This window comes from Miscanthus floridulus, chromosome 17, assembly GCF_019320115.1.
Source record: "Miscanthus floridulus cultivar M001 chromosome 17, ASM1932011v1, whole genome shotgun sequence".
Lineage (NCBI taxonomy): Eukaryota > Viridiplantae > Streptophyta > Magnoliopsida > Poales > Poaceae > Miscanthus > Miscanthus floridulus.
The window spans coordinates 12,174,544-12,246,632 of NC_089596.1; the positions used below are offsets into that span (position 1 = coordinate 12,174,544).

A 72,089-nucleotide genomic window follows, 5' to 3' on the forward strand; every position below is an offset into this window, starting at 1 on the left:
CATCTCCTCCAATGTCGATGCAACACATGCACCAACACAATCAACAATGATATGATCCACTTCATATCATCACATGATCATATTGGTTCATCGATCTTGACTTCACTTGCTTTTCACTGTTGCCTTCGTCCATCGGCGCCAAGTCTTGCTCAAGCTTCACCGCCACGCGGTCCATCGCTCCAAAGCCTCCGACTTGCCCTTCACGCTTGCAACCGGTCCATCAAGCCAAGTCTTGTCTTGATCTTCTCCACCTTGATCACATGACTCAATGTCATATCTCATGTGCAATGAGCTTCTTCATCATCACATTGTGAGCTTTGCAACATCTCCAAGCCATTTTCACCTTCATGGCATACGTTGCTCACACATATGTACCTGTGGACTAATCACCTATGTATATCACATAAACACAATTTGTCCACCTAGGTTGTCACTCAATTACTAAAACCACACAAGGACCTTTCAATCTCCCCCTTTTTGGTAATTGATGACAACTCTACAAAGATATGGAAATTAAGCTTTTTTCGATTCATGTTGCTTGCCCAAGCAATTTTACCATGTGTAAATGACTTTGGACAAGTACCACAAACTCGAGATGGTAGTATTAGCTCCCCCTACATATGTGCTAGAGTGTTTGATTTGAAGCTTGCACATATGCATAGATTAAAACTGTGGGAGAGTAATTACTACTAAATAATGCTAAGGTGTATAGAATAAACCTTTGAAGCGTGTACCAATCAGAGTTGCACCTTTAAGTTCATCCTTAGCACCATGGTTAGCTAGATATCACTTGGAAATAAAAGCACTAGATACCTTGTGAGATCAACATTAAAAGCAAGGTACTAGCATTACTTGAAAAGCATATCAAGTGTCTAGCTATCATCCTATGCATGCTAGTTATCAAATCATCATTCAAGTTCTACAACTAGCATACACCACACAAGCATACATATTGAATTTTAAAGCTTATGCAATGCAAGCAAGCACATGAATATGCACATATCAAATGCAATCAATCAAAGTTCATGAGCTTGCTCCCCCTACTTGTGTGCTTCTCTTGTCCAATGTATGATCCCATGTAATCACATAGAATCAGTTAGGATATGCCGAATGTATGATTCCATGTAAAGAATATTAGTTACCCAGTTAGACTTAGACTAGATCGACATGTAACCCTACCCCCCAGGCAATATAAGGTGGGTAGGGGACCCCTCAAAACACATGCAATCATATACGATAGCAAATACAAATCGACAGGACATAGGATTAGGGTATTACGTCAAGCTAATGGCCTGAACCTATATGAATTGAAAGGGTCGAGATGGCGACTAGAGGGGGGGGGGTGAATAGTCCTTTTTAAAACTTAATCACGTTGGCTAACTAAAACAAGTGCAGAATTAAAACTATCGGTCTAGCCAAGACTACACCCCTCTATCTATATTCTCTAGCACCTTCCAAAGATACTAATTAAGCAACAAAGGTGCCGGGCTAGCTAGAGCTCACTTAACCGATTCTAGGAGCAAGGTCACACAAACCTATGCCACTAGTACTTTAAGCAACAAGGGAGCTCCTACACATGCTAGTAAGCAAAAGCACAAAGCCAATTAAGCTCACTAGCAATGCTCAATAATAAGGCAACCAATGCCAAATTAGAGAGCGCAATTACTTAGCTACACAAACTAAGCAATGTGACTAACAAGGTTACACAAACCAAATTAGCCACACAAAGGGAGCTACTTCTATGCTACACAAGCAAGAAGGTAACTAGCAAGCTACACAAGCTAACTAATTACAAAAGCAACAATACAAGCTCAATGTATATGAAAGTAATCGCAAGCTTGTGTAACGGGGATGCAAACCAATGGGAAGAACAAGGTTGACACGATGATTTTTCTCCTGAGGTTCACGTGTTTGCCCACACACTAGGCCCTATTGTGTCGACCGCTCACTTGGTGGTTCGGTGGCTAATTGGCATTACCTGCCAAGCCCACACGTCGAGCGCCGCAAGAACCTACCCTGGAAGTGAGGGTAGCTCAATGACACGCTTTACTAAAGTTGCTCTTTGCGGCTCCCACGGGGCGAGCACAATGCCCCTCACAAAGAACTTCTCTGGAGCGCCGCACAAACTTCTTGCAGGCTTCGACGGAGACCACCACCAAGCCGTCTAGGAGGTGGCAACCTCCAAGAGTAACAAGCACCACCGGCTTGCAACTCGATCACCTAGTGCCACTCGATGCAACCTCATGATGCAATCGTACTAGAATTGCTCACTTACACAATCGGATGATCACTATCAAGTATGTGTGAGATGGAGGGCTCCCAAGCACTACTACACAAGCCACCAAGGCTCTAGTGTGCTCTCCTGCCGGCCCAAGGCCAACCATGGCTTCTATTTATAACCCCACAAACAAATAGAGCTGTTACCCCTTCACTGGGCGTTTTTCGGGTCGACCGGACGCAGCACCAGATGCTGCACCGGACGCACCGGACGCGAATACCAGACGTGTTCGGTCGCTATACCGGACATGTCCAGTAGCTGTCTGACCGCCACGTGTCCTACCATTGCCTCCAACGGCTCTCTGACAAGATGATCGGATGCTCAGCATGAACCGACTAGACACTCAGCCGCTGCGTCCGGTCGAGTCCAGTAAGCCCCTAGGGCCGACCAGACACGACTGTTAGAACCTGACCGGACGCTGAGCCTCAGCATCCGGTCGAGTACAGTAAGCACCCACCGATGACAGGACACGTCCGGTCACACCGGACCGGACACTGCCAGTGTCTGATCAACTGCTCTGCCAAACACTGCTTTTTCTGATTCACACCGGACGTGACCGGACGCGTTCGATCGCTGAGTACGTAGCCAAATACCGGATGCAAAGTGAGATCATTCGAATGGCACTAGATGACCAATATGCAAACAAGTTTGCCCCTCTTGATAGTACGGCCATCTATCCTAAACCCGGTCATAAACTTCTCTACACACCTATGACCGGTGAAATGAAATGCCCTAGGTTATACCTTTGCCTTGCGCATTCCATTCCATCTCCTCCAATGTCGATGCACACACATGCACCAACACGATCAACAATGATATGATCCACTTCATATCATCACGTGATCATATTGGTTCATCGATCTTAACTTCACTTGCTTTTCACCGTTGCCATCGTCCATCGGCGCCAAGTCTTGCTCAAGCTTCATCGCCATGCGGTCCATCACTCCAAAGCCTTCGACTTGCCCTTCATGCTTGCAACCGGTCCATCAAGCCAAGTCTTGTCTTGATCTTCTCCACCTTGATCACATGACTCAATGTCATGTCTCATGTGCATTTAAGCTCCTTCATCATCACATGTGTGAGCTTTGCAACATCTCCAAGCCATTTTCACCTTCATGGCATATGTTGCTCACACATATGTACCTGTGGACTAATCACCTGTGTATCTCATATAAACACAATTAGTCCACCTAGGTTGTCACTCAATTACCAAAACCACACAAGGACCTTTCAATCTCCCCCTTTTTGGTAATTGATGACAACTCTACAAAGATATGGAAATTAAGCTCTTTTGGATTCATGTTGCTTGCCCAAGCAATTTTACCATATGAAAATGATTTTGGACAAGTACCACAAACCCGAGATAGTAGTATTAGCTCCCCCTACATATGTGCTAGAGTGTTTGATTTGAAGGTCGCACATATGCATAGATTAAAATTGTGGGAGAGTAATTACTACAAAATGATGCTAAGGTGTATAGAATAAACCTTTGAAGCGTGTACCAATCGGAGTTGCACCTTTAAGTTCATCCTTAGCACCATGGTTAGCTAGATATCACTTGGCAATAAAAGCACTAGATACCTTGTGAGATCAACATTAAAAGCAAGGTACTAGCATTACTTGAAAAGCATACCAAGTGTCTAGCTATCATACTATGCATGCTAGTTATCAAATCATCATTCAAGTTTTACAACTAGCATACACCACACAAGCATGCATATTGAATTTTAAAGCTTATGCAATGCAAGCAAGCACATGAATATGCACATATCAAATGCAATCAATCAAAGTTCATGAGCTTGCTCCCCCTACTTGTGTGCTTCTCTTGTCCAAGAATTTTGATCCATCTCTTTTTTCAATGTTGCTCCCTCTTTGTCCATGTCCATGTCCAACCTCTACTTCTTTGAGCTTTTATATCTTATCTCTCCTCCATGTACAATCTCAATCTCAAAGCTTTCATATCTTTGTACAATCTCTCCCCCTTTGTCATCAATTTCCATAAAAGGTGAGCTTCTCATTGATGCAAAGGTATACGTTTGGGGTAGATGGTTGAGGCTTGAGTCTTGCATTTTTATGGACATCACTTGATTGTTGGAATGACACCACTTGTAGATACTACTTGTAACTTGTACCACTTGTATCTTATGTAGGGCTTCTTGAGATACCACACATAAGATTTTTTTTATCTTGAGATCAATTTGTGGGACACCTCCCCCTATGTGATAGCATGGGTCATCCATTTGATACACTTGAGCTCTTGTAGGTGAAGGATGCATTCTTCATTTGATGATCACTTAAAGTTGAGGATCACTTGTGGAACCATCGTCTTGCATGATTGATACCATGTGTAGATATGATATCACTTGAAAGAATTTTCTAGTATGGAACCAGTTGTTGGATTTATCAATAAAAACCATTTATTGAACATTTTCTATCTTCATGAGTACCACTTATAGGATATCACTTGAGTGTTGATCTAGATACCTCTTGACACAAACAAACTAGATATCCATTTGTATTGTTGTCTTCTGCTTGTACTCTTATCACTATCATGAGATTCTATGGTTGACTTGAATTAAATTGATTTGCCTAAGCTTTCAAGTCCTGTTTGAACCAATGACAAGCTTCTTCACACCTCTTGCAAGGGTTATCTTGCCAATGTTGTACTTATCACTTGTTAGCAATCCAAATTAAGTCAAGTAATTGGGTTCACTAGCTCATGAACAAATTCATATACTAACCACTAGATCAAGTAATAATTCAAGCAATAGTGGTAGGTTATAAATTTAAACATTTCATTTGTTATGCATGATCCTATGAAGCATGTACTATATGCACTAACCGCATACTAGTAAGGGATGAAATGATCATGCACATTACAAGGATACCTTTGCTATGTTGGAGTAGTGGATAGTCACATAGATTCCAATTCATTACTCCAATAGCAATGTGAAGTCCAATTATAAGCTTGGTGAAGACCAATAGATACCATGTTGAATTCCTTTCTTCACCCATATGAAATGAATACCACTTATGACCAAGTGCACTTTCTTGTTGTGGTTGGCTTGCTTTATCTTTTGATCAATGCTTGCATGAGAACATCAATTTGAGAATACCACTTGAAATATCACGATTAGCTCTCTTTTTGGGTGTTGCTTGCTTTTCTTGATCAATCCTTTTGATTGCTCCAACTAAGCATCTCAAATGTTCCTCGAATCACCACTTTCATGTTAGCCTTTCAAGTACCACACTTGGTTTACCTACTCATAGGCCTCAAGCCCCTACACTAGGGAGAAGTGACCTCTCTCCAAGAACCATTCTTGACACTCACTTAAAATAACTTGATTGATTGATCCAAGTGATGGACTTAACTTGATGAGTAACCTTGATTCCTTCTTTAAGTCCTTTTCTTTCTACCAAATTATTTCCAATAGTCACTAGAACTTAAATTTCATCTTTATCTTAAGTTTGATCTTGATCTTCCAATTTTAGTACCGAATGTGTGCAAAGTACACTCCACAATCAAATAGCCTTGTACTCTATTCTTGTCATGCTTATAGATCATCTCAAAACCAAACTTAGGTGCCTCAATTACTTATTAATATGTTTCCAACTTGAGGATCTTTCAATCAAAGTGACTCTAGATCAATCCAACATTTGTCACTTTTCTGGCAGATTCTGTACCCTTCAAAGAAATAAGCATATCTCCCAAAGTACAAATCCAAATACCACTAAATTTGGTGGAAGTGTGCTTCACTAAGTTATATAGCAGCTGTAAAAATTTGAGCTTTATTTGACTTCTAGATTGCTACCAGATTTCAATTCTTCTACCACTACTATATGCTGAAAACTGCTGCACTATAGCTGATAAGAACCACTCCAAAACCGAAGCATTTCTTATACAATTTTCATGAAATTTCTACAGAATCTCATACCATAAGTCTAGAGCATATACACAAATTTTTATGCCAATCCAATAAGTTTTGATTTCTCAAACATAGCTAAGATCACTGCTCACTCAGATTTTCAATATAGGACAGATTTCAATCACTTGAGCTATACTTCATCAAATATGAATCAAACTTGAAACTAACTCATTTGAATACTTTCACAAGACATAAATCCATTCAATCCACTTACTAAATATCATTTTATGAACTTATCCAACACAAATTAATCCAAACTTGACTACTAATCAATTTTCCATTCAATCATCTCATAGCAAGCAATATTGCATATTTATCCAATTTAATCAACTCATATGCACCCAAATGAAATGATCAACAAGAGATATACCTTGGTTAGCTCATGATCATCCAACTAGCAAGCTTCAACTCAATTATTTGCAAGTCATCAAATATATCCAATGAATCACCAACAACTTGAATTATAGCACTTGTATGTTGATAGCACTTGGACTTCACTTAATTTTCACTTGGCATTGGGTTTGGATGTGCACTAGGCTTCATATCTTGACTCAACATATGATGATCAATATGAAATCAATTGAATTAAGTCTCCAATACCGATGGTACCTATAATCAATCATCCACTTTTTGATGGTACCCAAAATTAAGTGAAGCTCGAGTGGCACCGCGTGGTGGAGCGATGGACCGCGTGGTGGTGAAGCTTGAGCAAGACTTGGCGCCGATGGACGAAGGCAACGGTGAAAAGCAAGTGAAGTCAAGACCGATGAACCAATATGATCATGTGATGATATGAAGTGGATCATATCATTGTTGATTGTGTTGGTGCATGTGTTGCATCGACATTGGAGGAGATGGAATGGAATACGCAAGGCAAAGGTATAACTTAGGGCATTTCATTTCACTGGTCATAGGTGTGTAGAGAAGTTGATGACCGGGTTTAGGATAGATGGCCGTACTATCAAGAGGGGCAAACTTGTTTGCATATCGGTCATCTAGTGCCACTCGAGTGATCTATCTTTGCATCGTCGCTAGGATTGAATGGCGTGGCAAGTTGAGTGGCTAATCCTTTGGAAAATGATTGTGAAAATGCTAACACACATACACATGATGGTGTACACTTGGTGGTGTTGGCACATTTACAAAGGAAATGAAGTTGGAGTTGATGTGGATCAACTCGGCGATGAAACGGAGGCGAGAAGGGTTTGAAACTCCACCGGCGGAGTGTCCACCCATAGAGTATGAACAGTCCGACGGTGCCACTGGTGCCCTATACAGAAAAGATAGGGTCTCACAGAGTGGACCGGACGCTGGTCACGTGGTGACCGGACACTAGGGTCCTGCGTCCGGTCAGTGGCTGCAGAGAGCGTGCAGGCGTTGGTCTTCGACCGAACGCTGGTGCTGGAAGTGACCGGACGCTGACAGGGTGTGTCCGGTTAGGCTGACGTATGGTGACGTAGGTGACACAGAAAAGTTGGAGAAGGACCGAACGCTGACGCTACATCCGATCGTGACCGACCGGACACGTCCGGTCGCGACTAGTACCTTACTAGAAATGACCGGACGCTGGGGTTGCTGTGTCCGGTCAGTTTGAGCAGTTGCGTCCAGTCATCACTTGACCATTGAGATCGAGTGACTGAGGTTGAACGGAGGCGACACGTGGCGAGCATCCGTTGACCAGACGCTAAGGTCCTGCGTCCGGTCAACCCAAAAAACGCCCAGTGAAGGGGTAACGGCTAGTTTAGCCCATGGGGCTATAAATAGAAGGTGGTCTCGGCCATGGCTAGGGCTGAGCACCTCAGGGGACTTTGTGTCCATGCTTGAGAGTACTTAGGAGCCCTCCATCTCACATATGCTTAATAGTGATCATTCGATTGTGTGAGAGAGCGATTCTAGTGCGATTGCATCGTGAGGTTGCATCGAGTGGCACTAGGTGATCGAGTTGCAAGCTGGTGGTGCTTGTTACTCTTGGAGGTTACCACCTCCTAGAAGTCTTGGTGGTGGTCTCCGTCGAAGCCCGCAAGAAGCTTGTGCAGTGCTTCGGAGAAGAGCTTTGTGAGGGGCATTGTGCTCGCCCCACGGGAGCCGCGAAGAGCAACTCTAGTTGAGCATGTCATTGAGCTACCCTCACTTTCGGGGTAGGTTCTTGTGGTGCCCGACATGTGGGCTTAGCGGGTGATGCCAATTAGCCGCCGAACCACCAAGTGAGCGGTCGACACAATGGGGACTAGCGTGTTGGCAAGCACGTGAACCTTAGGAGAAAAATCACCGTGTCGACCTTGCTCTTCCCGTTGGTTTGCATCCTCGTTACACAAGCTTGTAATTACTTTCATATACATTGTGCTTGTGTAGTTGCTCTTATATTTAGTTAAGCTTGTGTAGCTCACTAGTTACCTTCTTGCTTGTGTAGCATAGAAGTGGCTTCCTTGTGTGGCTAATTTGGTTTGTGTAACCTTGTTAGTCACATTGCTTAGTTTGTGTAGCTAAGTATTTGCGCTCTCTAATTTGGCATTGGTTGCCTTGTTATTGAGCATTGCTAGTGAGCTAAGTTGGCTTTGTGCTTTTGCTTACTAGCATGTGTAGGAGCTCCCTCATTGCTTGAAGTACTAGTGGCATAGGTTTGTGTGACCTTGCTCCTAGAATTAGTTAGGTGAGCTCTAGCTAGCCCGGCACTTTTGTTGCTTAATTAGGATCTTAGCGAGGTGTTAGAGAACATAGATAGAGGGGTGTAGTCTTGGCTATACCGATAGTTTTAATTCCACACTTGTTTCGATTAGCCGACACGATTAAATTTTAGTAATGACTATTCACCCCCCTCTAGTCACCATCTCGACCTTACACCGGCACATGTGCCATGCCGTGCACCCCGCAGGGCCTACACTCGCAATGAACCCCATGTCCTTGCCCCTGGCCCGCACGCGCCCCTGGCCGCGAAGGTCGACTCTGATACCATTTGTAACACCCCAGAGTTCAAACAATTTAGATCCACTCTACACGCTGAGCGAACCACACCTACCACCATCCTACTTACGCTTTCGTCCTCGCTTCACATAAAAGGATTAACCTGGGGATGGTGGGATGGACTCTAGAAGCCTTATATGTTGGTCTGTCCCTCCTTTAACAATCAAGGTGGGACTAAACTCTCCACAATATCTCATTAACTTGCATATGGGCCAATATGGGACAAATTCCAAACTGGGCCGGATGTCACATGAGGCGGCCTCGAGCCCTTCGTGGGCTGGCCTTTGAACCTCGGTCAGTTGCCACTCATATCGAATGAGGCTGGCGCCGCTTCGTGGCACTACATGAAGTGTTGAGATGCGACGATCGCATATGCAATGTTTGGATGATGGGATTAATGTACGATTTAATTGAAACAAAAGTGGGGGTCGGTAATGTTACCTCAGTGGTATGAATGACGAGAAGCTCTTACCAGACATGTCTGTGTGGGGTTTGAGTCCGACGTTTGTGATGGGGCCGGCGTGACCTGCACGAGCATCATGATTTTTTTGTTTCCGTCTCTCGGTGGCGATTCGAGCCATTCAATTGACTTTAAGTGACCTGACAGCTTCTCCTTGAAGGAGATTATGTAGGTGGACCCCTCCAAACCTTTCTCAAGAAGGAGGATGCAAAAACTTGGTGTATGGGGAACTATGAATTCGATTATGTTGATGAACAAAAACACCGTAGCCGCCAGGGCATAGGGTCTAGTGGTTCATCCAGTTTTACTCAAAGTTTTACACCCGCACCCCACGTCTCTAGTTTTTAAATGTAAGGAGGGGTCAGGCGATGAGGATGTCTAAACAAGTAGACACCCTCGGCAGCCCCGAGCAATGTTCGTGCCCCTGCCGTTGTTGGCGTCAGACGCCCGGTAATGAAATTAACACGCAAAGTAAGTAAACACATGTGCTTATCTTTCAGTGATCGTTTGTTTGTTGTTTTACCTAGGCCATCTGATCAACCCAGGAGGCCCATCAGCCCCCCTAGATGGGGGTTCCGTCGTCAGGTCATTCCATGGTCTTGCTTAGGGAAGCGGAGAGTTGCCTGCATGTGGGTGCGCCCTAATTCTCGCACCCGGCACGTGGTGGTGGTGGGCCATGACTAGGTAATGTCCTATTTGACCAGGCGGCGTCTCATTGACTAGGGGCATCTCATCGGTCCAGGCGCGTCCCCTCGGATTCCCGTCAGCATTGATTTCCCATCTACATTGAATAGGGGAAGGAAGAGAGTTTTTTGTCCCAACCTTTCGCCATTTCTAAGCTATTGCACCTCTTCCTTAAATAGGGAGGGGGATGGGAGTTCTTGTCCCATTCCTTTGCCTGCTTCTGAGCCGCTACCTCTTCTCCTTCCTTTCCACCGAATGCGTTCGTGTGTCGCAACGGTTCCTAAGTGAGAGAGGGTAATGCCAGGGAGAGAAAAACTCATAGATCCGCTCATGAATCTACAGCATGATGTTGAGCTGGAGGTCATCTAATGTAGATGAGATGGTGTCAACCGCCTTTGCCGAGAAGGGGCCACTTCCACCGAAGGAGGAGGTGCACTAGAGGGTGCTGAGCGTTGTCGGTTTTGCCGTCATTTGTGGCAGCATTTCTTCGGCAGGAAATGCCCCCCCCCCCGTCGAGACACCATTGTCAGGGTTGTGGCTGATCATGATGGCATAGTCTCTGGACGCCCCGACAGAGGTGCCGTTGTTAGGGTTGTAGCTGATCACGATGGCGTAGTCCCTGGACGCCCTGGCATAGATGCCGTTGTTAGGGTTGCGGTTGATCACAATAGCATAGTCCCTGGACGCCCCGGTGGAGGCACCACAGTCGCCGACGTGGTGCTCAATGTTGCAGATGATGGTGCCCTCGAGGATTCCGTGGAGCGGTAGGACGTCGCCGATGGAGAGCGTGGCACGACGACCGTAGTAGTACTCATAGTAGAACTGGTCAGAAACTATAATCGAATAAGTTTGTGGGGGAGCCCCCGAGTGAATTGTTTTTGTATTTATGAATACATTAGTCCTTTTCATGATGAAATTACTTTGTAAGCGATGAATTTGTGCGAAAAATGAATAAGTTTTCAACTTTCGTTATGGCAAACAACTTTTTGGCTTTTCTCCCTCTTTTTGTAGAAGAGGTTTGGTGCCTTCTGACCCTTCTCATAGTTAAGGTCGCAAAAAACTTAGAGTGTGGGAGAGCCAACTCTAATCACATTGGTGAGCAAGGAGGCCATAGCCGCTGGGGCATGGGTTTCCCACAGTCCTACCAGTTATACTCAGATTTTGTTCCTGAAATTCTAGCCTTTAGGACTTACCATGAGAAAAGAGGGAAACACAGAGAATGTTTGCAAGATAACACAGAGAGTGTTTGTAAGGTAAACGTACTTATATCAGCCCCTGAGTGAGGTCCGACCCTTTGCACTTTGCAGGGGTCGGATGTCACTAAAGATCGGGGATTTTTGAAGACAAAAACTGATAAAAAGGTATGCATTTATTTAAGGGTAAAAATGACGTAGCTGCTCAATGTTCTAGAAATTGGTGAAGACCTTTCCGTTGATGGTTTTCAACTTATAGGTGCCTGGCCAGAGTACCTCTAATGGAGACGGGGATCCCGATCTTCCGTCAGGTGATGGTAACTATCGTTGTGGCGGAGAATGACACACCGATCCGGCTTCAGATCGAAAGATCGAACCCTGCAATCTTAGCACCACAGCTCCTCTGGTTATCAACCGAGTCACGGACCAGGTTGACCTCGCCAAGAAGGCTAATCCCTGCCTGCGCAACGAAGAACACAAGCAAGAACAAGAAAGATCGCAACCAAATTGCAAATGTATGATTAATCTCACGAGTTGGGGTCTCACAAACCGAAGAACGGCGAAACTGTTTCTTGACAGAATAATCTAAGCAAAACCCAAACCCTAATGGAGGGGCGGCGGCTGTTTATGAATACTCTAGGGTCGTGCAAGACCCCTGGACGCGCCCCTAATGGGCCCAAACTCGATACACGGTCCAACGGACCAAAAGACGGTGTCGCAGCACCCTGGCAGATTCTGGACGCTGACTTGTTTCGACGATTCCCGTTGATTCCGAACAGATTTTGACGTGAAACCACTTGGATTAGCTTCCTTATCAAATTATCTTTCCATCCATATGTGGATCATCGAAAACGGAGTCCGGATGCGTCCTAGGCGACCAATTTAAGGCAGACTGGTCCTGGAGGCCGAGGCAGACTCGAATTCGTGTTGAACTAGGCCTCCGGCTTGTGTTGGACGTCCTTGCTGGTCATCATCACCTCCTCCACGTCCTCTTAGTCCCTCTTGACCCTCTCCAATGTTCCTAAGCAAGATAACATCATTAGGTAGTAATCTATTCTCAAAAGTATGAAAAGGATCGCTTAAGAACGAGCTCACCTGTAAATTGAGTTGACGCATTCGAGCCCGGGTCATTGGACCTTGCATGACGGTTGGAGGATCAGCTGGTACATCCAAAGGAGTGATGTCCTCATCATCCTCCCCCTCTTGAATTGGAGTCGTCCTCGACTCAAGCTCATCTTCTTCTCCCAAATAAGGTTTCAAATCTGCAATGTTAAATGTGGGACTAACCCCGAACTCGGGTGGCAACTCAAGTTTGTATGCATTATCATTTATTTTCTCAATAATCTTATAAGGACCAGCTGCTCTTGGCATTAATTTAGACTTACGTAGCTCAGGAAATCTATCTTTTCTTAAATGTAACCAAACCAAATCACCCGGTTCAAGTTTAACCTCTTTTCTACCTTTACTACCAGCAATTCTATACTTTTCATTCATGCTTTCAATATTTGCTTTAGTTGTTTCATGCAACTTACGAATAAAATCAGCACGCTCTCTAGCATCACTATGTATTCTCTCAGTGGTAGGTAAAGGCAAAAGATCAATAGGAGCACGGGGGTTAAAACCATACACTACCTGAAAAGGACTTACCTTGGTGGTGGAATGTTCCGCCCTGTTATATGCAAACTCCACATGCGGCAAACACTCTTCCCACATCTTCAAATTGCGCTTCAAAATGGCTCTCAACATGGTGGACAATGTTCGATTCACAACCTCAGTTTGCCCATCAGTTTGGGGATGACATGTTGTAGAAAACAGCAGCTTGGTCCCCAATTTATTCCACAATGTGCGCCAAAAATGACTCAAGAATTTTGCATCACGATCTGAAACAATAGTAGAAGGCATACCATGCAAGCGAACAATTTCTTGAAAGAAAAGGTCAGCAATATGAACAGCATCGTCGCTCTTATGACAAGGAATAAAATGTGCCATCTTAGAAAAACGATCAACCACCACAAAAATACTATCCCTCCCCCTCTTAGTCCTTGGCAATCCCAACACAAAATCCATAGATATATCTGCCCAAGGAGTAGAAGGAACAGGAAGAGGCATATACAAACCATGTGGGTTCAAACGCGACTTAGCTTTTTGACATGTGGCACACCGAGCCACGTACCGCTCCACATCACGCCTCATCCTAGGCCAAAAGAAGTGTGTGGACAGCACCTCCTCCGTCTTCTTGGCACCAAAATGGCCCATCAATCCGCCTCCATGTGCCTCCTGCAACAACAAAAGACGAACGGAACCAACTGGAATGCATAGGCGGTTAGCTCTAAACAAAAACCCATCGCTGATCATAAACTTATTCCATGTGCGTCCCTCTCTACAATTAAGCAACACATCCTTAAAATCAGAATCAAACGCATATTGTTCTTTAATGGATTGAAGACCAAAAATCCGGCAATCAAGTTGAGACAGCAATGTATATCTTCTAGACAAAGAATCAGCAATCACATTATCCTTCCCTTTCTTGTGTTTAATAATGTAAGGAAAAGACTCAATAAATTCAACCCATTTAGCATGCCTACGATTCAGATTATTTTGAGAGCGAATATACTTAAGCGATTCATGATCAGAATGAATAACAAATTCTTTAGGCCACAAATAATGACGCCACGTCTCTAAAGAACGGACAAGTGCATACAATTCTTTATCATACGTGGAATAATTAAGAACAGGACCATGTAATTTTTCACTAAAGTAAGCAACAGGTTTACCATCTTGCATCAAAACACCACCAATACCAAGTCCACTAGCATCACATTCTAGCTCAAAAGTCTTACCAAAATTTGGAAGTTGCAGCAATGGTGCGTGTGTAAGCTTGTCCTTCAAAGTGTCAAAGGACTCCTCATGTGCCTCTCCCCAATGAAACACCACTCCTTTCTTCGTCAACTCATGCAATGGGGCAGCAATGGTGCTAAAATCTTTGACGAAGCGGCGGTAGAATCCTGCAAGACCAAGAAAACTCCTCACCTGTGTGACGGTTTGGGGAACCGGCCAGCTCTTTATGGCTTCAATTTTCATCTCGTCCACCTCAATTCCCTGTGGAGTTACAACATAGCCAAGAAAAGAAACTCGATCCGTGCAAAAGATGCACTTCTCAAGGTTACCAAATAAACGTGCATCACGTAAGGCATTAAAAACAGCACGTAAGTGATCCATATGTTCATCAAAAGACTTGCTATAAATCAATATATCATCAAAGTAAACTACCACAAAATGACCAATAAAAACTCTTAAAACCTCATTCATTAAGCGCATGAAAGTGCTAGGTGCATTTGTCAAACCAAAAGGCATAACTAACCACTCATATAACCCGAATTTGGTTTTAAATGCAGTTTTCCATTCATCTCCAAGTTTCATTCTAATCTGGTGGTAGCCACTTCGCAAGTCAATCTTAGTGAAAATTATAGAACCACACAACTCATCAAGCATGTCGTCTAGTCTAGGAATAGGATGACGATACCGAATAGTAATATTATTGATGGCTCTACAATCAACACACATACGCCAACTTCCATCTTTCTTAGGAACCAAAAGTACAGGAACGGCACAAGGACTAAGGCTTTCACGTACATACCCGCGGTCCAAAAGGTCTTGGACTTGCCGCTGAATTTCCTTAGTCTCCTCAGGATTGGTTCGATATGCAGCTCGGTTGGGCAAGGTCGCTCCCGGAATCAAATCGATTTGATGCTCTATCCCTCTCATAGGTGGCAGCCCCGGGGGTATCTCAGCTGGAAAAATGTCCTCATACTCCTACAAAAGGTTAGTGATAGCAGGAGGTACCGAGCTAACAATATCATCAAGTGAAAACATAGCTCGTTTGCATACCAAAGCATAGCAAATGTCATCAACAGAAATTTCAGCAAAGTCACATTTTGTTGCAAGCATAACACCACCCTTCAATTTAATCCCCTCTGCCTTAGAAATAGATGTAGACTTATCCTTTTTAGGTGGGAAAATAGAATTAGCAACTTGCTGATTTTCAGATTGAACATCATTCAAACTAGCAGCGCGTTCTCTATCAGCTTGTACAATTTGAGCAGGGGTCAAAGGTACCAAAGTAATTTTCTTTCCTTTATGCACAAAAGTGTATTTATTACTTCTACCATGGTGTGTAGCATCATTATCATGTTCCCAAGGACGACCCAATAAAAGTGAACAAGCTTGCATAGGTACCACATCACAATCAACAGAATCAGCATAAGAACCAATGGAAAATGAAACTCTGCAAGTTTGTGTTACCTTTGCTTTACCAGAATCATTTAGCCACTGAATATGATATGGACGTGGGTGTGGGCGTGTGGTCAAGCTAAGCTTCTTGACCAAATCAGAACTCACCAAATTATTGCAGCTACCTCCATCAATAATGACACGTGCTCGACGGTCGTTGATGATGAAGAAAATCTGGAACAAGTTATGGCGTTGTAGCTTTTCAGGCTGCTGGACTTGTGAGCTGAGCACCCGCTGTACAATAATGCTCCTATAGGACGCCGTGGCCTCGTCACCAAGGACTTCGCCGTCCTCCTCATCTGCATCTTGGTCTTCTTCATCCTCAATGTCAGAGGTGCTGATGTAACCATCTTCTGTAGCAATATATGCTCGCTGACTTGGGCAGTCCTTCTGCACATGGCCAATACCATGGTAGCGGTGGCACTGAATACCCGAAGTGCGTCCCGTCGATGCAACGGATGAGGAACTCTTGGTAGGCACCTGCAAAGAATTTTTACCTGAATCTAAAAGTCGTGCGGGAGGTGTCTTAGGTGTAGCAGAAACTCCAGAGGTTGTTGGTCGCTTGCTCGCTGGTGGAGGCGTCCGAAAAGTGGTTGGCTTGGTCAGCCCCGAAGATGGTGCCGAGCGTGGCGTGTATGTGCTGGTGCTGACCTTGCTCTTGCCCTGTTGTTCACGCCCCTGCAATTCCTTTTCTGCAAGCATAGCAAACTGAAACAACTGGTTGACAATGTTAAATTCTTTATAATCAACAATGTCCTGAATGTCACGCCTCAAACCAGAATAAAAACGATAAATGGCATCTTCGTTTCCCTCTACAACACTACAGCGCATCAATCCCTTTTGGAGCTCACCATAGTAATCCTGTACAGATTTATCTCCTTGTTCTAAACGCATCAATTTCTTACGCAAGTCTCTATGATAAGAAGGAGGAACAAAACGATCACGCATAGCTACCTTAAGTTCTTCCCATGTACCAGGTAAAGCATCTTGTGCAGCTAGTCCATTCCACCAAATAATGGCAAAATCCTTAAACTCACTAGTAGCTTGTCTAACTCTATGCTGCTCAGGTACAAGGTGGGCACTAAACTTTTGTTCTACCGTCATCTCCCAATCAAGATATCCCTCAGCATCATAATGACCCGAAAAAGATGGTATTGTGAACTTAATCTTAGCATAAGGATCATCGGGCACACGGTGATTATTACCTTGACGGTGGTGGTGGTGGACACCACCCATACCTGTCGTGTTGCGGCGAAGACGTTGCCATAATCTCTCTTGTCGGATAGCTGCTCGACCTATGTTTTCGTCGCTCTGATACCACTTAATGGAGACGGGGATCCCGATCTTCCATCAGGTGATGGTAACTATCGTTGTGGCGGAGAATGACACACCGATCCGGCTTCAGATCGAAAGATCGAACCCTGCAATCTTAGCACCACAGCTCCTCTGGTTATCAACCGAGTCACGGACCAGGTTGACCTCGCCAAGAAGGCTAATCCCTGCCTGCGCAACGAAGAACACAAGCAAGAACAAGAAAGATCGCAACCAAATTGCAAATGTATGATTAATCTCACGAGTTGGGGTCTCACAAACCGAAGAACGGCGAAACTGTTTCTTGACAGAATAATCTAAGCAAAACCCAAACCCTAATGGAGGGGCGGCGGCTGTTTATGAATACTCTAGGGTCGTGCAAGACCCCTGGACGCGCCCCTAATGGGCCTAAACTCGATACACGGTCCAACGGACCAAAAGACGGTGTCGCAGCACCCTGGCAGATTCTGGACGCTGACTTGTTTCGACGATTCCCGTTGATTCCGAACAGATTTTGACGTGAAACCACTTGTATTAGCTTCCTTATCAAATTAGCTTTCCATCCATATGTGGATCATCGAAAACGGAGTCCGGATGCGTCCTGGGCGACCAATTTAAGGCAGACTGGTCCTGGAGGCCGAGGCAGACTCGAATTCGTGTTGGACTAGGCCTCCGGCTTGTGTTGGACGTCCTTGCTGGTCATCATCACCTCCTCCACGTCCTCTTAGTCCCTCTTGACCCTCTCCAATGTTCCTAAGCAAGATAACATCATTAGGTAGTAATCTATTCTCAAAAGTATGAAAAGGATCGCTTAAGAACGAGCTCACCTGTAAATTGAGTTGACGCATTCGAGCCCGGGTCATTGGACCTTGCATGACGGTTGGAGGATCAGCTGGTACATCCAAAGGAGTGATGTCCTCATCAACCTCCGCAACGATGTATGGTCCCTCCCAGGGCGGGGAGAGCTTGTGACGGTCCTTGTTGCTCTACACGAGGCAGAGAACCAAGTCCCCGACATTGAAGGCTCGGTCCCATACCCATCGGCTGTGGTACTAACGCATCGTCTGCTGGTACTTGGCCAAACAGAGGAGGGCAATGTCGTGAGCATTGTCTAGCTAGTCCTTAGCGTCTTCGTGGGATGCCTTGGCTCCCTGTTCGTCATATGCTCTGATTCTTGGCGCTCCATAGTCAAGGTCGGTTGGGAGGATAGCCTCAGAACTGTAGACCATAAAGAAAGGTGTGTAGCCGGTGGCCGAGCTGGGAGTCATCCTTAGACTCTAGAGCACCACAGGGAGCTCGACGACCCAACGTGCACTGAACTTGTTCAATCGGTTGAAGATCCTAGGTTTGAGGCCCTGTAGGAGCATGCCATTTGCGCGCTCAACCTGCCCGTTCGTCAGGGGTGTGCGACGGCGGCCCAATCGACCTAGATGTGTTGTTCATCGTAGAATCGAATGAATTTCTTGTCGGTGAACTGTGTGTCATTGTCTGTGATGATGGAGTTTGATACTCCAAAATGATGGATGATGTCAAGGAAGAACAACATGGCTTGCTCGAACTTGATTACAAAGATCGGCCGAGCTTCGATCCATTTTATGAACTTGTCTATGGTGACAAGCAAGTGAGTATAGCCCCCGGGAGCCTTCTTGAGAGGCCCAACCAGATCGAGCCCTTAGACCGTGAAGGGCCACGTGATGGGGATCATCTGGAGTGCCTAGGCCAGGAGGTGAGTTTGCCGAGCGTAGTACTGGCACCCTTCGTAGGTGCATATGACTAGCTCGGCATCGGCTACTGCAGTGGGCTAGTAGAAGCCCTATCGGAATGCGTTCCCAACCAAGGTTCTAGGTGCGGCGTGGTGACCATAGACCCCACCATGAATATCACTCAGCAGAAGCTTCCCCTATTCAATGGGGATACAGAGCTATAGGATCCTGGTGTGGCTCCATTTGTAGAGTTAGCCTTCTACAAGAACTAAGGACTTGGCGCGATGTGCAAGCTGTCGAGCTTCCGTCTTGTCCATCAGCAGCGTGCCATAGAGGAGGTAGTCGAGGTAGAGTGTTCTCCAGTCGTCCAGAGGGTCAGGCTCTATCACGAGATCCTCTTCAAGCTCCATGACCTTGGGGCCGGACGGAGCCATTGGTTGGTCAGCCCCCGAGGTTGGATCAAATGGGCCATCGTCGGACCGCTCTGACCCTTCATAGCATACTGAGGATTTGTGTTGGCCGCTGGCGAAGACACTCGTTGGCACCGGCTCTCGACCGAACATTGCTTTGGCAAGCGCATCGGCTACCTCGTTGAGGCGCCTCGGGATGTGATTGAGTTCAAGGCCGTTGAATTTGTCCTCCAGCCATCGAACCTCTTGGCAGTTCGCAACTATCTTGGCATCGTGGCAGCTCGACTCCTTCATGACTTGGTTGATGACCAGCTGGGAGTCACCCCGGATGTCGAGGCATTGGATGCCCAACTCGATGGTGATTCATAGGCCGTTGATGAGCACTTCATACTCAGCCACATTATTTGATGAGGGGAAATGGAGCCGAACCATGTACCTCATGTAGACCTCGAGGGGTGATACGAAGACTAGCACCACGCCGACGCCCTTCTTCATCAGTGATCCATCGAAGTACATCGTCCAGCACTCTTGATCGATGACCGCCGGTGGTGTCTAGACCTCGGTCCATTCTAGGATGAAGTCAGCCAAAACCTAGGACTTGATCGCCATTCGGGAGGCATATGTGATGCCTTGATCCATCAACTCGAGTGCCCACTTCGTGGTTCTTCTCATGGCGTCCTGGTTCTGGATGACCTCATTGAGGGGGAACAATGCCACGACCGTCATGTGGTGTGACTTGAAGTAGTGGCGTAGCTTCCTCTTGGTGATGAGGACGGTGTATAGGAGCTTCTGGATCTAGGAGTAGCGGGTCTTGGAGTCGGATAGTACCTCGCTGATGAAGTACATAGGGCGCTAGACCTTGAGGGCATGCCCCTCTTCCTCCCGCTCTACTACTAGGGCAGCACTGACCACTTGCGTGGTGGCCGCTATGTACAGCAGGAGGGATTCTCCATTGCTAGGAGGAACTAGGATCGGGGGCCTTGTCAGAAGTAGCTTGACCATGTCAAGTGCCTCTTGGGCCACGGACATCCACTCTAAGCGGTCGGCTTTCTTTAAGAGTCGGTAAAGGGGGAGACCTCATTCGCTAAGGTATGAGATGAATCAGCTGAGAGCGGCGAGGCACCCTATGATCCACTAAATCCCCTTTATGTTCTAAATTGGGCCCATCCTTGTGATGAGAGAAATCTTCTCCGAGTTGGCCTCCATGCCATGCTCGGAGATGATGAAGCCGAGCAGCATGCCCCTCGGGACCCAAAAAATGCACTTCTCAGGATTGAGTTTGATGCCATTCGCTCGGAGTTTCGCAAAGGTTTGCTCAAGATCGATGATGAGGTGGTCAACCCGTTTGGACTTAACTACGATGTCATCAATGTAGGCCTCAATGGTCTGCCCGATGAGGTCCCCGAAGCATTTGAGCATACAACATTGGTATGTAGCCCTAGCGTTCTTCAGACCAAACAACATTGAGACATAGCAGAATGATCCGAAAGGGGTGATGAAAGATGTCGCGAGCTGGTTAGACTCTTTGATCGCGATTTAATGGTAGCCGGAGTAGGCATCAAGGAAGTAGAGGGTTTCGCACCCCAAGGTAGAGTCGACTATTTGGTCTATGCGCGGCAAAGGAAACGAATCCTTTGGACACACCTTGTTGAGACCCATATAGTCTACGCACATCCTCCATTTCCCACTCTTCTTTCGCATGATAACGGGATTAGCTAACCATTCTGGGTGGTGTACTTCCCTGATGAATCCGGTGGCCGACAATTTTGCTATCTCTTCACCGATGGCCCTATGCTTTCCCTCGTCGAAGCAATGTAGGCGTTGCTTCAATGGCTTGGAGCCTAGATGGATTTTTAGGGTATGCTTGGTGACCTCCCTCGGAATGCCTGGCATATCCGAGGGTTTCCACGCAAAGATGTCTTTGTTGTCGCGGAGGAAGTCGACGAGTGCGCTTTCCTATTAGGAGGAAAGCGTGGTACCAATGCATACCATTTTACCCTTGGAGCTGCTGGGATCTATGAGGACCCCCTTGGAGCCCTCTACTGATTCAAACGACCTGGTCGATTTCTTCATGTCGGGCGCTTCTTTGGCGACCTCCTCTATGAGGGCGGTGAGTTCCTCGGAGATGATGATTGTTGTGGCATGGCCGCAACACTCGACCTCGCACTCGTAGGCCCGCTAGAAGGAGGTGCTGATGGTGATGACCCCGTGGGCGCCGGACATCTTTAGCTTGAGGTATGTATAGTTGGGTACGGCCATGAACTTCGCGTAGCATGGTCATCCTAGGATGGAGTGGAAGGTTCCGGGGAACCCAACCACCTCAAAGGTGAGGGTCTTAGTCCTATAATTGAACTGATCCCCAAAGGTAACAGGTAGATCGATATGCCCGAGTGGCATGGCCTGCTTCCCGGGCACAATGCCATGGAAAGGCACTCAGGTTGGGCGGAGGCATGTCCGGTCGACGCCCATCACATCGAGCGTCTTGGCATGCATGATGTTGGGGTCGCTGTCTCCATCCATCAATACTTTGGTGAGTCGCTTTGGGCCAACGATCGGGTCGACAACAAGCGGATATCTCCCCAGGTGCGGGATGGTATCCAAATGGTCGGTCCGATTGAAGGTTATGGTGGATTCCGACCACCGGAGGAAGGGAGGTGTGGCCGGTTGGGCCGTGTAGACTTCACGGCGTGTGACCTTCTAGCGGCATTTGGAGTCATAGGCCGCTAAGCCTCTGAAGATCATAAGGTAGCTATCCGGTGTTGGACAGCTGTCGTCCTTCTCCTCGGTGTCGTCCACAGTGGGGGCAGGTTCCTTCCCCTGCTCCCCTTTATTGGAGCTTCCGGACAAGAACTTCCTCATGAGGCTACAGTCCTTGAGCAGATGATTTACGGGAAAGGCATGGTTTGGGCACGATCCCTCGAGTAATTTTTTGAAGTGGTTCAGAGTGCCCTCCGTGAGCTTCCGACCACCCTTATGATCAGCGGTGGCCACGAGCGAGTCCTTACGCTATTGCTTCTTGTTCTTCCTTTTGGCAGAATGATTAGAGGTGCCTTTGCCAGCACCCTCGTCCTGCCTTGCCTTGCCCTCGAGACAATCAAAGATCGCTCCGACCGCCTCCTCTCCTGAGGCGTGGCTAGTGGCGATGTCCAGGAGTTCCTTAGTGGTTCGTGGGCCCTTGCGTGCCAACTTATGAACCAAGGACTCGTAGGTCGTCCTGGATAGGAAGGCTCCTATTACGTCGGCGTCGGCAACATTAGGGAGCTCGTTGCACTATCGGGAGAAGCACTGGATGTACCTACGGATGGTCTCACTGGACTTCTGATGGCAGTTCTTGAGGTCCCATGGGTTCCTAGGGTGCTTGTACATGCCTTAGAAGTTTCCCACAAAGATCTTCAGATCCGCCCAACTCTAGATTGCGTTGGACGGTAGATGTTCCAACCACGCTCGTGCTGAGTCAGCCAAGAACAGTGGAAGGTTGCGGATAATGCAGTCATCATTATCTACACCACTGGCTTGACAGGCAAGCCGATAGTCTTTAAGCCAAAGTCCGGGGTTTGTCTCCCTAGAGTATTTAGGGATATTGGTAGGTGGTCGATACCTTGGCGGGAATGCAGCATTGAGGATGTGCCGGCTTAAGGACTGAGGCCCTGGTAGGCTAGGGCTCGGGCTTCGGTCCTCACTATTGTCGTAGCGTCCGTCGCATCGAGGATGATAGCCACAGCGAGCTCCTTCTCTAGGGTCGCTGTAGGTGCATCTGCGGGCGTCGATGGTGCTACGTGCATCGCAGTTGCGGCCGAGACGCTAATGTATCTAGACCGCAGCACACTACCTACCGCCTTGTGGTGCTTGGTGGACTGATGTGTCCCTGGTGGGGCGCACCAAGGGCGTACGCTGGCTGGTGTCGAGCTCGCGTCACCAGGACAATGAGCTTTCCGCCTACTGTGCCGCCGCACGCTCGAGCAACGTGCGTATTTCGCGGTGGGCCCGACGATCCTCGGGCGTTGCGGCCTTTGGAAGGCCATGAAGCAAGGCCGTTGCGGCGGCGATGTTCTGGCTTGCCTGAGCGAAGTGAGGAAGGGTTTCATTGTCGGTGATGATCCTTTAGTTTACGTCACGGGCCACGGCATGTGCACGCCCACCATTTCTGCGGCGTTCGATCTCCTGATTGACCTCCGCGTATTCCTGAACAAGCTATTGTCTGGCTTCGTCTATCTCCCGCTTTTGGGCTCTCAGCTGCTCCACCCCTACGTGAGGTGGGGCCGCTGTCCCCCCTTCGGTTCTGCCGCCACGGTTGCCTGCCGGAGTAGTCTCGTCCGTAGAGACGCTTTCGACGTGTCCCTCGGGGGTTCTCGCCATGAAACATTCCCGGGAGGGGTGATGACTCCCCCTGCTAGAGTTAGAGCCAGAGTTCAACCCCGGCCCCTCCACGAGGAGGCCGTGGAGGGATTCTGTGTTGCTTTCGATCATCCCCATGAACTCGTTGTTCGCGGGAGATAAGATCGTGCGCTGTGCCACAAGGTGGCTTACGGTCGCCGTGGCGTTGCGGAGACCGAATGGAAGCGCCGTTGAGGTGCTCCGTGCGGAGTGTTTCAGAGAGAGGGTGAGGCAACATGGGTCCTCCCTAGATGGCTGGGGTCTGAGGGAGACGCCGGGCTGGTGCTCAAGCCTCCCGTAGCTGAAGTCGATGGAGGGGAGAGATTGGATGGCGACATGGGCCAATGCCAACTCTCCTTCCACCGTAACGATGAAGTCTAGGTCATCGAAACACACGTGTGCGTCCGGGACCCAGCTGATTGCGTGGCTAGCCATCCGAGGCCTGATTTGGAACGCGCAAAGGCCCCTACCTAGCGTGCCAACTGTCGGTGTTTCGAACAAACACCGGCTAGTAAATTTATAATTATTGCGCGTTAAGCTCAGATGGTGTACTAAAGGACACAATATTTATACTAGTTCAGGCAGAACATCCCTACGTCCAGTCCGCTGCTGCTCATGTTATTAGTACCGAAAAAGTTTCATAGTAGGGGGTACAAACAGTCGAGAGAGGGACGGGTCCCAAGTCTCTGATGAAAAGGTTGAAAGGACGCCAAGAGATCGGTTACTGCTTGGCTATGTCTTATCTATCAAAAATGATCGAGGCCCCTTAGTGGGTTGCCCTGCCCTCCCTTTTATAGACCAAGGGGGAGCAGGGGTTACAGATGGGAGAAAGAGGAAAAAACCAAAGGTAGAGAAGGTCCTTCAAGGGAGCGGGGTCTTTCTTTTCCCCTGTGTCTACCCTGCTAACATGACAGACCATGTCAGGGATGGTATGTTCGTGGATCCTTATAGGGCCTTGCCCTGGCCTCCTTCAGCAAGTGGGTGTGTCCCATCCTACACTGGCGGATGATGTGGCGTGCCAGAGAGCCAAGCTGTGACCCTTCATGGAGTAGACGGGGAAGTGACCATGCGTCCATCACTATGGATGATGTGAGTTCTGTCTAGGATCGTAGTTGTTGTCATATGCTTATGTTAGTATCTACGTCCGAGGGCTGATGGCGGCGCCTACAACACTGTGGGATAAACGTCGGCGCCTACAACACTGTTTGGGCTCCGTCAGGATGAAAAGGGTCTAAGGCGCCCGTCCCGTCGTATCCTGACAGCACCTTCCTGCATGCATGCAGGGCATGGCCCTTGGTACCACAGTTGACTCGAATGTCCTGTCGTACCCTGTGCCCGTCTTTATGAAGGAGCAGGGTGTGGTCGTCGGGCGAGGTGGAGCCTGCCCTCAGACGTCAGGCGAGGTGGAGCCAGCCCTCAGCCGTCGGGCGAGGCGGGGCCTGCCCTTGGACATCGAGCGAGGTGGAGCTAGCCCTCGACCGTTGGGCGAGGTGGAGCCAGCCCTCAGACGTCGGGCGAGGTGGAGCCTGCCCTCGGACATCGGGCGAGGCGGAGCTAGCCCTCAGCCATTGGGCGAGGCGGAGCCTGCCCTCAGACGTTGGGTGAGGCGGAGCTAGCCCTCAGTCGTCGGGTGAGGCGGTGCTAGCCCTCAGACGTCGAGCGCGGCGGAACCAGCCCTCAGGCGTTTGGGCGAGACAAAACCTGCCCTCAGCCGTCGGGCGAGGCGGAGCCTGCCCTTAGCCATTGGGTGAGGCGGAGCCAGCCCTCAGCCATCGGGCGAGGTGGAGTCTTAGCCCTCAGGGATTGGGTGAGGCAGAACCAATATTCCATTGTTCGGGCAAGAAGTGTAGTAGCATTCTTGTCTGACCGGAAGCGTCAACGTTCGATGGTTATTAATTCCACCTCATTGGGTACCCCGGCATTAGGTCCCTAACACTGAGCTAAAGTCAGAGCCATGTAGCCCTCACAGTTGTACTATAAGTCCTGAATATTCGCTTACAGATAAGTCCTTAAGGAGAGGAATCTAGAGCACCATAAAAACAGCCCAATGCTATAGCCCCCTTGTTCCATGTTGCTGAAAAGCATCTTTTAGTATTTATTGCATATACCATTAGTCAAGTTACAAGATTATGGCCTTTAATTGAGCACTAACATCATACTACCCAATGCAATACCACATAGGTGACAAGGAATCCAGGATATCAAATAGCTAGGATAATTACTATGGTTGCCAAGGTACATGCATATGATTAAATTATTAAAGTGAATAGGACAACAAGGAAGATCCCATGCTATACTTGGCTTAAATTCTGATCCTTCTTCTATTGAATTGTAACCTCCAAAGGACTTCTTCTGTATCACCAACTTCTTTTATATCACCAACGCAAAGCTCACCGACCGGACATGATCATAGAACACCACACAAACATCCATGCAATCATACACAAAGCAAACAATAATACTAAATTAGAACAGTACACCAAACATAATAAACAACAAGTAAAAAGATTTTAAAGAGGGTCTACACGTTAGTACAATCACACAGTCGCGAAAAGCACTCTAATTGGAGCTATAACAAAAAAGTTATGAAGTAAATAAGATTTCCTTTAATAAAATAATAGATTAAATCTAACCTCGAATTTCAAAAATTGAAAATATATTTAACAGTAGTATAAATATGTAGATTACGCAATTATGAATCTAATGCAACTTGAACGGATCAAATCAGAGTTAAAACAGAGAAATTATAGTCTAAAGAAAACTAGTGGCAAAACTGTAAATACATGAAAACGTATTTTGAATTTACTAGAAAAAAATACGCTTTCAGAATATGAAAATGTATTCTGGAAGTGTGCCATGGACTGCGGGTTAGATTATTCAAAAGCCGAGGGTCTCTTTAGCAAAAGTATAGGGACAGCGAGTTCTATACTAGAAAATGGCAGGGACTCTTTTGAAAGTATGCCGACCGAAGAGGTACGGTTGGATTTAAGTCAACCGATCGAAATTGGACGGTGGGGATTAGATGGGGGTGAGTGAGGGCATGGCCGGAACAGGGAACCGGCACGGTGGGACGCCATTGCCGGCGACGAAGAGCTCGTCGGCAAGCGCGAAAACGGTCCTAGAGACCACGGGAAGGCAAATCGGAAGCACGGGGAGGAAGAGGAGAGAACTGCAAACTCGGCTAGGCATCTTACCGGGGCGCAGGGCGGACAGAGGCGGTGCATGGCTCGGCGGGGCGACGGCGGACAGCGGCACTAGGGCTTCATGGTGGCGCGGCGATTCGGTGACTTGGCAGCGGCTTCGAGGCTAGGGATGAAAGCGGCACGGTGTACGGCTGCTATTTATGGCCAGGAAGCAACGTGGGGCCCAAGGTAAGGCGCGGAGTCATGGCGGTGTTGGCCTCTCGCGGCGGATAGAGTCTGTGGAGGGGACGACAGAGGTAGGAGATGGCACGACTGACAGCTGGGTCCCACAAGTCAGCGACAGGGGAGACATGGAAGAGAGAGGGCACAACGGGGCGGGGAAGCAGGCCGAGAGAGGAGAGAGGTGGCGCGAGCACGCTGGGCCGCGGGAGATGGAAAAGCGGAGCTAGGCCGAGAGCGGAGGCGCGGAAAAATTGGGCCGCGGCGACGGACTGGGCCAGAGCGGGAGGGGAAAAGGTGGGAACAAACCGGGCCAAGGAGAAAAGGTCGGCGGGCCAGATGAGAGAAAGGAAGTTTCTTTTCTTTTTAACTCATTTTACTTTTGTTTTAAAGCCATTTCAAAACCCTTTTTAAAAGCAATTTGAATTATTTTGAATTTTATACAAAACCACACAATCCAATAATTCTAATGCACCAGCATGTATAGACAAACACGTTGCTAAACCTTAGGATGAATTTTAATTTACTGAAAGATATTATTTTTTCTATGTTTTTATGAGCACAAAAATACAAAATTAAATCTTTTTAGTCCTATTTCAAAAAGAGCAAATTTTAAGGCGTTACACGTAACGCTTACATCAATCTTCATGGCTTGACTTTTCGGGTGGCTATTGATGGCGTCTCTGTATGCAGATTCTATTTTGGACCCCTGATCGCATTTGGCAAGTATAACCAAGCCGATCCCTTCAAGGCTGGCAAGGTGCTCGATGCCACCAACTGGACTGCCCTCTTGCAGTTGCATTGCACCTTCTTCAGTATCTGTAGCCATGGCATTATGTATTATCGCCAGTATCTGTAGCCATGGCATTGCGTCTGGCTCAAAAGTCAAACGTGACGACAGCGCTTGACTTCTCCAGAATTTGAAGCGCTTGAGGCCGTGGAATGTGTTTGGGTGGATAATGATGTTCTCTGGGATTGTTTTAGCTGATAAGTCGAGGAAGGTGAGGCAGGGCAACTGTGCAAGCACCTGGACGTCGTCACTTCGGAGCTCATGGACACTTAAATCAACATCCGCCAACCTGTCAGCATGCGCAATCCAATTTGGTAGCTTGGGCATTGTTACGCCATTCAATCTAAGCCTCTGTAGATGCCGTGGACGTGTCAAGCAGTTACTCCAGAATTGTGCTGAGGGGGCCCTTTCACTTGATTGAACCTGAAAATCCAGATGCCGGAGGTTGCTGTTCCCAAGCTTGTTATTTTCTACGCCATCTGCCCTGGAGAAATCGAACATCACATTAAGATTCCTAAGATTGGTGAACTCACCGAGATCTCTGATGCACTCTATGGAATTAGTCCCAACATCAAACTTGGACAGATCATGTAGGTTGCACAACTTGCTAAGCCCATTTTTGAACACTACACCTTCTGGTAAACGGAGATGCCTCAAAGATGACAAGGAATTAAAATCCACTAGTTGTTCACTCGAACCATACAACCATGAGTTGGGCATATCTAGAGTCATCAAATGCTTTAGCTTGCCAAATTTCTTTGGCAGCTCGAGAAGAAAACCATGGACCCTCACATACTTGAGCAGAAAAAAGTGATTTACAGCAGACAAAAAAAGGCACCTACGAGGCAAAGAATCATCTTCCATGTCCAAGACTCTCAAAAGCTCAAATTTCGAAAGTGGAGGCATACGATCAGCCACACTGAAGGAAATATATGACCGAACCGTTGATGCATTCACACTCTCCACTGTCAGGGGCATGTTTGTAACACCCCAGGCCCGGCACACGGCACAGGCCCACTCTACCAAGGGGTGGGCCTCACCTACGTAGTAACCCGCTTGCGCTTTCGTCATCGCTTCGCGCAAAACGGTTAACCGAATGTTACTACGCGTCCTTGGCCTGGCTATTTAAGCTGGTTCGGCCGTCCCTCAGTTCCCAGCATAGTACTAAACCTCAGGGGTGAACAGTGCTCCATGACGCTACAGTTCGCCTACAGTACCCCTGCAGATACAGTCCCCCCAGCACTATTCAATTCGGCCCAGCTCGGCCCATTTAGGCAGGGATGTTACAATGTTTCTGTCATGGAACTGATGGCTGATCCGGCGAACTTGTGATGCTCCATTCATTGGATACTTCTTATCAATTATGGTGATGAAGTTTTTCTCTTTGCACTTCAATATAATAAGATCAAGCATTAGATCATGAACTTGACAATATTTTGACACCTCACCAAAATCAGATTCATCGAAGAAAGGTTGGATCATACTTCTGTTGATGAGTTCATTGAAACAGTTATCAGAAGCTTCCTCTAGATCTAAACCATGTTTTTCCCTAATAAATCCTTCAGCCATCCATTTTCTCACCAAAGCTTCGTTGGGGATTTTATAATCTTCAGGATACATTCCAAGATATAGCAGACAAGTCTTGAGCTCATGGGAAAGGTCATTGTAGCTCAGACTTAGCACATGCCTCATCCATTCCAGTGTAGGATTTGTGTCCACCTCTGAACCCAATGAATTATGTATCTTCTCCCATATCTCAATGTGCAAGTGGTTAGCCAAAAGGCATGCAATGCTAGTAATTGCCAACGGTACCTGTTTACATTTCCTTAACATGTCATCTGAAATCTCTCTGAATTTCTTGGGACAACTATCTTCTGTATCAAATAATCTTTTGAAAAATAGGCTTCTTGAGTGAAGCTCATTGAGGGGTTGCATCTGGTATACATGGCCTTGACTTGAAAAACAGGAAGCTGTACTGACGTCTTGAATACGTGTGGTAGTTATCACTCTGCTAGCATTATTATTTTCCACAAACGCACACTCAATAGTGCGCCAATCCTTGATGCTCCATAAGTCATCAATTATGACAAAGTACCTGCAAAGTAAGTAACTTCTAGGTCAATCCTGTTTGTGCATCACAATATGACAAAGTAAATATGAGTAATATGTCACCTAAATAAGATGGAAATTTATGCATTTTCCATGGCTTCAACTACCATTTTGATATTTGTTAGTAGCTGAGCAAAAAGTCGATATACGAGGGAGGACAGATCGAAATAGCAATTCATCGTATGACCAAATAACTTTTAAGAGCTTTTGGTGTATCAATACGAAATTAAAATATTGCTATTAGACGATAAGATGACAATGGAAAAATATAGATATTTGAGACAGCCAATGAGAAATAGAACACATACTAAAGTCTACAAATAAGTATATAATGCCATAAATTCTAGATAAACACATACCTCTTATTTGTGAGCGTTTCTATAAGGATCTCGATAAGCTTTTGGACATCATCTTCCGTTTCCAAGCCACCACCATATCCAACTCCGGAGAGTATGTCCTTCAGAATCTTTGGCATGTGAGGAGTACTAGAGACAGATACGAACGACGTGCATTCAAACTCATTCCTGATTTTAGCATACACTTGGTTTGCAAGTGTTGTCTTGCCGAGGCCACCAAAACCCACGATGGACAGCACTTTAAGTCGTCCAGATTCGCTGTCATCTTCTTCGATCAACTGCTTGATGATCTCCTCCCGTGGACCATCAATGCCCACAAGCCTCTTTGCATCTTCATGTTAGAATCGATGATTAGTACCTCTGTGTGTGTAACCCGTAGATCCGGGGAAGTTGCGGCACAGCAGCAGCGTAGACGCTGGTGTAGGGGCAGCTCTGGCTCGGTGGCAAGACGGCGGTCCGGTGTAGACCTGCAGGGGAACGACGGCGGTGGCGGTGCACATCCCGTCGCTGGCAGCACGACCTTTAGATTGGTTTAGGGTTTCTCTGTGGGTGGGATGGCGGTTCCGTTGAACCTCGTCTCAAGAGCCGTTTGCCCCACCTCCTCTTTATAGGCACTGTGCGACGGGGGCCCACCAGCCACTAGATGGCTGAACGTCCCTGATCAGGACGCGGTTAAGGGGTCCGTCTCAACCGTTGGGTCAAGACGGATGAGATCAATTCTAACATTCTCCCCCTTGATCTCAATTCATACTTTAACTTTAAACTTTGACTTTAATCCCTTTCACTTTTATTCATTCCATCACAGATTAGTGCATAGAGCATGCTTCATCGTCACGGTCAATCGCCGATAGACTTAACAGCTACAATATACATCTCTGTTCTGAAAACAGATTCTTTAACTTTTGGGCCCTTTATTGTCTGGAAATCATAGGCTATACCATAAACCCATGTCGACGTGTGTTCTCCAAACACACTAGGTGGTAAGCCTTTTGTACGTGGATCCGTAAGCACTTGCTTGTTACTTATATGTTCAATACTTTTAGTATGATTCCGGACTTTCTCCTTCACAACGTACAACTTTAACGTCAATGTGTTTGGCAGCACACTTGACCCGTTGTTATAGGAGCGAACTATTTAAATGGTTATTGCTGTTGTATACCATTATCAATTCCGGGTGTAAGTTCTTTTAACCATTTCGCCTGTCCTTAAGCCTCATAATAAGCTATACTGTGGGTATGCATCTTTGATGACACCACAACTGTTTCTTTGGAGCTTTTCCACAATAAAACTCCAACTGCGAGTGTTAGCTACTATGTGGGTTTCACTAAACATCTCGCCAAAATTTAACATTTGTACCAACAACTATTTGAGAGTACTTATTCTTTCTTACTCACCATGAGGCCTATAAATCTTTGCACAATTGCAAAACATTCGCAACTCTATTCTAGTGATCTATATCTGGACTGGACTTCTGCCAAAACATTCCGGATACATGAACTATGTCAGGGTAAGTTCTTACTTATAAGCACTCATTAAGCTTCCAACAGCTGAAGCATATAGGACGTCCTTTCGATCTCACATTGGTTCTTGGAACGCTGAAAGTTCCCAAAACTATTACCCTTGACTATAGGAACAGGCGCAGATTTATTCACATATATGCTTTATTTCTTTAGAATCTTCTCTAAGTATACACTTGAGATAGTTCTAATACCCCTTTTCTTTTTGTCTCGGTAAGTTTCAATTCCTAGAACGAATGATGCTTTACCAAGATCATTCTCATTGAAACTTGAGGATAAGAACTGTTTCTTCTCCAATAGTAGATTAACACCACTACTAGCGAGTAAGGTGCTACCCTCATGCAGGATTAGGAAAATAAATTTCCCATGTTTAAACTTTGCATAAATACAATTGTCCTCTACATTCTTTTTAAAACCCAAACTTTCTTATTGTACTGTTAAACTTCAAGTACCAATGTCTTGAAGCTTGCTTTAATCCATAAATGGATTTCTTCAGGCAACATCCCTTATGTTCTTTTCCTTCCACGACGAAACCTTTTGAGTTATGCCATGTAAACTTTTCCATATAAATCCCCGTTGAGGAATGTGTCTTTACGTCTTTCTGATGTAACTGTAAATCGTAATGTGCCACTAACACCATTATGATTCTAAAAGAATCCTTGCATGCTCATTATAATCTATTCCTTCTCTTTTAGTAAATCATTTCGCCACAAGTGGCACTTTATAGCTTTCCATATTCCCTTTTGGAGTCACATTTGTCTTACAGACCCATTACAGCCTACTGTTTTGGCTCCATTGAGAATTTCTTCTAAGTCCCAAACATCATTGGTATTTATCAATTTCATTTCATCTTCCTTTGCTTCTTGCCATTTAGACGAGTGAACGCCTCTCATGGCTTTTCAAATGAGGTGGAATTACCCTCCATTTGAATTTCTTTCTTAACATTGACTCTTTAGTCACCAGAAATATCTAATTTTCTTATTCTTTGAGACCTTCTGGGGCCTCGTGGCACTTCTTTCATATGGGGCTATTGTTACTCTTCATTGCCAAAAGGCAATTGTTCTATAGCCTCCTGTATCACAAGATCCTTGTTTACTTATTCATCTTCTTTAAGAGCTAACATCTGGTGTTGTATATGCCATACAACATCAGCATGTATAAAGCAATTTGTTGCTCTAAAAACACAGTAGTGGATATGTAATCCCACTTCTATTCAAGCCTTAGGTATCTACATACCATGCTCCCCTAGATTACTCCATCTTCTGTAAAGATGGTGTATCTTCAAATTTCTTATTTTGGGCTTAATCCCAGTGTGTGACACGGTCAATGAGTTTAAGAACAAAAGAAAGTTGCATGTGAACCAAAAGATAAGAATGATATGCAAGCGTGACTTGTAGAAGTATTGATAATAATAGACTATGTTGAGTTTTAAAGTGTAATTTGGAAAATGTACTCCCATACGAATTTTGTTTGCATGATGTAATCATGTGAATGAAGTAAGTAATCAAAGTTTCTCATTCACAAGAGTTCAGAATGTTTCGAAATTGTGGTAGAAAAGTTCATACCACATTTCGAGGGGGAGAAATATAAGATTAATTAAGAAAGATAAATAAGAAAGATACTTCCCCATACTTCAGATAATGCAATGCATACTATGCATTGAAGGTAAAAGTGATCTATAAAAGATGAATGTGATCGTTGAGGGAGTAAGACGGTCATAATAAGGTTCGGCTTCGTGAGCCGTGGGTCCTATCTCTTCTCTGATCCGAATGGATCTTGTTTTCTTTTCCCCCGCGCGGTGGCGGTGGTGACCGGTAGACAGTGACGTCCGCCACCCCGGTCTCTCTTTCTTTCTTCTTTTACCCGGTTAGGGTTAGGGTTACACAGAGGCAACCTAGCTCTGATACCATTGTTAGAATCGATGATTAGTACATCTGTGTGTGTAACCCGTAGATCCGAGGAAGACCCTTCTCGCCTTTCACTATTGCGGCACAACAGCAGCGTAGACGCCGGTGTAGGGGCAGCTCTGGCTCGGTAGCGAGACGACGGTCCGGTGTAGACCAGCAGGGGAACGACGGCGGTGGCGGTGCACATCCCGTCGCTGGCAGCACGACCTTTAGATCGGTTTAGGGTTTCTCTATGGGTGGGATGGCGGCTCCGTTGAATCTCATCTCAAGATCCGTTTGCCCCACCTCCTCTTTATAGGCACTGTGCGACGGGGGCCCACCAGCCACTAGATGGCTGAACGTCCCCGATCAGGACGCGGTCAAGGGGTCCGTCTCAACCGTTGGGTCAAGATGGATGAGATCAATTCTAACACTTCGTACATTGCACAAATCCTTGGGTCAACTTCCACTATAGGCTCTCGGATAGATTCCTCAACCTTGTATCTATCTCGACTCTGACTTTGTTACTCAACACGAGCTTTGATATCTTGAATCATGCCGGCAATCTGGAAGCGCGCTCGCAGCTTCCTGATCTTGCGTGCAGTCTTTTGGAATAGGCCATCCTTGTCATCTCCGGCTTGGTCATGGTGGTGCATGAAGATGCCAATGATATCCAAGCTACCAAATCATTTTCTGACTTTCAAGCTCAAAACCGGCAGTGAAGGTACATCACTGCCGGTTCACCAAAATCCGGCAGTGATGATGCCGGCATTGATGTTCAATTCTACAATAGTGCCAAAAGTGTTATATCATCTTATTTCTACACTATTTTTGGGTTGTTTTTTGAAGTCAAATAGTTTGGAGATCATGTACATGATTTTCTATGAAATTAAGGCTTTCTTAAAAAAAATTGGCCAAAACTTTTTCTATCACCGATAGATTTCCAATATTTCCTATTTATCAGTCACCACTATCGCTTGCCACTAGTACATAAAACATTTTTAGAGACGATCAAAAGTGATATTCAGAGACGGTTTTAAAACCGCTACTATGCCAGCGATTATAAAAATAAGTGATTTTCAGAGGCAGTTTTAAAACCGCCTCTAAAAATGATTTTCAGAGACGGTTGACTTAAGACAACCGCCCTTAAAAATTGATTTTCAGGGACGGTTGACTTTTGAAAAATGATTTAGACTCTAATAAAAATAAGAAAAAAATTTCTAATGTAGCCCGAGGGCTGAGGACTTGTTTTGTATAAGTGGCGACACCCAGGATTCAAACCCACAACCTCTACCTCGCGCGATCTCTTCCTCTACCACCGCACCAAACAATCACTTGTATCTAGTTCTACGATGCTGTCTATTTGTACTAACATATACGAATCTTATAATCAATATTTTAACTCATAAACAATCTTAAATGAGAAAAAATTTCAACTACAAAGTTTTAGATCTTATTGGGCACTACAACTCTGATATAGAACATTTCTCCATCTAAGGTCATTTGAAAAATTCAAAAATTTGAAATTCAAAATCTAAGGCTTAATTTATATATTTGGAACCCTAAATAATCTCAAACAAAAATTTTATCAACTACAAAGTTTTAGATCTCGTCGAGCTCTATAATTTTGATATAAATTTTGTCTTCGTCCGACTTCATTTAAAAAAGATATGAATTTATTTGTGCTGCAGCTATTTTTAAGGACGGTGACTTAGTCAACCGCCTCTGAAAATCGATTTTTAGTTGCGGTTGTCTTAAGAGAACCGCCTCTAAAAATCACCCATTTCCAGAGACGGTTGACATAGGCAACCGTTCTTGAAAATAGCATTTTTCAGAGGCGGTTCTTTTAATGGAACCGCCCCTAAAAATGAATATATTTTTAGAGGCGGATTTTTTAATGGAACCGCCTCTAAAAAAGGATTTCTAGCAATGACTGTATAGCTACAGTACCTCCCCGAAGGTTAGTGATGGCGTGTTAAGATGACCGCTTCTGTTAGAAAAGGAAGGCGCCTCTAAAAACCATTTGTGTACTACTAGTGTGCCGGGCGCCTCTAAAAACCATTTGTGTACTACTAGTGTGCCCTGCTTCTCGATGCGATTGCCATCCTTGTCTTAGTGAAGAATATGAAAAGATCGAGACAGAGAGGGAGGGCGATGGGCACGTGAGTGGGCCCCACGACAAGCTTCAAAACAGGTCCAAGTCCAGCATGAAAATAACAGTCAACTCTTTTCTCATCTCCTTGTCCCTGTCTTCCGGTAAACAAAATAATGATCGGCATTTGTATAGTGCATGAGGTGCCCTTGTTAGAGGTACCCATATCACGGATTAGCTCATTGCTGTCACGGATTAGCATCTCAGCTTGCTCATCGCTGAGGAACTTGATATCCCTTCGGACACCCTTGAGGTTCTTGTACTGATCACTAAGGAGCAGTGACAGCTTGGAGAGGAGTGAGCACATCACACCAGTGGCAGCGGTCAGTACAATCCCTGTTGCCCTCCTATCTCTCCCTTCCCCGGCAGCGACGACAATGGCGTGGTTTTAGGTGGTTTGTGCTGGATCTGTGGTTGTTTGAGTGAAATGGGCGTCGCTGTGGTGGAGGTTCTTATGATCATGCAGGAACAACCATATGCAAAACGTTACTACTCAGCAAGCAGCACTAAGCAACCAGCTGCCGAGTTAGAAACCGTAATAATTAATAAATGTACTCATTAAATTAGCAAGATCTGACTGATTCGCAAAATCCTCCCAAGCCTCTTTCTTCATGACCACCACGAAGGCCATCACTCGGGAAGTCGGGAGGTTCCTATCCTTCTCAGATTCTGTCCGAACCAGCTAAGACTAATTAGCTTGAGCTAAAAGTTAGCTAGTTAAAAAATAGCCAACTAACTATTAGCCAATATATGTTTGGTAGATTCTCAGGCTAATAGGTGCATATATATCACTAATAGTAAACTATTAGCTAGTTATTATATTTGGTGAATGAACAAAGAGCATCTCTAGCAATGCCCCCTACTTGACTCCTTATTCTGGATTTGGATAGTGAGGCCTACAAACTAACTCCAGCAGCCCCCCTACTAGGCCCACCAGATTTGTTAGCCTCTTATTTCACCCCTCCAACCCTGTATTCCTGTTGGCCGCTACTCTTGACTACCCAAACTTTTTCTTGCGACCACTGTTGACGCGCCTTCGTCTCCAGCGGCTGCGCCCGATGCGGCCCGGCATGGCCTGCCCCGCTACTCGCTTCGCTGCCACGTTGACACGATTCTCCCCCTCTGGCGGCCCTCTCAATGCTAGCACGGTGGCCCTCCCTGGTGGGCGGGAAGGTCACCGGAGCGGGCGCGACGGTCCTCGGCGCAGGCGCGTCACTCTGCTCGGTGGCGGCTTCTCGGCGTGCCTCCCCGGAGGTCTCTCCTCCCACCGCCGCCTCCTCTGTCTCCTCGATGTCGTGTGTTGGCTCTCCTCCGTCCAACAGTCATGGCTGAGTTTGTCTATAGAGAGAAGAACATGGGAGGGGATGACATATAGGTCCCACATGTCATACACTATCATAATGGATTTGGTGGGTCTGTTTTAGGTAGTATTGTTGGAGACAACAACAAAAAATGGACAATCTCAGAATAGGTGGCTATCTAAATAGAGAAGTAGGAGGTGTATAGGGTCAGTTTTAGATAGCGTTGCTGAAGATGCTCTAACAACTAGCTAAGTGTAGTGGTTAAAAAGTAGCTCATCTATTAGCACTCCTGTTTGGATAACTAGAGCTAATTTTTAGATGCTAACCATTTGTTCATGAGATCCAAACAGTTTTGTTTGCTAATAAGTAGATAATTATGTGCCGGGTTCAAATTAAACAGCACCGAGATCGACAGAAATCTGTACAAACTCCTATGGGACATTCTGCATTGCACACGACAAGTTCGATTCCGGTGTGGGGTCTCCTCCTTGCACCCGGCAGCGGATTTCGTCCGGAAAAGGTACGCTCCAGGCTCCACTGCACCCAGAGCGCAATTCTTCATTTGGCTGCTGATCTCTACCCAAAAAGGATGATAACCCTCTGTGTGAGATCTGTGAGCAAATGGAACAAGAGAGTGGCGGAGGGGTTGAGTACTTGAGTGGCAAACCAGATCAGGAGGCCTCACCAGTCAGCAAGGTTAGAGCAGGACTCAAGCAGTCAAGCGTGGCGCTATTTCCTATTGGTCCAGACATTGCAGAGCTCTGCAAGATGCTCGCCGGCCAACGACTGGACTGCCTTTGCTAGCTCCAGCTATCAAGCTCAGGGGCGGGGCAGGGTGCCCGTCCATTTGCTCGCCGCCCGTGCGTGTTTGGGCTTACTGGGAGGGGGAAAATAAAAGAAAACATGAGAGGACAAAAACAAACAAAAATAGAAATGACGACCACACCTTGTGATCAGAAGACAGACGCGCTAATCCACTGCGCTATGCGGTCATTTGTTGTTTGAAGTTTCCATTGATTTTACTTGAACTAGTTTCTCATCGCATTCACAAATAAAAAGTCAAAGAAAACTATGAGATCTCCCAACGGCAAGATTACTTAGGTTGTCTGGGCTTGCCATAATCCACCTTAACATCTTTCATTTTTTTTAACGTAGGTGGCAAGAGCTATGTCATTGAATTAAGACAGAAAAGAGTTGGTCCAGTTTATAAGGAAAGTCATGTCGGAAAAACATTATAATTGCATGGTTTAAAAAGGAAAACAAGTAACAACCCTAACATCAATAGCATGACCGATTGGCCAACGAAAAAACGACGCAGCCCCACCACGTCATTATTGCCGAGCTCGAGAATAGCCGACCCGGTCTGGCTTCTTCCAATGGACCAAAGCCTAAGCCTTAAGGTCACAAAGACACCCTTGCCATGAGAATTAACACCACCCAAAAAGAGGTTGCAGATGTCACCATTGCCGAGCTATGTCGGATCCCCACAACATAGCAGCTTTGACTTCACCAAAGCAAACTCTTCCAAGCAATTCAATCATCGCCATGTGGTGCACTGTGCAACACAGAAAGGTAGAGTCTCATCGAATGAGCAAGAGGACCAAGTACCAGTTGGTGAACATGAAACCCCAAACCATCGCTGGTGCAGGGAATCTGGACAGGGTTTTTACCCCGAAGAATCATGCAAAGCGAGAGGACGGCTAGCACAATGACAGCCGCATTAGGGAAAGTGGCACCCTTCCATCCACAGCAGCCACATCAACACACCACATGCCAAGAGGACATCAACCATGATGCCCCACGCGAGTGTATCCACCAACAACGCAACACCGGTGCCGAAATCGCGGCCCTTGCTAAGCTGACGTTATCGATGTTACCAAAAGGCACAACTAAGGCCATGCCGTGCCCGCTGTTTGCCGCCAGAGGGCAGATGACATCCATGCCGACCCAACACATGGCCAGCGCCCGACCAAGACGTACCCAAGTCAACCTTTGCCTAGTCACCATAGACTGCTCCAGGCCAGACCCAGCCATGGAGAGACTGGATCCACCCAAGGGGATGGCTGACAACTGACCCTCGAGTCGCCCAGCCACCGCCAAGGTCACCTCTAGGAGTAGGCATGGGAGGGAAGGGGATGTGAGGGAGTGCTTGGGCTCAGGGAGAGAGCCCTACCGCCATCCTTGCGCGCTCGTATACAAGCTTCTGGAGGCGCGCTTAGGTGACAATGAATGCAGAGAGAGAAAAGGCGCTTGACCTTGTGTTTTGACAAATAAAGCGGATACACATGCATACGCAAAAAACCAAGGGAAATGATCAAGACCATGTGCTCTTCTTGTTCAAGTTCTTGCATAAGTCATTACATGGCATTATGGCCCTTGTGATGCATTCATCCCTACATCACCAACTATTCTCATTCACACCACTCATCGCACTCAATTACCATGGTTGATTTTTGCCTCCACAGGTGGTAGAGGTGGCTCATCGCCGCCACCCCAGAAATCACTAGGCCCAAAGGGCAGTATGATCTTGTGCGGCAACAAATTCCCAACCACTCCATGTGATGTTGATGGAGGCAGCACATCCAAGTAAGGCCGTGCATCTGCCACTGTTGCCAGGAGTGTCGTCGCTAGTAGTAGCAACACCACCGCCACCGTCGCCCCGGCGGCGGCAGTGTTCTTGTTGCTAGTCATGGCTCTGGGGTTTTTTCTTCTCCTTTTTAGTATTTTGTATAGGAGAGTGTACTGTGTGGTGGGTACAAGCTTGGACTCATAACGCATATATATAAGGCTGAGTCAAATTTAGATTTCTCTTGTGAAGGGAAAATAAATGGAAGACTTTTAATGCACCACCATGGTTTGGCACTCATTTATATCTTCCTTCATTTTCAAATTTAATTTATGCTGATGAGCTGGAATTTGGTTTGGTGGGGTATGGATGGCAAACGAGGCTAGTCCAGCGGGATAGTATACATAACCGATGGAGCCACAACAAAAACAGCCTGTATTGTACTCTCCTTGATGAAAGACCCGTCACCCTCTATCTTTCATCCGTGCAACGTCGGCTGGTTCTGCTTGGGCGGGAATGGAAGACAAAAAAGAAGAAGAAGAATTCTTTAATTATGTTTTATCATCCATTTTTTATGTCATTTTTGTATGTACTAGCATACGTGCCCGTGTTTTACCTGAACTCAATATATTTTGGAATCTGAATCTATACCATTGCCGGACGCGAGTTGTTTTTAACTCGTACAAGCATGGGTCAAGAATCTGGTTTAGATATAGGATACGAAGGGCATGATGCAGCTTGGAAAGTAAAAAAAAAGTGAGCCAGAAAAATAACTTTGCTCTTTAATATTAGGTATGTATTAAGTTTGTGACCATAGCTCAATTAGTTGTATTCACTGTATGGAATCTATCCGCCTAGGTTTAAATAATTGGCTTGACACATATACTCATATTTTTTTTTCTGTATTTATTCTAAGCGCTAGCTTCTCATTAAAAAAAATGTGCCTATTTGATTTGATTCGCGGTAAGATTCCCATCTTTTTTGTCCAAAGAAGGATGTGCAAACACATCATTTGGTGATATATATTTGAACTCTGGTGTTTAACCATTCCATATTTTTTCAAAAGGTACATCCACCGTTCCAAATTATAAGTCATTTTAGTTTTTTTTGTATATTGTTTTTGTTATGCTACTAGAAAATCCAAAACGACTTCCAATTTGGAATGAAGGGGCTACTGTAGAAAAGCTATTAATTAAAAATAAAAATATACTACTTTTAGAAGAAAAAATGTCCCACAATATAAATAATGATGTAAACGTGGCAATCACAACAATGCTAAAGAAAATGGACCATGCATGATGAGGGAACATTTACTAAACACATAGCTTTTACTATGCACTTATATATATATTATTTCTAGATATATAGTAAAATCAATGTATTTGGAGCAGAGTAAATTAAAAGATGTAAATAAAAGTAACTAAAAAGAAAAATAAAACAGGAAGAAGAAAAAAGAAAATAGGAAAAGAACTAAGCAACAAGGAACACATCACGCGGATGTGGTGCCCAATGAAAGAACACTTAAGATGAATGAACCGTACCAAAACACGCAACATGCGCACGCCCCTGGTGCTTGTGTAGTTGTGTAAGCTAACATATTTTTTTTTGTATTGAATGGATGTTTTTATTTTATTTTATATGGGGTTGATTGTTAAGGTTTGAACATTTGTTTCCTCGAATTTTCAGACGTCGATACGTAGGCCCCGTTCGCTTGGAGAAATCTGTGAGAGAAAATCAGCTGTGAACAGTGAATTTTTAGCACCAGCTGAACGAGGCCGTAATGATTTGGTCTAATTTCTCTTTCTTTGGAGAATGTCTGATGCCAAAACTTTTCTTTATCATCTAAAAAAACTAACAAAGGAAGGTAGCTGAGATAAACGTTACCCAGCAAGCAGCACTAACCAATCAGCTGCCCGGTTAGAAACGGTTATTAATCAATGTACTCATTAAATTAGGAAGATCTTACTGATTCTCAAAATCCTCCCTGGCCTCTTTTTTTTTCATGAAGGCCATCACTCCGGAGGCTCCGATCCTTCTCAGATTCTGTTTGAACCAGCTAAGACTAATTATTAGCTTGAGCTAAAAGTTAGCGAGTTAAAAATTAGCCAACTAACTATTAGCCAATATATGTTTGGTGGATTCTCAAGCTAATAGGTGCATATATCACTAATATAATGATAAACTAGCTAGTTGCCTAGTTATATTTGGTGAATGAACTAACAACTATCTAAGCATAGTTAAAAAGTAGCTCATCTATTAGCACTCCTGTTTGGATGAACTAGGGATAATTTTTAGTTGCTAATCATTTGTTCATGAGATCCAAACAAGCCCTCGAGGGAGGCGATAATGATCGTGGTGCGAGACGCAATCTTGACTTTGCCTGCCCACGACATCGATCAATACATGGCAAATCGTAAAACAAAATCCGGCACTTTGCTCAAGTCCAGCCGTCCACAGGATGGAGGCCTCATATCATATAAGATTATGTGACATATCTGTATTTATTTTAAAGCTTTTGGAAATAAAGTTAGGATCGCCATTGGAGGGGATGCTTCATGTGCTATTTTTTGTTTGTTTGGAAAGGTTCCAATTTAATATTATGGGGAGTTAAAAATATCTAGTAAGATTGGAGATGCTCTGAGCGACATGGGACACATCACAAAGTGGCCCAAAGCACACCATGGGCCGAAAGGAAAATAAAAGGAAAGACCTCACAACAATGTCGTGGATGCTTGTCTTATCTGATGAAACTTGCGGCAAAGCTCGTTTTCTCTTTCAAATAAAATGTGCACGCTCCTCCTTGGTAACAATGCCTTGCTGATGACTCCAATTAGGGCGGTGCAGTCATTGATCCCTTCTTGTTGCCTAAGAGTTTTAGAAGGAGTGGAATGAGAGAATTTTTCAAAGACAACATCGTCCACTAGTTTCGAAAATCAAAAAAAGCCACGAGCATATATGGTAACACCGAGCTGCGCGAGGCGGCTAAGCCAGATAATTTGAATTTTTGACGAGGCTTAGCGCGACGTTGGATCGATGTCGAGTCTACTCTGATGTGGTTAATAATTTTGGTATTTTTGTAACTAGTTTTTTAAACTCCTTCCCTATTCGAAATAGGAGGATCTCCTCAGCAAGCGTGTTGGCACAGATCTCCTCAGCAAGCATGTTTCTCATGTTGACAGATCTCCTGCTTGTAGCTTTAAAAAAAAAACGGCTTGCTGATTTCTATAATTTCAGAATCAGAAGAAATTAAAAACGTCACAGTTGTCACTTTGTATTCAAATTGCTAGTTGCCATGACCACGGTGAAGAAATGATATACAAGCTCAACACCACTCTGCGCTAACAAACTATTGATGCATAAATGCATGCTGAGGCTCATGCAAACATGCAGCCGAAACACAGAGGTACTCTGATCGAGAACATCATTACATCACGCCTGGCGAGGCGGCGGCTGATTGTTGTGCCCATTGCTAGGCCCGGAGGGAGGGATGGGTAGTAGGATGGGTAACGGCGGGAAGACGATGATGCTTGTCTCGATGCCGGCTGGCGGCGCTTTGGAAGGAGAAGCCTTCGTCACCAGCAGCATGCCGATGCTGGCAGTGACGGACACCTCGCCCCGCTCGGCATCAGTCATCGCCACCGGCTCTGGAGCGGCAGGTTGCGGGCTGGGGGCAGCAGGACGCGCCGCCGAGGTCAGCGAGACGGTCGTTGCCAGTACAAGAAGCGGCGGCAGAAGCAGCAGTGCAGCCGCCGGCACTCTGGCGGCGGTGCTGCTGTTTTGGGTGGCCATTGTTGGCTGATGTTGGGGGTGACCGGTGACTCCGGTGGTGGACGCTACTATATATATATATGTGGCTGCCTATACATTTTGGTGTGTGAATTTGACGTAGCTAGCTTGGCAAGGCGCTACCATATTACCATGTCTCTGCAACTAAAAAGCAGCGATAGTTTTCGTCCACCCGGCTAATCACCGCGTGCCGTGCGACCAATGACTCCGCCCGGCACCTCTTCTTCTCTGTAAAAAAAAAGGAAAGTCCCTAATCTCCGCTCGCAATTTCATCCACCGGTCTCGCTCCCGCCCTCATCCCCGCCCCGCTCCTCACGCCCGCGGCGGCCGCCACGCCCGTCGCTTGCGATCCCGCGAGTCAAAAAGCGATGCGCCGGCAGGTGGCACCAATCTCGCGATCCATTCCCTCCGCGATCCCGCTCCAATCAACAACTCCCTCACGCGCACGCCCACGCAGCTACCTTCTCGCCCACGCCTACCTCCCTGCCGCTCGCCGTTCGCGCCGTCGTCCTCGCCCATCAGGACCCGCACTGTCGACCTCGCCGTTTGCGCCCGCACAGTCGTCCTCGCTCCTCCCCGATCCGCATCCTCGCCCCGCCCCGATCCGCCCTGCGCCATCGACCTCGCCGTTCGTGCCCGCGCCGTCGACCCCCGAGCGAGCGAACTCCCCCACTCCATCGCTCCCCCGAAGATTTACACGGCGCCGACATGTGGGGCCACTTTCCCAGCGCTAGCACGCGAAGTCGCGAAAGCCCTCGTCCCCGCCGCTCAGATCCAGCAAGGGCAAGAGAAGGGGTGGATATCCTCTGAAGCCGCATGGTTGGGCTCCTCGTCAGCAACAGGAAGGAGATGAAGGTTGGTTTTCTTTTTTGTTGCGGTGTCCTGTTTGGAACTTTCCAGCACCGAATTTCACGGCACGGAGCTCTGATCGTTTCCCCGGCCGTCTCACCGCAGTCGATTTCGTGCGGCCTGCAGGCTTCTGGGAAGGACAGCCCCAACGGCGTGTTGCAGGTCAGTCCGCTGTCGTCATTGCCGTCGGAGCATCTGCCTGCTGATCCGGTAGATCTAGGTGCTCAACCTCAACGTCGAAGGCCTGTTGGTTTCTTTTCATGATCATGGTAATTATTTTCCTTAATTTCAATCTACGTATTAATGTGCCTTAACTGGACTGATGAATGAATGGCACTAACAGTTTGCTGCTCCTACTTTATTTTTGCTTCGTCAGATGCACTGGTGAGACGCAGCAACACTCTGCTAGCTAGCTGTTCGTTAATTTGGTTTTGAGAAAGATAAACTGGCAGCAGAGATGATATGTTCCATGTGCATATTTCCTGGGAGGAGTTCTTCAAAGGATCATGTGATTCATTGTTTCCCAACTGATATCTGGAAGATTTGATGAAATTGCAGATCAAGCAAATGTTTTTTTTTCTCAACATGTGAAATACTTGCATGTTAGCATTAGGGCTTAGGTTGGGAAATAACAGTTTGGTTTGGAAAATTAACTGGTACAAATCAGGTTAGTAAGCTTTTTTTTGTAAATAACATATTGGTTCAGAAAATTGGTTGCGTATCTCCAGTTTCCTTTGTTTTGTTGTAGCACCAAGCAGATCTGTGTCTTAATCTTAGGGATGGCATTAGCGAAAGTCAATTGTGAATTGTTGCAGGATCAGATAGCATAACAGGAGAGATGCTTGAGACCATAGAGTACACTTACAATAAAGAAACCGCATTTCAAGGAGCAGAGTTTCTATTGACTGGATTTCCTATGCATTAGAAGGAAAAAGAAATTGATTCCCAAATACAGTAATCTGGTGTTGATGGACACGCCAAGGCCAACCGGTGATCGGGTACCTTTCGGGGACCTTACAAATACAATACACGGAGGTGTATAAACTTTTACAACATCTCTACATATTCTTTGTTCATATGTTTACAACTCACCAAAATTTATTGAAGTGAAAAAAAAAACTCCCACACTGTAGATTGCGATACTGCCTCATGGTTTTATTTTATTGATTTGATTGATCAACTATTGTCGAACTTGTTAGGCTCTTAGGATGCACTTGGTATGTGCTACACGTTGTTATCATTACTCCTAACCTGCGTCAAGAAACTTGCCTTGTGGAATGCTGATGTGCTCTTGATTTCTTTGGATTATGAAATTTTTCTGTCAACTGTCAGTAGTATTAAGTTTGATGAGAAAATTTGTGACATTCTGGTGTGCAGCCAGTCAGGCAGGATAACAAGCAGAGGGGGATTAGTCTGTTGGAGCTTCCTGCACTAAATACTGGAATCGTTTCCACGAAGCAGCATGTATTTCCCCGATTGTTCACTTTTCCTTTAACTTTGCGTAAGACTAGACAGCGGAGTTTGCTGTTCCCAAGTTTGTCAAGAGAGGCAGCCAGGATTGTGTCAGTATTATCTTCTGCATCACCTAGCCTAGAGTAAAACACACTTAGCTCTCTAAGATTGGTCAACTCGCCAAGATCCCTGATGCACTCTATGGAATTAATCCCGATGTCAAAACGGAATAGACTGTAGGTTACACAGCTTGCTAAGCCCATTTCTCAATGCTATACTTCCTCCAAGTATTGGAAGAGATAGATGCCTTAAAGACGACAAGGAAGTAAAATCTGATGATTGGTTACTGAGATACAACCCTGCCCATGACAAATTTATGGTCATCAAATGCTCCAGTTTCCCAAATTCCTTTGGCAGCTCCAAACGAAAGCCTCTGACCCTTAGATACCTCAGCAGAAAAAAGTGATTTATAGCAGACAAGTCAAGGCACAAAGATTGTGGCCCCGCATATGAGCCCTGGTCCATGTCCAAAACTCTCAGAAGTTTAAACATTGAATCAGCTGCAGGGAAGGTATTATATGACCGAACTTGTGATGGATCCATCCTTTCGACTGACAGGGCCATGTCTCTGTGACTGAACTGATGGCTGATCCAACGAACTTGCGATGCTCTATTCATGGTAAACTTCCTATCAATTATAGTGATGAAGTTTTCCTCTTTGCACTTCGATATAATAAGATCAAGCATTAGGTCGTGAACTTGACATGCCCACACCTCACCAGAATCATCATCATTGAAGCAAGGTTGGATCATACTTCTGTTGATGAGTTCATTGAAACAGTTATCAGCAGCTTCCTCCAGATCTAAACCATGTTTTACCCTAACAAATCCTTCAGCAGTCCATTTTCTCAACAAATCAAACTTGCGAATTTCATAATCTTAAGGATAAGTACCAACATATATCAAGCATGTTTTGAGCTAATAGGACAGATCATTGTAGCTAAGACTTAGCACATGTCTCATCCATTACCATGTAGGATTCATGTCTAATTCAGAACCCAATGAATTACGTACATTTTCCCATGTCTCCACACGCATGCATTGGTTAGCCAAAAGGCTTGCAATGCTAGTAATCGCCAATGATATCACCTTTACATTTCTTTAGCATGTCATCCGAAATCTCTTTGAATTGCTTAGGACAACCGTCCTCTGTGTCAAATAACCTTTTAAAAAACAGCCTTCTTGAGTGAAGCTCATTAAGGGGTTGCATATGGTATACATGACCTTGACCACTAAAGCAACAAGCTGTAGCAACATCTTGATTGCGTGTGGTAGTTGTCATTCTACTGCCATAATTATTTTCCACAAAAGCACACTCAATAGTGCGCCAATCCTTGGTGCTCCATAAGTCATCAATTATGACAAGGTACCTGCAAAGTAAGTGACTTCAAAGTCAATGTTGCCTGCATGATGTCTGTTATCCAACCCACATGGCATTTCCAAAGATACAAGCAAAGTGACAACATTTTAAATACAAAAACAATATGACAAAGTAAATGAGTAATATGTCACTTGGTCTCGTGGAAACAAACAGGAGAATGAGCACTTGTTCGGTGATGCTTTGGTTTATGATTCATGCTTAAATCAAGGTAACTTCAATGTAAAGTACATATATTTTTGGGCACAGTAAAATTCATGTGAAAAACTAAAAACTCAATCTAAATTTTAAAGAAAAAAAGAAAGATCTATGTGAATAAAAATAAGAACTCCTAAAATGTAATTCTGTGATGCTATTAATTGATTTTTTTTTTGTTTGAAACAGAATCATGCTTGGTAAATAATTTTTCAACTTCATACAACATTAAGCTCAAGAGGGAAATTATCTAAGAAAAAACATTCCCACAAAAACAAGAAAACAAAATTTCAATAAATTGGTTAAATAAAAAAGAAAGATCTATGTGGATAAAAATGAAAATAAGAACTCCTAAAATTAATTCTGTGTTGTTATTAAATGATTTTTTGTTGGAAACAGAATAATGGTTGGCAATTTGAAAATGAATGAAATTGACTTGCTCAACAAACAAACAAGATAGAGATAGCTACTGATAAGCTTCCTTGGTAAGTTCACATATTGCTATTAGACAATGGAAACATCTAGATATTTGAGAAAGTCGATGAGAAATAGAAAATATTAAATTTCCACAGTTAAATATATCATCATAAATCCCAGATAAACGTATACCTCTTATTCTTGAGCGATGCTCTAATGATCTCAATAAGCTTTTGGACGTCATCTTCCATTTCCGTGCCACCATATCCAACTCTAGTATGTCCTTCAGAATCTTTGGCATGTCAGGACTTGTAGACACTGACACGAATGCCGTACAGTCAAACTCATTCTATATTTTAGCATGCACCTGGTTTGCAAGTGTTGTCTTGCCAAGACCACCAAATCCCACGATGGATACCACTTTAAGTTGTCCAGGATCACCATCACCTTCCAGCAACAATTTGATGATTTCTGACTGTGGACCATCAATGCCGACAAGCCTTTTTGCATCCTCAAACAGTGCAGGCAGCCCTGGGTCAACTTCCACCACTCCAGACTCTAAGATAGATTCATGTATCCTGTACCTATCTCGGCTTTGACTCTGCTCCTCAACACGAGCTTTGAGCTCTTGAATCTTGTTGGCAATCTGGTACCGTGCTCGCAGCTTCGTAATCTTGCGTGCAGTCCTGTTAACTAAGCTGTCCTTGTCATCTCCCTGGCCATGCTGGTGCATGAATATGTCGATGCAATCCTCGATATCATAAGCCATCTCACGAACCTTGTCTCTCCACGCCTTCGTTTGGACATCAAGTTTGTCCATGCCCACTAACTTCTCCAATGCAGCATTCATGTCAGTCAACTCACGGCTGAGGAACTCAATATCCCTTCGGACCCCCTTGAGCTGCCTGTACTGATCACAAAGCAGCAGCGATAGCTTGGAGAGGAGTGAGCTCATCACCCCAGTGGCAGCGCTCACGGCCATGCCTGCCATCTCAAGCTCCTAGCTCCCCTCTCTGGCAGTGACAATTGTGTTATGGCATCTCCATCGGCGGCTGTATCAGCTAGCTTCAAAGGGACATATCAGCTTGTCGTGCAAGGTGGATAACAGAGCACGCTGTCAGGCAGGTGAAGTCGTAGCCCTTTACTCTCTGCTCCTGCTCTTCGTCTCGCGCCGGTGAAGGCCACCGCAGCCCGCAGGTGATGGGGATGCAGGGAGCTCCAGCCCTGTGCTGGCCGGCCGTGGCGGGCCCTCTGCTGGCGGGCCGTGGCGGCGACACGGCGGTGGAGGAAGCGGCGAACGGCGGTTCGAGGAGGACTGGAGCAGGCGGACAAGCCACAGGGAACGAAGGGACGGAAATCGAGGAGAGGAGGACGATCCACGGAAGCACAGGAGGCGGACGAGCGCGGCCGGTGGCGCAGTCCGACACTTGGGGCTTAGATCAGGCCGGCGGTGGCTCGGAATCGGATCCGCCCGATCTGTCCGGCGTGGCCTCCATTGGACGCCACCGTCGTCGATACGGCGGTGGCAGAGATTGGCAGCCGGCGGACTAAGACGAGATGGGAGGGAGGGAGCTCTGCCGGGGACAGGGGGGAGGCGGCGGCGTCGGCGACTGAGGGAGGTCGGGTGAGGAGGGAGATGAGAAGAGAGGTCCGAGAAGAGCCAGTGGAGGGAGACGAAGAGAGGGTGCTGTGATAAAAAAAAAATCCTGACACGTGGAGTCCACGTCGTTTTGAAAAAATGAGTTAAATGCAAGCGTATGTCATTTGGATGCACTGAACTCGCAAAATGTATTTTTGTCCCTAAACTTGTCAACTGGTGCACCGCAAGTCTATATAATACACATAGGCATTTCTACCTGATGTGGCACGACAGCGTAGCATGTGTTTTTATATTTAACCCCTCTAATTCTCTCTTCTCATGTAGTAGCCCATGACCAGAGCATGGCATGGTTCAGAAATGTCCTGCAGGCCCCTGCTGCAGCGGCGCATACGCGACGCCGACGGCGTGCCGCCCGATGGCCTACTCGTCCATGTGTCAAGTTGGCGTGCCCGTGCACGTACAGCTACGCCTATGACGACGGCTCCAGCACCTTCACCTGCCACAGCGCCACCGACTACACCATCGCCTTCTGCCTCCCTCGCTCTAGGTAATCTCGCCACGTACACTTCACCGCGTGTAGCCAATAATATCACACTTGTCGCTCAACTTATGACTGTTAAAAGTTTAGAATCAATATTCTTGTGTCTGTTCGATCACACAGGTTGCACGACTCTAATGCAACTCCACTCGTTTCGCCGCCCGCCGATGGGCAAAGCACCAGCGGCGGCGGCGTTGGCCGTGCTGACAGCACCACGCCGCCGCCGCCTACTGTTGGCAACGGCGTCGGAAGTGCCAACCAGGCGCCCCCCTTCCACTGGCAATTGACAGTCCAACAACTGTTGTTAATGGCCATCCAAATAAAAAAAAACATCGCAAAGGGTGCCCAAACCTCTCCAAATACGCTTCTGAGGCGCGAACCTGATGCTTCCAAGGGAAAAGGCACTGTACACAGATATGTTACAGTAATACTTAGCTTCTATTTGTGCTGGAACTATTGTCTATAAAACTAGGTCATCAACCAACCCCCAAATAAACAATATTGTCATGTACCAAGATAAGTCTAAAACTAGGTCATCAACCAATCGTGCATGTTGTTTTCATTAGCCAATGAAAATAAAATGTAGCATCTCAAAAAGTAGAGTTCTAGTAGTTATTTACACTTTGATCCATATGTTTTCATTTCTTTTGTCAATCTTGTCGTGAGTCGAATAAATCGAACTACACCTTCTTGACGGCTTGTTAGTGATAGGCTTTGTTTGTTTGCTGTCAGTTTGCAAGAAACGAGAGGATCTTACAACACAAGGTCGAGATGGTGGTTGTCCGAAGGGTATTGTAGGCCACTTCATCTTTGAAGCAAAGGTGACATTCAGGTTGCGAAGAGAATCTTTCCGAGACAATATGCATGAACTCAAGAAAAATAAACAACCCAGAGTGCTCTTATTATTTATGTTCTTGCTTAGAAGTTACATCGCGTCATCCTTGAGTATTCGTCCCTCCATTAGCAACAAGCTTCTCATTCACATCAAGTGCATGCTTACCATGGTCGATCATTTCCTCCATGGATGGTGGCTTGGTAGGTTTGCCACAGCATGGTGGCAGTGGATGGCCAGGCGAAGGGCTAGGCCCCCGTGGCAGCAAATCCCCAACCACATTTGGTGTCATCGCCACCGTGGAAGGAGGCTTCCTAGGTCCAACAGGTGGTAGCGGATGGCCAGGCGAAGGGCTAGGCCCCCGTGGCAGCAAATCCCCAACCACATTTGGTGTCATCGCCACCGTGGAAGGAGGCTTCCTAGGTCCGACGGGTGGTAGCGGACGGCCAAGCGAAGGGCTAGGCCCCCGTGGCAGCAAATCCCCAACCACATTTGGTGTCATCGCCACCGTGGAAGGAGGCTTCCTAGGTCCGACGAGTGGTATTTTCCACAATGGTGGCATCGCCACCATGGGCGGCGGATGGCTAGGCCCGGAGGGAGGTACCCTCCTCCGTGGCAGCAAATTCCCAATCACGCCAGGTGGCATTGCCGAGTACGACTGTGCATCAGCCATCGTCGTCAAAAGTGTGGTCAGTAGTGTCAGTGCCACCATGACCACAATTGGTGATGCGGTGGCCCTGGCGATACTTTTCTTGCTGCTAGCCATGGCTAGCTTGTGATTCTTTTCTTGTTGTGGATCTTTGTGCATAGGAGAGGATTGAGGTCGATGGAAGCTTGCCCCCCCATGTATATATATTAGTGGAGCCTAGTTTGTAAATAAGGCATGCATATGGAAATCAATGCGATTAGTGGAATGCTTTTATGGACCTCACATATGTTTGGCTTGCATTTATAGTTTCTTATATTTATCAAATTTTAATATATGCTCAAATGGAAGACTTCTATTGCACGGCTGAATATGTTTAGCTTGCACTTATATCTTCCTTAACTTTTCCAAAGTTTGTTCAAATAGAAGAACAATTTCGGAATGTGTTTAGTGCATCTTTGTGCTTTGCCTGCTATTTTTTTCTTAATTAGTCCTTATTAAATTTTCTCTATCTTAAAGACATAACTTCAACTCTTCATTTACTACTACTTTTTACAACTCAATATAATCAATATGTTATAATTCAACCAGTTGTAATTATAGGTCCCTTTAAGATTTCTGTCGCTCATACTTTCTCAAGCTCTGACAATCGACGTACATAAAAACGTAGTGGGATTATGAAAAATAATGCTAGTGTGTACAAATCTTTTCATTTTCAATGCCATATTTTTCTAAGAATTCAAGTCAAAAGTTCAATCGTAATTAATTGTGACAAGGGAAGTTATAAAAGTAAAACATTTTTACAGACTTGTAGCTAGCAATGTTATTTCCATATATCCAATTCTCTTCATTATAAACATATATATTACAGGCGGTCTTCTATAAAAACTTCAACAACATACAATCTAAACGAACATTATAGAGTTAAATGCACCAGTAGCCCTCGAACTTGTAAGTGTGTGTCACTTAGGTCCACGAACTCGAAAAACGCACTTTTGGGTCCCTAGACTTGTCAAGTGGTGCACTGCAGATCCATATAATACACGTAGACATTTTTAACTGATGTGGCATGACAATATGACATGTGTTCTTATATTTAACCCCTCTAATTCTCTCTTCTTCTCACGTCGTAGCCCATGACCAGCACGGCATGGTTCAAAGACGTGTCGTAGGGCCAGTGAAGACGCCGGGCCTGCGTGCTTCTGCGATGTCCAGCAGGGCTCCGCGAAGATGCCCTCTTTGTAGCTCTGGAAGGCCCTGCTGTGGCGTGCAAGCAAAGCTCGGCCTCAACGGCCCGTTCGCTTCGCTGAAAAAACAAGCCAAAACACTGTTCCGGTTGATTTGTTGTGAGAGAAAAATACTATTCCGGTTGAAAAAACAAGTCTGAAAAGTACAGATTATAAGAAAAACGAACAAAGCCAACAAGTTGTTCGACTTGACTGTGGACATGTTCACCAGCATGTACACTGGCACCTTGCCCCAAGCGGACGACCAGCAGGTCGTCGGCGGCAGCCTCGCCAGTGGCAGCACGTCCAGGTCCAACAAAAGCAGCTGCCTGTCCCCGCTGAGACCATGGAGCTGTCACTGCCGTCAAGGACCAACTGACCAAGGATAATGCGGTACGTGTCGTAGTTACCTGTATGGCTGTATGTATATGCTACGTACTCAAATGAATATACATGTGTGAATGAGTCAGGTGCTCAACACTGCTCTGATCCGACTACTGCAGCTGCAGCGGTGGTTACACGTACGACGCGTTCGAACACACCATCAACCACGTGTTAATCGTAGACCAGTGCGGCAAGGCTCCGAACTACCACTTACAAATTTCGTCGCCACCATTGTCGGTAGCAGGAGGCGCCTGGTCGGTGGTTCCATCGCCGTTGTTGCCAGTGGAAGGGGGCGCGCGCCTGGTTGGTGCTTCCGACGCCGTTGCCAACAGTAGACGGCGGCGGCGTGGTGCTGTCAGCACAGCCAATGCTGCCGCCACTGGTGCTTTGCCCATCGACGGGCGGCGAAACGAGTGGAGTGGCATCAGAGTCGTGCAACCTGTGTGATCGAACAGACACAAGAATATGGATTCTAAACTTTTAACAGTCATAAGTGGAGCGACGAGTGTGATATTATTGGCTACACGCGGTGAAGTGTATGTGGCAAGATTACTCGGAGCGAGGGAGGCAGAAGGCGATGGTGTAGCCGGAGGCGCTGTGGCAGGTGAAGGTGCTGGAGCCGTCGTCATAGGCGTAGCTGTACGTGCGCGGGCACGCCGACTTGAACATGGACGAGTAGGCCGTCGGCGTCGCGTATGCGCCGCTGCAGCAGGGGTCTGCGGGACGTTTCTGAACCACGCCATGCTCTGGTCATGGGCTACTACGTGAGAAGAGAGAATTAGAGGGGTTAAATGTAAAAACACATGCCACGTTGTCATGCCACGTCAGGTAGAAATGTCTACGTGTATTATATGGACTTGCGGTGCATCAGTTGACAAGTTTAGAGACCCAAAAATGCATTTTCCGAGTTCGTGGACCCAAGTGATATACGCTTACAAGTTCGAGGGCCGCTGGTGCATTTAACTCAACATTATATTATTGTTTCAGTGGTGCATGTCGGTATATTAAGATGCATTAATCTTAAGATCAGCTTTGAGGTGCTCAGCTGGGAAATAGGGTCTACGTGTATTTATATCCGTGAGTATATAAATATGCAAGTTTCTGTGTCTATAGTATATTTGGAATATAAATAAATTAGGTGCAGAACCTGCTTTTCTCAAGGTTACGTATAGTGTTGAAAATGGTCGGTAATGGTACGAAGAGGCCTAAATTGTTTTTGTTTTCACTTTTTTTTTAATTGAAATAAAATCGAAGATGCTATGGCCGGGAACAAAGATAGCACTGGTATTACGGCATATGTTAATATCGGTCGGTAATCGATAATACATGTTAAAGGAACAGTTACATAGTACTGTATATATAGGAATGATAAGACAAGTCTTCAACCATGTTAGGTCCAAATTACCCGCTCCTTTTTGTCGTATGTCCAGATTATCTCCTACACTCATTTTGGGTTCTACTTACTTCGTTCGCCAACTATTTTAGTAGGTCAAATTTACCCTTTAACTAGATTTGTTATTTTTGTTTCTCCCCTTATAAGTTGAATTTTAATTTCGAATTTTCTAAGATGATAGAGGACATTATTCTTTAGCTTAAAAATATATCTTATTTTTTCATCATTATTTGTCATAGGTTAATGTTTGGGGGAGGCCTCCCTGGCACCGCTCCTCCCCCGGCGCTCCGTCCTTCTTTAGTCAGGCTAAACTACCTCGCAGCAGGTACTAACCCTCGTGACGAGGGTTTCCAGTGTACCATGTTTCATCCGTGTGTTCAGGTACCGTGCGTGAAGGCCCGCTTCGCGGGAGGAGTACGGCGAAAGGAGAGCAAGTCAATGATGCCGGGCCGACTCTCGGCCGGGATGCGCGAAGGTTTGGTGCCCGCTGCAGGGGAAACCGACTTGGCGGCGGCGGCGGTCCCATCAAGGTGGTTAGGGTAGAAAGTAGCTGGCGAAGGGAGGGAGATTACTGCCGTACCCTTGGCCGTTATGTAGCAATTGCCCCGTCAGGCTTGGCCCTAATGTAGATTTACCGCGCCTCTAGGTATGGCCTATAAATACATGGGGTGCTCATGTAAGAGCGGGGATTCTTGGATCCCGGGCAAATTAATGGGCATTTAATCCATATTTTTCCATCGCCCGACGCACTATTACCTTCGCTCGCTCTCACACGTTTGCTCGAACACTTTCCTGTGGGAAACCCTCAGGCTCTCCCCGCGTGTTCAGTTATGAGGGCGAGAGGCCAGGAGTGACCCCACAGTTAATAAATTTAATATTAAATTAACACTATGGGATACAATATTGTATGCAACATATTGATGAAAAATTGGCAATGTATTTTTGTAGCACAAAATATGATATTCTCTATCATCTCACAAAAAATTTGAAATTAAAACAATTTTTTTAATCTAGAGAATAGTTGAGGGAGTAAATTGAACCAAACATAGTTTAGGAGGCGTAGCTTTGTGACCCAAACTCTAACAAGAACCCTCAAATCTCAGCCTCTTCTTTCTTATGACAAGCGGAATATGTACGTCAGTGGCTTGGGTAATATTTTTCTTTTCCTCGTTTGCCCTTTTTTTCTCTCTTCGGTGATGGCAGGTCACCTCCTCTTCTCCTTCGTTTCCATCTCTCCTATGAAAAAGCTATGGATTTATTTACAACTGTTTTTTCTAGAGGTTCTTTCTTAAGAGGCCCTGTGAAAGTAGCCTTATTTTTAAAGGAATTTTCTTAAGAGAACCTCATATAAAGGTCCATTTTAGAGGGGAGCCTCTTTAATTAATGGACCATTTTCTAAAATGTAGCTCTATTTTAAGATTTGTCTTTCTTTAGATATCTGTACCCAAAAATCAATATCTACACATGGGCTACAACAATGGGCCTCCACTATTTTTTCCCGAATTACGGAGCTGCATGTCATTCCATTAAGAAGAAGAATAAAAAAATACAAAGGGAGGGACATTAGAAACCCCCTCCTATAGGCAACCCCTAACGGAGTTTAGTCAATACAACATGCTAGAAAATAAACTAGGAAAACATGATCAACAACCTCAAACGACCAATACCTAAGGAAGAACCAAGACCAACGACCTAGCAAGGAATTCATGTAAGGCCGAGGCTCCTGCCATGTATACACCATAGATTACTCTCATTGGCCACAGATTGAAGCAGCACCTCTATACTAGGCCTAGCACCTTAAAAAACGCAAGCATTTTGGTGATTTCATAATTCCCAATAAAGCAACTAAATGATCAGACTATTGAAGCCTTTGTGTGAACCCCTTGGAACCCCTTTGATGGTGTCACACCACCAACCAGAGAAGAAAATATTGGATCCTTGAGGAGTACAAGATAACATGTCTAGCTTTTGTAAAATCAGTTTCCAAATTTGCCAGGCCAACACACATGATATGAGGATGTGTTGAATATTTTCCTCAGCCTAATCACAAAGTAGGCATGCTATTGGGCGAGGAAGCCCACGCTTGGCCAGGCAATTGGTAGTCCAACAACTGTTGTTAACGGCCAACCAAACAGAAAATTTACATCGCAATGGTGCCCAGCCTCTCCAAATACGCTTCCGAGGCACGAACCTGATGCTTCCAAGGAAAAAAAAGCATTGTATGCAGACCTGCTGCTGTATGTTCCAGTAATACTTAGCTTCTATTTGTGCTAAAACTGTTGGCTGTAAAACTAGGCCATCAACCAACCCCCAAATAAACAGCTACTCTCTTAGCACTTTTACATTCAAAGCCCCTCTAATATCTGCTACCCGGGGCCTAGACCACCGTGCGTTGCTTTACATCTCTTTTGGAGATCAAGTTAAATAGATTGGGTGCGAGTTCAGAGATTTTCCTACCTTGCAACCATCTATTCGACCAAAATTTAGTTGACTCCCCATTGTCAACTAAAGTTTCAACAGCATCATTGAAGAGGGCTATGTCATTTTGTGGCACCTGGATTGGCAATCCTGCCCAAGATCTAGATGCATCGGTTTTTTTGTGCCCAAAGCCACGGATGTGCAATGCCCAACCAAGACTTTCTAAGTTATGAACTGTATGACCACCATATTGAAGAAGATGCAACACTTTTTCTGAAGCAACTAGATAGTTCACACCATTTTGTTGCTCTTGGCCTTTCCAAAGGAAGCCTCTGCGCCACTTATCAATTGCCTTGATAACCAACTTAGGCAAGTCCATACGATCATGAGGTAGATGGGGACTGTAGTTAAAACCACCTTAACCATGATCAATCGACCAGATTTGTGCATTAAGGAAAGCCTTCCATCCAGGGAGGTAATCAACCACCTTGTCAATCAATGGGAGAAGGTCATTCTTGGTCGGCTTGTGAATTGGGAGAGGTAGGGCAAGATAAGTGCAAGAAAAATCCTTTAAGGCACACGACAATATTTTAGAGGTGAATGTTGTTTTCAATAGCCACTAAAAATAAAATGTAGCATCTCAAAAAGTAGAGTCCTAGTAGTTATTTACACTTCGATTCATAAGTTTTAGTTTCTTTTGTCAATCTAGTCCTGAGTCGAAGAAATTGAACTACACCTTCTTGTTGGCTTGTTAGTGATATGCGTTGTTTGTTTGCTGTCAGTTTGCAAGAAACTAGAGTATCTTACAACACAAGGTTGAGATGGTGGTTGTGCCGAACGATATTGTAGGCCACTTCATCTTTGAAGCAAAGGTGACATTCGGGTTGCGAAGAGAATCTTTCCCAAACCATATGCATGAACTCAAGAAAAACAAACAACTCAGAGTGCTCTTATTATTTATGTTTTTCCTTAGAAGTTACATCGCGTCATCCTTGTGTATTCATCCCTCCATTATCAACAAGTTTCTCATTCAAATCGAGCACATGCTTACCAGTGGTCGATCATTTCCTCCATGGACGGTGGCTTGGTAGGTTCGTCCGCAGCGTGGTATTATCCTCCGTGGTGGCTTTCTAGGCCCAGAAGGTGGTGACATGCTAGGCCTAGAGGGAGGTATCCTCCATTGTGGTGGCATTGCCACCAAGGGTGGCGGATGGCTAGGCCCGGAGGGTGGTACTCTTCCTCAGTGGTAGCGAATCCCCAACCCCATCAGGTGGCATCGCCACCGTGGAAGGAGGCTTCCTAGGTCCGACGGGTGGTATTAAACATGGTGGTGGCATCGCCACCATGGGCAGGTGGATGGCTAGGCCCGGAGGGAGGTACTCTCCCCTGTGGCAGCAAATCCCCAACCACTGCTAGGTGGCATTGCTGAGTATGGTTGTGCATTTGCCATCGTCGTCAAAAGTGCAGGTCAGTAGTGTCAATGCCACCATGATCGCAATTGATGATGCGGTGGCCCCAGCGATGCTATTCTTGCTGCTAGCCATGGCTAGCTTGTGATGTTTTTTCTTCTCTTTATATGGATCTTTGTGCATAGGAGAGCATTGAGGTGGATGGAAGCTTGGACCCCATGTATATATATAGTCAAGCCTAGCTTCTAAATAAGGCATGCATATGGAAATCAATCTGATTAGTGGAATGCTTTTATGGCCCTCACATATGTTTGGCTTGCATTTAGAGTTTCCTATATTTATTCAAATTTTTATATATGCTCAGATAGAAGACTTCTATTGCACGGCTGAATATGTTTAGCTTGCACTTATATCTTCCTTAACTTTTCAAAAGTATGTTCAAATAGAAGACCAACTTCGGAATGTGATTAGTGCATTTTTGTGCTTTGCCTGCTTTTTTTGTTAATTAGTCCTTATTAATTTTTTCTATCTTAAAGACATAACTTCAACTCTTCATTTACTACTACTTTATAACTCAAAATAATCAATATGTTATAATTCAACCAACTGTAATATAGGTCCCTTAACTTTAAGATTTCTGTCACTCATACTTTCTCAAGCTCTGACAATCGTTCGTACATGAAAATGTAGTGGCATTATAAAATAAATTCTATTAGTGTATTCACCAAAAAAGGGTACTTCTGTAGTATACAAACCTTTTTATTTCAATGCCATATTTTTCTAAGGAATTCAAGTCAAAGTTCAATCATAATTGTGGCAAGGGGAGTTATAAAAGTAAAACATTTTTATAGACTTCTATCTAGCAATGTTCTCTCCATATAGCAAGTGGAGCTGCTTTGCCCATCGGTTTACCAAAATGGCTCTTGCTCCACTAATGGAGTTGTTTATGGAGCTGTAGCCAAAAAATGGTTTCATTGGTGAAGTGAAGCCATGCCAACAGGGCCTTCAATATCGATCGGTAATCGAAAATACATGGTAAATGAATGCTTACACATGACTGTATATATATGAATGATAAGACAAGTCTTCAACCATGTTAGGTCCAAATTACCCACTCCCTCTTTGTCATATGTCCATATGATCTCCTACACTAATGCTGGGTCCTACTTATTTCGCCAACTTAAGTTAGGAATCGCATGATCTATTGTTCTTAAGTATGCCTGTATGAAGTCGCACAACAATATACATGTACGAAGATTGGTCTAATATTTACTTGCATGCCATTTGTGTTACCACAGTTAACATACATAGTTGGTAACATGTTGAAAGGACCGAGGATGCCGCTTAAGGGGGGGGGGTGAATAGGTGTTTCTAAAATTCAACCCTTCAAAATGCGGAAACGATTATTGTTGGAGTTTCCAATTACTTGGAAACCCCAAGTCAGAGAACAAAACCCCTCATGAGGAAGCCAACAGAGAAAATAAGGTGTATAGGAACAATCTAGAAGATACAACCCTTTCAACACAAAGTTAGAGCAATAAATAAATAAAATCAGCACTACTCCCCAATACCGGATGCGTCCGGTATACGCGGGCTGTGCAGATCAGCTCCCAACTTCTTCCTTTTGATTCCTCCTTTTGCACCAAGTTGCTGACACCTTTTGGTAACCTATTTGCAAGCTCAAGCAACACACAAATATCACAAATCCCAAAACAAAGAGACATCGAGACACAATATTTGTTCTACCGAAGTTTGGACTCTGTCGAGTCCTACTCTCTGTTGAGGGGGCTGCGAGCGACCCAACGAATGCCAGCTCTAGAGAACCACAAAGGCCACTCTAGCCGGAGTCTTTTCCAACTCCTTTGCCTCCTTCCACTAGATGATTCCTTCCCTTGCGGTGGTGGAATCAAACCATTACAAACTTTCCGAGGCAAACCACAATCTCTTGGGTACTCTCCAACGACGCCTAACCATCTAGGACCAAAAGGTCCAAGAGTAACAAAAGTAAATCACGAGATCGACAAATATGCACAAGTGCTCAAGGGTGGCTTGCTCTCAATTTGAATCTCACTCAACCCATAAGATGGATTTTGTAAATTTGAATCAATCACTCACTAAGAGAGGGTTGGAGAGAATCCTCAAGGCTAAAAAACGTGTATGAATGTCAGCAGAATCAGCAGCCTCCAAAGGTGAAGGCTAAGGGGTATTTATAGCCCCTTTGAAAAACTAGCTGTTAACTAGCCGTTGGGGAATACTGGACACGTCTGGTATCAATACCTACCCATACAGCTCCAACGGTCACTAAGTTAGTAACGCAGCGAGACGCTGGAACTCCCGATGATTGCTGGAACTTTTGACTCCCGAAACTCCCGACGTTTGTTGGAACTCTCAGTGAACCAAACCGAGAACACTGAGAAAGCTGCTGTGGCTGAGCCGATACCGAACATGTCCGGTATCAATACCAGACTCAGCAAAAACTGGTTAGCTCTTTTGGCTCTCAAACACTCAAACTTCACATAGGTTGACTTGAGCACTTATGAATAAGTATCTATCAACATGATGCATCCCTCATAATAGTACGACATACCTATTAACTCAAGATCAAATGAAACCTGGAGTTGAGCCGCTTGAGTTGATTTCCTTCAAACCAAATGCCATAGACTTCAATCATCATCAATTGAGGGTGTCAATCATGTCGATCTTGATTTTCTCCTTGAGCATAGCCATCTTGAGCATGTGACTTGATTCCATTCAACAAATGTGAATTAACTCCAAATGTATCAAGTCATTTCCACATTTCATCCAATGTGTTTGATCCTCCAATTCAATGTGACCATCATAGTTTGATTGGTACCTCAACTAAATGCAAGTACTCCCTTCTTCACCCTAGCTAGGTTCCTCAGTTGGCAAGCCATCGCTTGCCCTTCACCCTTGCTTAGTACCTCAAAGCCTTTCCTTGCTATCTTCACCATCTCAAGCTATCAAGTCACACTTGGTGTTGAATCATTCATCAAGATCATTTGTATAATTGTCTTTCAATATAGCAAGCTCTAAAAAGTGAGGCCATTCTATATGCAATCCATTATGTCTCATTAATTATTTTTTTCAACGTGCTTGCTTTCATATGAGTCATCGAAATCCCACAGTGAATAAGCCTTGCATGGATTACATTTGCATTGTTGTCTTGTATTTGAACTAGATTGTTTATACAACAACACATCATTTTGGCTTTCATCAAATACCTATAAGATAACCCATTTCTTGTCCAACACTTAGCAAACGGGTTAGACCTTTAATCATGTTGTCATTCAATCATCCAAAACCCACTAAAGGGCTTGATGCACTTTCAATCTCCCCCTTTTTGGTGATTGATGACAACTTGATTAAAGCTTACAAAAAGATATTAAACATTAAAGCTTTTGGGTTCAATGATTTATGAGAAACTCCCCCTTAATATGTGCTTATGAATGGAATTCACAAAATGACCTCAAATGCCAATTGCACATATTAAAACATATAGGAGACTCCCCCTAAATCATTGCATCCATGGGGTGCAAGTGTGTGTGACAAAATAAAACCGTGATGCATATGACAAGATATATCACACAAGAATCAATATAAAAGCATCACACCATACATTTTCATTCTAAGACATGCATGGTCCTTATAAAAATAGATACAACACATGTATATCACACATATAGCACTCATCACAAATTTTCTCAAGTCCACAAACCACTAAGATAGATTATATTACAAGATAAAGATCATGTCTCATGAGTCTCAAAAGATACATCCAACAAGAACAAGTCTCATCTCATACATGATATAAAGATAAAGCTCATATAATCTGTCTCAACTCAAAATGATACAACAATAAAGCTCATAAGATACAAAAGATAACTACAACTGTAGTAAGTATGTCCAGGTAGAAGCTAAGCAAATGAAACACCCTGAAGCTTTAATCACTCTCTCTCTCTCCCTTTGTCATCCATCACCACAAAAGGTAGTCAGAAGATCAACAAAGCACAAAGGGGCTACAAGCTGTATCTAGAAGCTATGATCACTCCTCATCATCATCGTCATCCTATCCACCATCATCCTCATCCTCTAAGCGTGTTGCACCAGGTGGATGAGAACCACCCTCACCAGCAGGGCCATAGCCACCAAACCCGTAGTAGCCGTATCCACCAGTGAGGTCGTCCCAAAAGTCTGAAGCAAAGGCCTCTCTTGCACTAGGACGTGGCTGAAAGTCAGAAGGCACACGTGCCTGGAGTGGCAAGGTGTCAAGGTGCTCCGGTGCCTGCTCCTACTACTGCTGAGCCTACTGAGCCTACTGTTGCTCCTGTCACTGAAGAAACTCAGCAAACTATCTATCGTGCCTGACCTGTCTCTTTTCCTCAGTCTCATTCTCACTGGAGGGGGTCGTCATCTAAATAGGAGACCTAGGAGGATTAAGCTCAAGATTTTGGGAAATCATCTTGAGCGTGCGGGTATCCTTCCTCCTAGCCTCCCTCTCCTTCCTCTATCTGACTTCACTGTCCTTGCACATCCCAAAGATAGCACTGAAGAGCTTGCGAATAGGAGAAGGAGGGCTGCTGGCGAATGTGAAGAAGAACGTGGAGGAGCACGTGGTGGAGGTGAAGCTCCTACTGCTGCACCACCCTAAGGTGCATCTACCTCTACTGCTGCTGCTGCTTCCCCCTAGACCAGGTGGGGGATACTCCTACCTCTAGTCAGATCAGTCACTATCTTCAGAACCTTGTGAGGTCTGTCATAATCAAACTGGTGCCCTGTCACTTGCTCAATCATATGCATAATGTATGGACCAAAGCCACAACCCTTGATGGGCCTCTCACCAACACTTTGGATCTCACACCTAGATAAAATCAAAGATACTAAAGGGGTGAGCATCTGGTGCCATCCTATGGAGAAGGTTCCTGGAGTAATCTATCAATAGTGCCTTTGTCACCACCCTTGCAGTCAATCGTCTTCCTGAACATCCTATCCTAGGTACCTGTAGGTGGGATGAAGGCCATTCACCTTCCCAACTGAGCCACCTCTATACATATAAGCCATCCTCTCAGGAGGTAATACCTGCTCAGTGTGAATCCTATCTCTCTAAGCTCCTCCTCTGAAATACCTAGATGCCTACGAAGACTGCATAGTCAACAGTGTACCACTGTCCCTCTAACATCCTAGTGCATACGCCTCGGCTCCTCCTCTACAAACAGGGTAGCATAGAACTGCGCAATAACTTCAGAGTTCCAGGGATGCTGAAACTCCATGAGCTAGTGCACACCGATGCGCTGACAAGTAGCAATAGCATCATCAAGAGAGCACTTCTGTAACTCTAACATGTGTCCAATCAATCCACTGAGGACTTAGCCACAACTGGGTTCCTAGGAGAGGATCACACTAGTATAAAAATCAAGCTAAAACATAGTGCGAAACCTATGATCATATGGGCAACTCTCTGGCTGACTCCTAGGATCAATTCTCCTTCCGCCCTCTAGCTCTCTCGGCCATACCTTTAGCCTTGTAGTTCACTGTAGCAACATAGTTGGGTATCTTTGTGCTATGCACCTCAAGCATACCAAAGTGAATACTGTGAGCTGGCTATCCTCCTTGAGGTGGGTGCTGAACTGGAGGTGCCTCCTCCTCCTCCTCCTCAATCTCCTCCTCATCATCTGGACTGTTATCATCTGACTCTCTGTCGATGCTCTTTCTCTTCCTATTCTCAACTATATAATCCTCAGTGTCATCATCATCAGAAAGGGACTACTGCCATCACCACTCTCTCTGTACTATGGAGCACCTATAGTAGGTCTCCTGGTGCTCTCCTCCTGACTGAACCTAGGATGCATCTCTTGTCTTGCCTTCTTGTGTCTCTCAAAAGCAGCTCGGGGGTCATGCTTGGCCTTGGAACGAGGCTTGACCTTGCCATCCTTATGTCCCGCCATCCTTTGCTGCCCTGTATCCAAGTAGGCATACCACAAAGATTGGTCTTAGAAGCATGTCCAAAAGATATCTCAATTTAGTTGAAATATAGAACAAAGATCAATTGTCTAAGTGTTTTACAAGCACCTTAACCAAACTAGGTCACAAGGTTTGCAGAACACAACGGACAATTAATCCTAACTCTATGATCAACCAGTGAGAGGATTGGGGCAATTGGAGCAGGAAATCCTGCTCTGCTGACGGATACTCGACGCATCTGGTATGCATACCGGACATGTTCGGTATGGGCATGCAGCACCCCCACCGATGGTATGCCAGGTCCAACAGTACCATCTAGCGGTGATACTGGAACCATCGACGATGGGCCTGGCATACCGTTCGTTGGTAATGAGGGAACCATCGTCGCCGGGCCGGTGTACCATCCGGCGGTGATGATTAAGACACCAACGCTGCTGATAAAATTTTTAATCCTTTTCGTGAATCGGCAAATGCTACTGAAGTTGTGGCATAATCTAGCACTATTCATTGATCGGCAATAGGTATGGCACTAGATAAAAGATTGCAAACTACATGCTACTTACTATGCCTCTTGATGGAATGCCGGTCCGGCGTCGATGGTTCCATCATTACCGCCAGGTTAGCACGACAAGCCGGCATTGATGTGTACCATGTCAACGCTGGCCTGTGAGCTCGCCCAGCGTTGGTCACGAGATCATCGTTACCGCCTGGTGCGCAACCGGACAGGAGATGAAAGCTCGCCGAACACCGCCGACTTTTACCAACTGGGGCCAAAACCGTCGGTAAAGGGGGTTCTGGAGCCGGTGATAAGCTGTCTGTAGTAGTGGCGCAAAGTTCCTGACCTGACGTTATTTAGATCAAAAGATGAAAATTAACGTGTGTTGCAATAGGAACAAAAAAAATATTGTTATAATTCATTTTGAACGTATTGTAGTATATTAATAAAAAAGTTTAGGTAACTCATCATGACTCTTTGTACTACTTTAAGTCAGGGTAATATAGCAATAAGAAGAGGTGGTTTTAGTTTAGGTGTGGCACTAATTAATAAAATTGAAAACCGCTAACATGCAAAAGAGTATACGAAACTTGATCGAAATAGTAATATACATTTCGTCACAAACAACAAATTAGAAAGTTTGATCAAACATGTAAGATCAATCAATTAAATGAATACAGTGGATTATTCCTGACACAAACATGACCATGGCTGGGTTGTTGCCAGAGAGACAGCAATGTTCCTATAGCATGCAAAACCTATCTAATTGCTAACCCATGGCACCTAAGTTGACAATAATATTTCCAATTTTTTTTGGCACTGATGCTGCTCAACAAAAGCATGTAGATTTAAAAAGTTGAGAATGCAGAATAAGAACTTAAAAAACATATATTCATGCAAAGGGGTATCCAAAACTGGCTAAGAACACAATATTGTGATTACCTCGTCCTGAAACAAGGTGGCCTTGGAAAACCTGCATGATGCAAAAAAAAAAATGTTTAGAAGGTCTGTCACTTGTTTCCACAAGTTCAGGAACCACAGGAACACTCAATTTATTTTGCCCATGCCCATGCCAATGCCAATGCTCTTATTAGCATCTAAACAGTATGAGTTATATATATGCTAGATAAATCCAAAATTCCTCTGCACGTAGCATGGGGCTGCAAGTCCATTGCTGCAGATTCCAAATGTTTGTTGTACTTCTTTTCATAAATGTATCCAATGGAGTTCTGGAGCAAAATGGAAACTATCAAAGTCACGGTCGGGAAAAAAGCAAATGGAAAAAAATTAAAAATAGAAACCAAATAAGATGAGATACGTATACATATTTGTACTCTTACTTTTACTATTTGATTAGAACTCCTATTCTAAACAATAAAATCCAAAGTCACGTTGGGAAAAAAAAGCAAACAAAGAAAATTAAAAATAGAAACTAAGTAAGATGAGATACGTATACAAATTTATACTCTTACTTTTACTATTTGATTAGAACTCCTATTCTATTTAGTTTAGGATTTTTATTAAGATTCATGATTGAAGAGATCTATTTGGATCAGAATATAACTCCTATTTATCCAGATCGGACTCCGTACCATGTTAGACAATAGCTATTTTAACTCGTATGAGTACAGGTTATATATAAGTCCGGATAGAAGAAACTCTATATTATCCAATAGTTAGAGGGAGACAGACCAAAAAAATGGATGGACAAAAAAATAGCCTGAAATTTTGCCTTTTATTATCAAGTATAGATGAGGTTAAGAGATATGGATATGTGCATGTCGTTGTGATAGTGTAGATGGGTTGTTGCAGTGTTTAGATTTCTTGTATAGTTAGTTTGTTTTCTTATTGTTCCATCTACTTGTTACCCGAGATTGTAATGCCACGCTAGGGGCGTTCCTAGCTTTATTTCACGAAGCCAGTGAGCCCGAGAAGACATCACATTATACCAAACTTTACAATTGTCACACATATTTTTTTTCATCCTGACTCTCCCCCATGCTATCGCCAATTATAATTCCCCTATCCGATGTGGCTCCACCGATGAAGCCATCGGCCTGGTGCGGTTCCTCTCCACTGCCACCCATCTCGTCCCCCATTCAATGCTGGTTCCTCCCCTCCCAGGAGGGCACTCAGACCCCCGCCCTTGCCATCTCTGGCGCTCCTCGCCCTCGCTCCTGCGTAGCTCAATCGATTAGAATGACAACAGATATGGTCAAGTGATGAGTGGGTCCAATGTGCCAGTGCCTACTAGAATGGATTTGAGGATCCTAATTTGAGGGCTTCCGTTGGAGTAGATGCAAAAAAAAAAACCATACCCTAAAAAGTAAGAGTAGCCTCTCAAATGAAAAGTATAGGCCCTAATTTGAGGGCTTTCGCTGTAGTTGCTCTAACTCATCAATATCTATGTTCTAATTGAGCCAATTGTACTTACACGTCACTCTAAGAATTCTGCCACTCAAGCTTTCTCAATTGATTAAAAACAAAGATACAGTGACAATGCAAAAATTATGTTATGGGCCTGTTTGGTAAAGCTCCACTAGCTCCAGATTCACCAAAACCAGATCTGGATCCCATTTTTCTAGCCAAACGGTTTTGGATGCAGCAGCTCCACCATGGATCTGCTCCACCAAAATGGTGGATCTGCCCCTAGATTCACCAAATTGGTGGAGCAGCTTAGGGGTGCTCCACCAAATCCAAGGAAATTACTCACCACTACCACTGGTTACACAGAAATAACGATTTGATTCGTTTTGTTTTGCATCTTCCTCGCTGCCATGAGTGCCCGCGTCCCATGCCTGGTCGTCACGAGCGGCATAGCCGCGAGGGTCACCCCAGTCACCCCCCCGCTAGCTCCGTCCATGACTGGTGCGGTACGCCTGGCCATCATAGTTGCGAGCTCCGTCCGCCATGGCCGAGACCTGCCCGCCCAGCGTGAGGTGCGTCCGCCCGGCGTGACCGTGCCCGCCCGTGAGGCCGTGCGCCCGTCTCACCTTCCGTGCGCGTTGGAGGAGGAAGCTGTTGTTTTTTTGTTGCATTTTTCATGTTGTACCCTATGGCACGGGACCTAGATGGAAGTGAGATAGAGATGGAGTTGGAGGAGGAAGCTGTTGTTTTTTTGTTGCATTTTTCATGTTGTACCCTACAGCATGGGACGTAGATGGAAGTGAGATAGAGATGGAGGTGGAGCTGTACCAAACAGTTTCACGAATCATAGACCCACGGTGGAGCAGATCCACGGTGGATCCAGGTGATTAACTGATTGCAGATTTAGATACACCTTTTGCACTGGTGGAGCATATTGAAACATTTTTTTCGAAGAGAAGGGGGACTTATATTAAATCTTGACACGGTATATTCCCAAATTACACATAAAAAATCTAAAATAAAAATATAACAATATTCTATCCAGATCCTTCCACGTCTTCTTCCCCCGATGGTGTTCCTCGAACGTCAGAGCCAAAGTGCAGTCTTTATGCCGAATCCAATGACCAACCCCAAAACATTGGACATGTCGCAGGATCCAACGCTTCAGAACCAGTCCAAAACCCATCTAAATTACTGAAAAAATATTGGGTTCCATCGTCAGATACGACATAAGCTGCAGATTCATTACCTCGAAACCTCGAAATTCTCTCCACGACCATCGATGATGAGATCGATGACCCTGAGTCGCTATCCTCATAGTGGGCTCCTAGAAGCACCTATGCCCTTGTAGATAAAGGCCACAAATTGGCCGCCTGCCAATGAAATCGATGCCTACAACGATGATCTTGTCGTGGCAATAACCGAAATCATCGTAGGCAAACCCGATCCCTGACCGAAAATCATCTAATTTCGCCGAAAAATTTATTGGACTAAACCCTAAGCAACTAGATAGAAAAACTGCGAAAAAGGATGGGTCCCCTCCTCTTCTTGGCCCCGGAAGACGCACTAGAGAGAAAGAAGGAGATGGCCCTAGGAACGGCGGCAGTAGCGAGAGTTGTGGTTGCGGCCGCTTCCATACGGCTATGAGTTAGGCAGCGGTGAGCATATTGGTACATTCACCATGAACAAAATATATTTTTGAAGATGGTTCGTTGTTATTGGTTCAACTCGGTTGTTCACACGATTCGTGCTACATCTACAAGAAGCGGCAACACCTAGGGAAGTTCCAAAGATGTTGTGATATTGGCTTTCTTATTGGTTACTCATCAAAGTCCAAAGCATATCGAGTATTTAATCATGCCACCGGCTTGGTTGAAGAAACATATAATGTAGAATTTGATGAATCTAACGGCTCCCAAGGAGCACATGAGAATCTTGATGATGTAGGTGATGAGCCATTGAGAGAGGCCATGAAGAACATTTCGGTTGAAGACATCAAGCCCAAAGATGATGAAGATGATGTACATGTGCTTGATCCACTCTCTTCATCAAATGTGCCACAAGATGATGATAAAGATGGAAGAGTAGAAAATGAAGATACGCATGTCGAGAAGGAGAAGGTGGCCGCTCTTGTGATTGGTTCTTCACTATCTCCACCGACACCACCGTCATCATCCTCTACACATCTATGCCTCATGGCCAAGGGTGAACGAAAGGTACAAAATGATGATGATAGTAATGGTGATGACAATGCTAGTGATGATGAGAATGGTAGTGATAGTGATAAAGAATTTGAATCACCTTCTTATGATGATCTTGTCAAATTTTTAAACCAATACACTAAAATCATTAGAAAAGACAAGAGCTAAAAATGAGAATCTAGAACTTAAGAATGACTCACTCTTAGCAAAGTATGACATAGCCGAAAAAGCTAATGATGAGCTTAAAGAAGAGAATAAAATTGTGTCATCCAAACTCAAGGAGCTCAAAACCTCTAAAAGGGAGCTTAGGGAAAACATGATAAACTTGAGGGGATACACAATGAGCTCACCACTAGCTACAACTTGCTAAAAGAAGAGTACACCAATCTCAAGATTAATCATGACAATCTTGTTCTTTCTCATGAGTTATTGTCCAATGAGCCGCATGACGCTACTAACAATGTTGTTAAGATTGATATAGCCACATCATGTGGTGACTTGATTGTTGAGAGCATTGAGCAAGGTTCTAGTAGCAAAGGCAAGAAAGTGGTTGAATCCAACAACTATGATGATTATGTCAAGCTCAAGAATGAAAATGAAAAGCCTAAGAAGGATCTTGAAAAACTATCGACCACAAACACAATTGTGATAGAGAATCTTGACAATGATCATGATATAGCTCTTGAGAATGACATGCTTAGAGAAGACAACAAGAGACTCAAGATGGAGAAGAATCATGATGAACTTAGAGAAGAAAACAAGAAACTCAAGTTGAAGAAAGAACATCTCAAGACCAGTTTGAACAAATTCACAAGAGGCTAATATCTCCAAAGTGATCTACTTATGAACACCGTGATGAAGATGGATAGAAGTGGTATTGGGTTCTTGGTAAATCAAGAGAAGAAAGCTCAAGCTCAACATCAACAACAATACAAGTCAAAGACTAAGCCAAAGAGATGCTTTGAGTGTGGACAAGAAGGTCACTTTGCTCATGAGTGTGAAACCCCACCACCACAACCCTTGCCCAAGCATGCTAGACCCTTTGCCTTCAATGCTCACTACATGCTTAGAAAAGATTCTAGTGGAAAGATGAAAGTCATGTTCTTAGGTCCACCTAACAAGAATAGGCCTAAGCAAATTTGGGTTGCTAAGTCACCAGTTGAGAAAGTCATGGGCCCTCATCAAGTTTGGGTTCGTAAACAACAAGCTTGATCTCTTGTGTGTGTAGGTGAACTATAAGACCGGTGGAAGTCATTAGGTTATTGATAGTGGTTGCACTCAACATATGACCGGTGATCCTCGTATGTTCACCTCACTAGATGAAGAAGTAGATGGTCAAGAAAGGATTACATTTGGTGATAATTCAAAGGGCAAAGTACAAGGGTTGGGCAAAGTTGCAATATCAAATGATCACTCAATATCAAATGTGCTATATGTTGCTTCATTGAGCTTCAACTTGCTATCCGTTGGTCAATTGTGTGATCTTAGCTTTCAATGTTTGTTCACCGAGAAGGAAGTGGTTATGTCAAAGAAAGATGATGATCAAGTTATATTCAAGGGCTTTAGATACAACAACCTACATCTAGTGGATTTTACCTCCAAAGATGCAAACTTGAAGACATGCTTATTCACCAAAACATCACTTGGGTGGCTTTGGCATAGAAGATTTGCATATGTTGGGATGAGCTCACTCAATAAGCTAATGAAAAATGTGTTGGTGAGAGGTTTGAAGGATATGAAATTTGAGAAGGACAAGCTTTGTAGTGCAAGTCAAGCCGACAAGCAAATTGCAAACACTCACCCAACAAAAGCTTACATGTCAACAACAAGAGTGCTAGAGCTTCTCCACATGGATCTATTTGGACCAATAACTTACAAGAGTTTGGGAGGCAACCTCTATTGTCTTGTGATAGTTGATGACTACTCTAGATACACTTGGGTGTTCTTCCTTCATGACAAGACCAAAGTAGCCGCATGTTTCAAGAAGTTTGCCAAGAGAGCACAAAATGAATTTGAAGTGAAGCTCAAGAAAATAAGAACTGACAATGGGAAAGAATTTGACAACACAAACATTGAAGCATATTGTGATGAAGTTGGGATCAAGCATGAGGTCTCCACAACCTACACTCCTCAATAAAATAGGTGTAGTAAAGAGAAAGAACTGGACACTAATCACCCTTGCAAGAACAATGCTTGATGAGTACAATACACCTCAAGATCTATGGGTGGAAGCCATCAACACCGCATGCTATGCATCCAACCAGCCTATTTCTCCAAAAGTTTCTTGGCAAGACCCCTTATGAGTTGCTCAATAGGAAGAAGCCAGGATGTCTCATTCCTTCGGGTGTTTAGTTGCCTCGTTCTTATTGCTAGATGTTTATTTTAAATTCCTGCTATTTATCATTCCGCACTCTAACATTTGGTAATGTAATAATGTAATTTTTAAGAAACTCTGATGTATGAAATGGACAAGTATTGTAACTCATTCTCATTATTGGATCCTTGGGGAAAATGTGGATCTTTTGGGTTCTCCCTTGGGGTGTGCCCGACGGATACTGCCCGCTGTAGCTTGCTTTCGGGGTGTTTAGTGTCTAGGCGAAAGATGAGCACCTCCGTAAGCATGTTATTTCGGGTGGTTCTGTCACAAAAGCAAAAGTTGATCATGATAGCTCAAGTGATGATGAGATTGATGATGCAAGCCTTGCTCTCATGGTGAGAAGAACCATCAAGATGCTCAAGAAGCTAAACAAGAATGGTGTCAAGTTTGATGGCAAGAAGAAATTCTTCACTAGTAGTAGAAGGAAGCCCATCTCCGAAATGGATTGCTACAATTG

The 72,089-nt window shown here is 45.0% G+C and overlaps 4 protein-coding genes and 1 long non-coding RNA gene across 7 annotated transcripts; 1 reads left to right on the forward strand and 4 right to left on the reverse strand.

The window, feature by feature from the left end:
• Window positions 1-19,057: 19,057 nt before the first annotated feature.
• LOC136515238 (uncharacterized) lies at window positions 19,058-19,510 on the reverse strand. The gene has a single exon (XM_066508892.1). It carries the CDS (start codon window positions 19,508-19,510, stop codon window positions 19,058-19,060), a length of 453 nt encoding a protein of 150 aa, XP_066364989.1.
• An 8,027-nt stretch (window positions 19,511-27,537) lies between these two features.
• On the reverse strand, window positions 27,538-28,813 carry LOC136515239 (disease resistance protein RGA5-like). Its single transcript, XM_066508893.1, has 2 exons — window positions 27,590-28,813; window positions 27,538-27,543 (listed from the first exon to the last, which is right to left on the reverse strand). Exons 1-2 carry the CDS (start codon window positions 28,811-28,813, stop codon window positions 27,538-27,540), a joined length of 1,230 nt encoding a protein of 409 aa, XP_066364990.1.
• A 14,863-nt stretch (window positions 28,814-43,676) lies between these two features.
• Window positions 43,677-47,142, forward strand: LOC136518536 (uncharacterized). 3 transcript variants are annotated; one of them, XR_010774545.1, is made up of 4 exons: window positions 43,681-44,270; window positions 44,370-44,533; window positions 44,641-44,931; window positions 45,080-47,142. It is a non-coding gene; the product is annotated as an uncharacterized lncRNA (long non-coding RNA). The 3 variants fall into 3 exon arrangements; XR_010774546.1 differs by lacking the exon at window positions 45,080-47,142 and having other exon boundaries at window positions 43,677-44,270; window positions 44,391-44,533; window positions 44,641-44,974; XR_010774544.1 differs by lacking the exon at window positions 45,080-47,142 and having other exon boundaries at window positions 43,678-44,270; window positions 44,641-44,974.
• Window positions 47,143-48,048: 906 nt separating this feature from the next.
• On the reverse strand, window positions 48,049-49,414 carry LOC136518535 (disease resistance protein PIK6-NP-like). Its single transcript, XM_066512209.1, has one exon. The coding sequence runs from the start codon at window positions 48,755-48,757 to the stop codon at window positions 48,116-48,118; it is 642 nt and encodes a 213-aa protein (XP_066368306.1). The 5' UTR covers window positions 48,758-49,414; the 3' UTR covers window positions 48,049-48,115.
• A 1,425-nt stretch (window positions 49,415-50,839) lies between these two features.
• LOC136516448 (proline-rich receptor-like protein kinase PERK2) lies at window positions 50,840-51,502 on the reverse strand. Its single transcript, XM_066509845.1, has one exon. It carries the CDS (start codon window positions 51,500-51,502, stop codon window positions 50,840-50,842), a length of 663 nt encoding a protein of 220 aa, XP_066365942.1.
• Window positions 51,503-72,089: the final 20,587 nt, after the last annotated feature.

Bases quoted from the DNA above. Each gene is read 5' to 3' on its own strand.
- LOC136515238 (XM_066508892.1), bottom strand. From the start codon at position 19,510: ATGAAGGAGTCGAGCTGCCACGATGCCAAGATAGTTGCGAACTGCCAA.
- LOC136515239 (XM_066508893.1), bottom strand. From the start codon at position 28,813: ATGACGAAAGCGCAAGCGGGTTACTACGTAGGTGAGGCCCACCCCTTG.
- LOC136518535 (XM_066512209.1), bottom strand. From the start codon at position 48,757: ATGGCAGGCATGGCCGTGAGCGCTGCCACTGGGGTGATGAGCTCACTC.
- LOC136516448 (XM_066509845.1), bottom strand. From the start codon at position 51,502: ATGGCTAGCAGCAAGAAAAGTATCGCCAGGGCCACCGCATCACCAATT.